The sequence below is a fragment of the Phyllostomus discolor genome, chromosome 6, assembly GCF_004126475.2.
Source record: "Phyllostomus discolor isolate MPI-MPIP mPhyDis1 chromosome 6, mPhyDis1.pri.v3, whole genome shotgun sequence".
In the NCBI taxonomy this organism is placed as follows: domain Eukaryota; kingdom Metazoa; phylum Chordata; class Mammalia; order Chiroptera; family Phyllostomidae; genus Phyllostomus; species Phyllostomus discolor.
This window is the reverse complement of record NC_040908.2, coordinates 169,330-237,610: the sequence shown is the minus strand read 5'-3', so window position 1 is coordinate 237,610 and position 68,281 is coordinate 169,330. Positions and strand designations below refer to the sequence as shown.

The 68,281-nt window shown below is 57.6% G+C and overlaps 3 protein-coding genes across 6 annotated transcripts; 2 read left to right on the top strand and 1 right to left on the bottom strand.

Moving 5' to 3' along the window:
• The first annotated feature begins 16,348 nt into the window (after window positions 1–16,348).
• ALKAL2 (ALK and LTK ligand 2) lies at window positions 16,349–24,222 on the top strand. 2 transcript variants are annotated; one of them, XM_036027621.1, is made up of 7 exons: window positions 16,349–16,536; window positions 16,736–16,961; window positions 17,594–17,915; window positions 19,151–19,204; window positions 19,297–19,377; window positions 21,596–21,661; window positions 23,992–24,222. In XM_036027621.1, exons 3-6 carry the CDS (start codon window positions 17,657–17,659, stop codon window positions 21,658–21,660), a joined length of 459 nt encoding a protein of 152 aa, XP_035883514.1. In that variant the 5' UTR covers window positions 16,349–16,536; window positions 16,736–16,961; window positions 17,594–17,656; the 3' UTR covers window position 21,661; window positions 23,992–24,222. The 2 variants fall into 2 exon arrangements, with proteins under 2 accessions (XP_035883514.1, XP_028373250.1); XM_028517449.2 differs by lacking the exon at window positions 16,349–16,536 and having other exon boundaries at window positions 16,690–16,961.
• Window positions 24,223–26,392: 2,170 nt separating this feature from the next.
• Window positions 26,393–37,388, bottom strand: ACP1 (acid phosphatase 1). Of its 2 annotated transcripts, none has more exons than XM_028516431.2 (6): window positions 37,247–37,388; window positions 33,672–33,745; window positions 33,312–33,425; window positions 28,729–28,790; window positions 26,724–26,829; window positions 26,393–26,635 (listed from the first exon to the last, which is right to left on the bottom strand). In XM_028516431.2, the coding sequence occupies exons 1-6, from the start codon at window positions 37,287–37,289 to the stop codon at window positions 26,558–26,560; spliced, it is 477 nt and encodes a 158-aa protein (XP_028372232.1). In that variant the 5' UTR covers window positions 37,290–37,388; the 3' UTR covers window positions 26,393–26,557. The 2 variants fall into 2 exon arrangements, with proteins under 2 accessions (XP_028372232.1, XP_028372233.1); XM_028516432.2 differs by lacking the exon at window positions 33,312–33,425 and adding an exon at window positions 33,472–33,585 and having other exon boundaries at window positions 26,395–26,635.
• Window positions 37,389–37,980: 592 nt separating this feature from the next.
• Window positions 37,981–64,980, top strand: SH3YL1 (SH3 and SYLF domain containing 1). Of its 2 annotated transcripts, none has more exons than XM_036027620.1 (10): window positions 37,981–38,125; window positions 48,419–48,529; window positions 50,703–50,816; window positions 52,557–52,621; window positions 54,319–54,431; window positions 55,289–55,417; window positions 57,651–57,819; window positions 58,429–58,504; window positions 61,361–61,417; window positions 64,090–64,980. In XM_036027620.1, coding segments are annotated over exons 1-10 (1,026 nt in total). In that variant the 5' UTR covers window positions 37,981–38,124; the 3' UTR covers window positions 64,281–64,980. The 2 variants fall into 2 exon arrangements, with proteins under 2 accessions (XP_035883513.1, XP_028372664.1); XM_028516863.2 differs by having other exon boundaries at window positions 57,651–57,825.
• Window positions 64,981–68,281: the final 3,301 nt, after the last annotated feature.

Here is a 68,281-nt window from a genome sequence, read left to right as displayed (position 1 = left end):
GGCCGTGACCTGCACCAGGCGCCTCCTTCTGCTCCATCCTCCGGCCGCCCGCGCCTCCGGCCTACCGCACGGCCACGCTAATTTGACAGGCTGCTCCCTGGTCACTCTAACATTTACTGGAGCTGAATTTTTAACGTCGGCAAACAGCATCACACTGAGACGCTGATTTACCGATACCCCCTCCGAGCACCTTTTCACACTCTCGTTGGACACTCGCACGTCTTCTTTGGTGAAACGTCTGTGCCAGTCGTCCTGTGGGTGCTTTCATGTGGCCACACCCCACTCCCACGCCCTCCACGCATGTTGGAGAGGTGACGTGTTTCCTCGGGACCTCCCGAGTCAGGGCAACAAAAGTCAGCCCTTGAGGTCGCTCTGGTTGAGTGGCTGGGCTAGGGTGGGAGGCCGAGCCCAGCACCCCCGGACCACAGGCACCGGACCACGAGCACCGGACCGGGCCGTGCACTGTCGGCACCGGCAGGCTCGCTGGGACTCGCACTGACTCAGATAGGGGACAAGAAGATTTTGCACGTAGACAGTAAACATTTTAACACTTCGTGTATACGTAAAAAGGGGAGTTAAAACGCCAACTTGACAGCGTTTGGGAACCCCAGGATTGTTTTCTAGCACCAAACTCGGGGCCCCTAAGAAACGACAGCCCAGGACACTGAGGTGTCAGGGCCGCAGGGCTGCATCTGCCCTCGGCCTCACGCCCCAGGGCACAGCGTCGTCGTATTTGTGGGAACTCTATATAAAGCTCGGAGAGCGCAACAAAAACAAACAGACATGGTTTGCGCTCTGAGTCATAAGAGTGCAGAGCTTAGCTGGACGGCCTGTTTGCAGAACCGTCTGGAACAAAACCAGTTGGGGGTCGCGGTGCTGATGGGCAGCACACGCCATCGCCCTGCCCTGCTGGAGCCGCAGATCCGTGCTCTGGTAGCCGCCACGGTCAGGGAGCCTTCGGGGTTCAGCGGGACGGGTCCCGAGGGTGTGGAACATGGGGTTTCTGGCCTCTAGGCCCCGAGTCTCTCAACCACGAACCCGGGGGCGTCTGGAAACACTGAGCTGTGTTGTCGCAAGAGGCGGAGAGGACGGCGGGGCCCGGAGGAGCCTGGCAGCTGGGCGGGCCCTGGGGGACGCCGTCTCCCCATGCATCGTCCCCTCGTCCCCTCATGAGCGAGGTGGGCACACCTCAGACCCCCGGGACGCCAGCCAGAGGCAGCCTCACCCTCATGGACTCTGTTCTCCGGGCTCCCACGACCCATGAGGCCCGGGGAGTCTGCAGACCGGCACCCCGGGGCCGCGGTCAGCCCGCGGGGAGTCTCCCGCAGAAGGAACCAGCCCCACGTGAAGGGAGAGCCTTTCCCTGCGGCCACACGTGCCGGAGCCGTGCAGCCTCAGCGCTTCAGCGCCGCCCTGAGCCCTCGGTCACGGCGCTGACTGTCTGACTGTCCTCCAAACACCCTCGAGTCCCCCGCCCCCCCTCACATTCAGGGAAAGCAGCCGACAGAGTGGACAGAGGCAGCGGACCGTGGGAAACACAGAGACCTTCGTCCTTCACACGAACCTCCACGAGTTTCTCAAATGAGTCGGCGTCTTCACGTGAGAGCCACGTTCCCGGTTCAAGACGGGCAGCGGCGCCCGGTGTCGGTGCACGCGGGCTCGGGTGACAGCGGGGGGGGAGGGGGGGCTCAGAGGGGATGAGCAGGGGGCCCGCTCAGACGGCACCGAAGCCCATGCCAAACACACGGGCTCCTGGGGCTCGTCGCTCCCCCAAACAGACCCATGAAGACCTCCCTGCCCTGCAGGCTCTTCATGCCCCAAAGGGCCAGCTGCTTTACTCCTTCCTCCTCGCTTCGCTGGGTGGGGTCTCACCCTCCTCACCCTCGGACCTCGGACCGCGGGGGCTGGGTGCCTGTGCTCTGCGGACCGGGTCTCGGGACCGCCCACCCAGTGAGGACGGGGTCTCGGGACCAGCCACTCTCTCGAGGGCTGTGTCCCCACACATGGACTGGCCGTGTGTCGCGCCTCCCCGGGGGCTGCTCCCTGTGCGTGGACGACAGTCCCTGACAGGGGCGGGTTTTAGACCAACCTCGTCATGTCAGATCCCAGACGGGCCCACGCTAGTATCTCTGGGTCACGGGCAGACGCACCCGGAATGAGGCAGTGCACCTGACCTTGGCTCCCGCGCCCACACGGTCAGCAGGTGGAGGCATCTCCAGTTCACACGGGGGATCAAGACCCGCAGCGAACGTGTGGCTACTAGCAAAGCCCCGACTTCCGACGCCCGGCCTCTGGTCGCCCACACGCCGGCCCCACACGCAGCGGTCACACACGCGGGGGAGACGCCCTGCACGTGAAGGGGGCACCCACCGTTCGGCTGTGAATGGACAAGGCTTTGCACGGGCTCCTTGAGTGGAGCTGTAATGACACGCCCTCCACCTCCTCTGTCTAAGCACCGTACCTGAATACAAGGAGGTATCCTGTGGACGTGTCCGCTCTGCGACCCGAGACCACACCTGGGGCCTGTGCTACCGGTGGATCCGGGGTGTGCGCGGGCCCTGGGCTCCGGAAGCCGTCCCCGGGGCGGGTTCCCGCACCTGGACGGGCGCTCACGTCCGCCTGCGGGTCGGAGCCGGGTCACCGCAGCGGAGCGGAGGAAACGTCTGAAATTCGCATCAGGAGGCGGGGGCAGGGGTGGGGCGGGGGACCTCCCGCTGCAGGGAGGAGGGGAGGAGGGAGGGGGTGGAGGCGGCGCCGCAGGCCTCCCCCCCCCCCCCCCCCCCCCCCCCCCGGCAGTGCGGGCGGGCGGCCTGGGCAGTGGGCAGTGCGGCGCCTTCCTGGTGGAGGACGCGGAGGACGCAGCCCTAACGAGGCGAGGCCAGAGGGGCAGCTGTCCGTGGTCGCTGCGTCTCACCTCGTCCTAACCTGGAACTCCCTTCGCCGGCCGCGTCCTGCTGGAGCCGCACGGGGACGGGGGAGGAGGAGCAGCTGGCAGACCCCGGCATCTCGGTCCCCACACCAGGCTCACCTCGGAGGAAGGCGCGTCCGGAAAGAGTCCCCAGGGCTCCGCGTCCCCGCGCTGCACCCAGACGCCACGCCGCCCGCAGGCACAGGGCCTGGGGGGTGAACCTGCCCGGAAGGGCCGCCGGGGAGCAGACGCTGGGCGCCCCAGGGTGTCGGCTCAGCCTGGGTGGGGGCAGGGACGCCGCCCCAGGACACCGAGGCCGCGCAGAGACACGGGGGTTAAAACGACCATTTCCTGCTCCCTCTCCTCGTCCGTATGACTGTGAAGGGGAGAGAGCGAGCCCCCAAGTCCATGCACAAAAGTCAGAATTCCTGTCATAAGGGGCCTGTAAGTTGCTTTTTCTTTTTGTAAAAAACAATGTGATCACATTTTTGAGATGCTTATGGCTGAAAAGGCACGAAGCTGTGTGACAAGAAGCACTGCTCACCCCGCCATCCGCTGGCCCAGCTACGTCCACGCCGTCCACTGGCCCAGCCCACGTCCGCAGCGAGTGGACGCTTGTCCTTCTCCCCTTCCCCAGCTCCCTGCTCTGCCAAGCCCCAAGGGCCCGCCCTCTCTCAGGCTCCGCCCCAGCCTGACCCACCTGAGTCGGGATTTCCCGCCCAGATTCCCCGACAGGTCTTAAACCTTCTCTTCCTCTGAGACCTCCTCCAGCAGCTCAGGGTGCTGGACAGGACTGGCCGGCTCCGATGAGCGCTCAGCCCTCCCCGCTGCCCTGGGTCACAGCTTCTTCGGGTCGTCCGAGTGCCAGGCCCAGGCCACCCCGGGGTGGGGGTGGGTGTTCCAAACATTAATCGCCTTTCTTAAGGAGCTCACGCTGCACTGGTTGCAGGTGTCCCAGGGTGGAGGGGCTGTGCGGGGCCTGGGTCACTGGAGGTCAAACCGAGGGGCCCCAGGGGCGTGGGTGGAGGGATGGGGGGTGGGGCTGGCCTCTCTGCGACCTCCCTGCAAACCCAGCACCACTGTTTACATCCGGGCGCTTTTTCCGTCACTCACTCACGGAGCCACCGCGGGGAAGACGGAGGACTCTGGCCCGGCGTGCAGAGGGGGTCTGGCCAGGTGCCAGGAGCGTGGCCGGCGGCCGGCCTCTCTCGGGCCTGAGGGGGGGGTCGGCCTTGACTGGGGGGGCGGGGGGTGGGGCAGAACGTGAGCACGTGGGTGGGGCGAGGGCGCGCGGCACATCCTTCGTGATGGAACACACCAACGTCTTCATGAGTCGTGGAGTTGGTGGCTCAGGGCTCTTTCCTCGCTGCGGCCCCGACGAAAGACGACCCCGTGTGGTCCCGCCGCGTCCTGGCCGCGCGCGCCGGCCGGCCCACCGCGCGGCAGCTGTCTCCCGTCAGGAGCCGAGGGCCGCCCGCCCGCCGCAGGTCGGTCTGAGCGGCGCGGACTTATAAGGGCGCCGGCCCGGCCGCCCGTCCTGCCGTCAGCGTCAGCCACACCTCGACAGCGGTTTACACTTGGCCCCGGGAGGCAGTCAGCCGGCCGGCGCTCGGCTCTGCGGGGCGGTCTCTTCTAAAAAGGGGAGAGCATCAGTCAAAGACCCAGTGTTTTGTGTCTGAGCCTTGAAACAGGCTCGCGCTCTCTCTCTCTTTTGTTTTTTTGGCTGATAGCAGATTTACCAGCATCTGGTTGTTCTATTCCGAAAAAAGTATAAAAAATAGGGTTTTTCTCTCATTTTATTACGTTTGCAGTCAGGGCTTAGCAAAGTCTTATGCATGCATCACGAAACTTGAAGGGCTACCTTTCATAAAAAATAAATTTTGAAGCTGGTAAGTGGCCACAGGAAACCTGAATCGTGGAGGGTGAGAAGCAAAATGACGGAGAACCTTCTGCCACTGACAGCGGCTCAGGTGGCAACGTCTGGGTCCGTGGCCGTCCCCAAGCCACATGGTCCACATGGTCCACACGGCCTGCGAGGTCCACACGGTCTGCTCGGTCCACACACGGTCCGCCCAAGAGGGGCAGGGAGCCTGGCGCCACCACGTGAGGGGAGCGTCACTCACCAGCGGCCACCGCGCCCGGGCAGGGTTTCCTGAGGAAAACGAAGGTTCTGTTTGGCAGAGTGGTGGCCAGCACAGCCGTGGGGGACCGCCCTGCCCCCCTCCTGCCCCCCTCCTGCCTCCCCCTGGCATGGTGCAGCTCGGGGGGGGGGGGGGGCCCAGGACAGGGCGGGACCACCCACAGGACCCCACCTCCTCCCGCAAACGTGGCCACCGGCAGGGCCAGGCTCTGACTTCTCTCCCGTCACAGCAAAGGTGCATCCCACTCAAGCCTCCGGCTCTTCTTCTCCCTCGTGGGGGCCGCAGCCCTGAGCCCGGAGGAGATTCACAGGGAGGTGGGAAATTCCATGCACGCGTGTGAAGGGCGGCTCACCCAGCCCCCCACTGAGCTGAGCTGAGCACGAAGGGACCCTCGGACCCTCGGAGATCTTCCCGTTGCTCCTCCTTGGTTCCCATTCGCAGGCCAGAGGCCGGAGAGGGCGAGCCCCTCGGCCAGTCCTCAGCTGGTGGGTGGCAGCCGGGACCCAGCAGCCAGAGCGTGGTGACCCCTGGCTGGCTGTGTTGCCCGGTCCCCTGCCCGCCGGCCTGTCCTTCAAGGCTCTCACCTGCCGCGGCTCAGCTGGACAGGTGTTTTTTTTCTCTGCTCGGGAACCACGTTTCTCTCCACTTCAGAGCCACCCAAACACTGTGAACCCTGACCTAACCTGGCCCACCTGACCCTGACTCCAGCAGCACGGGCCCTGGCTCGGATGCTGGGCGTTCGCTCCGCACGGGCACAGACACACGCCCGGCCCCTGACAAACCAGGGGCGGGTGCCTGCTCTCCCAGTGTCGGCCCCCCGGGGCAAAGGGAAACTCCTCTGGCCTGTGAGCTGCTGTTTGACTCACGAGGCCCCTGTCAGTCATGGGTCTGGGCAGCCACCTTGACTCTGCTCGAGGAGCTTGTTATCGGAGGCCGGCACTTTCACTGTCGCCGACGTATGTGGTGTTGACTTGAACTGAAAGTCTAAACAGTCCCCTGCTTGCTCGTTCAACTGAGTCTTCGCCCAGCACCGTCTACGGAGCGTCCACTGCGTCTCGGACACTCGGCCGAGCACAGAGCCGTCTGTGAAGACAAAAGGCCCGTCCTCGCCCCTTGCACGCCTGAATCTGGGGGCGCTGGCGGGCTTTCCGCCTGCACGCCTCCCCGCGTGCTCCCACACCGCCACCCCGGCCCCGGGCTCCACCGTGACGCATGCGTGTGCTGCAGGCGCTGGGAGGCTCCCCGCCACGAGCGGGTGTGTGCATGGACCGCACGCAGCGGCCCCGTCGCGCCCCCCGCAGACTCACGCATCCTCCGCAAGCGGGGCCCCACCTTCCCGGGCAGCCGGCGCCCCGGCAGCTGCCGGGTGCAGAGACTTTTGTTAAGGCTCACGATTGAAGGCATCGGATGGCCTCAGTTCTGCGTGCAAAAAATCATCATTTTCCTTGCTTCTCCCTCCCTCAATTCCAAGAGCCTTTTCCTAAAGCCCAAGGGGAAGGTCAAGTCCGTGTCCAACCAAGACCCTTCGGAAGAAGAGCGAGAGCTTGAAACCAAGCAACATCCTGGGCTCGACTCGCAGCAGCAGCAGCAGCAGCCGCCGCTGCGGAGAGAAGCTTCCTGGTGGCCGGAGGGGCTGGGAGGGGCAGAGGGGCCGGGGCTGGGGGCCAGGCCGCAGCCGTGGGTGGGCTGCAGATGGAGCCCCGCGGGTGCTTCCAATCTGGGGAGGAGAAGTGCGCCGTGGAGGCTGTAAATGCATGTGGCCTTGACCTCCCTGAACGGCGTCCTGCTCTCTGGACACCTGCCTGTAAACAGCGGTTGTTTCTCGAGACTCTGAGGGAGAAGCAGGCTGGGCCCTGGCGCCAGACCAGCCACAGGGCCTGCAGGCTGGGCCACCGGACCCTGGCGACCGAGGAGGCGAGGGGGGTCCCTCCCCTGATCCGGGGCCCCCACAGGCACTGTGTCGTCTGTCTGTCTGTGTTGGCTGGACTCACCTGGGTGGGGGTGGGGGGATGCTAGCATCTTGAAGGCTGACTGCCGGCAACAGCCCGCCTCGGACGGACAGACACTGAAAGTCCCAAGTCAGACAGCCCCTCGCCGACACCGGCCTCGGCCTGGTGGGCACCCACACCTTTCTCTCTTTCCGTCTGAGCTAGGTTCCAGAAGCTCAGAAGCAGGTCTGTGTTGTCCTCTGTCGGGGAGGTGGCCGGGCCAGGCCATGAAGCCGGGCGCAGCTGCGACCCCCCGGAGCGAGACCCCCGAGGAGTCTGGTCAACCCCCCAGAGCGAGACCCCCGAGGAGTCTGGCCCAGGGCAGAGCCGACGTGCATCTGAGCGTGACGGGGTCGCAGGGAGCGGAGACACAGACAGGGGGACACTGGCCAGAGAGGTGCCTCCTGCACGTGCCCAGACCGGGGATCGAACCCTCAACTTTTCGGTGAGGGGACAACACTCCCGCCGACGGAGCCGTGCGTTAGTGCAACACCGTCACCCACAAATGCACCTCAACTCTGAACTTGGGGTTCTCGTCAGACTTGGGATGAAGCTTCGGTCCTGCCGCCCAGCCCCTGCGGTGAGAGTCTCGGGCCCGTCTCCCCAGCTGCTGGGGGCACGGAGGTGCTGGCCGAGCGGCTGGGAGGGGACCCCTGCAAGGAGGGGCCCCCTGCAAGCACGAGCCCCCTCGCTCCTGGGCCCGCCCGGCACTGCTCCCCACAGCACCGTGTCCGGCTCAGGAGAGCTCTGTGTGCCGACCTGTCACCGCGTCTCTGCCCGGAATGCAGGGCAGGGTGTCGCCCTCTGTGCTCACTGCCCCATTCCCAGACCCCCCGGCGGTGCCGGACACCCAGCGGGTGCACCGTGCAGGCTTGCCGGGTGAGTGAACGGCTGTTTCCAGCTGCAGCCACACGCGTGTCCACTTGCAGGGGTCGGGCTACCACGGGCGCCTGTGCCAGGCCAGGGAAAGCTCTGCTCCCGGCGGCTCCTCCTCCTCCTCTGCGTCCTTCAGTCTTCGACTCTGTGTCGTTCGGCTTGTGCCTGTCGTACCTGCTCTTGACCACCGCCGTCGCTGGGATGTCTGTGCTTGCTCTCCGAACCCAGTCACAGCCCCGAGTCTCGGAGCCGAGGGGGCTGCTGGGATGCGAGGCCCCCGGCCCCTGGCTGCCTCCCAGCAGTGGCCTGAGTCTCGTCTGGTTGGGCTGTGGGTGAAGCCAGTGGCCTGAAACCCCACAGGCTGGACTCCCCGCTGCCACACGCTGCTCTTGGGTCTTCTTTACAGACCGAGAGCAGGCGCTGGTTAATTTAAGCAGAAAAGTGACGCGTCGCAAGTGTAAGGTGGCAGAAGCACCTCCAGGCACACCCCAGCCTGCTCTCACTGCACCTCCACCAGAGGGGTGGGCAGCCCCTTGACACGGGGGGCGGGGGGCAGGGCACCAGGCCTGGCGTCGCCCAGGGGGCTGCCGAGGTCTCTCGCTGGCAGCCTGCACGTGACACGGGACCCAGGAGGGAGGCTGTGCGGAGACACCCCCCACACACACCAGGCCTGAAGTGCGTCCGCACGGCCATGGCCTTCCGACACGGGCTGTGCCCGCCAGCACATCCCACCCCGCGTCCCGCAGAAGTGCGTCCACCAGAAGACGGCCAGCGGCCACCAAGGCCAGTGTGGATCATGCAACCCAAGAAGACACCAGCCCCAGGAACCGCAGTGAGTGTTTGCTGAGAATGACAGCGAGAGGTGTCTGCCTACCAGCCTCCTGGGCCTCCCTCCAGGGACAGAAGGAAATGAGGCTGAACTTTTGGGGTGGCTAGAACTTCAACAGAAACGTAGAGAAGTGTTTTAAATGTCCTCCCAGAGGCCTGTGTTCTCTCATGGTGGTAGTAACTGGAGGTTCCGACAGCTTGAGGGTTGTGTTGGGAACGTACAGGGTGCCCTGGCCAGGTGGCTCCGTCCGTTGGAGTGTTGTCCCATACACCAAAAGGTCACGGGTTTGATCCCTGGTCCAGGTACATGCAGGGGGCAACCGGCCAATGTCTCTCTCTCTGTCTCCCTCGCTTCCTCTCTGAACTCAGTGAACACATTCACACTCAGAGCTGCGGCCCGGAGAAGCACATGTCGGTGTGGTGACAGGAACCTGGGCGCTCAGCAAGGCCAGTGGCTCCGGAACGTTGGAGCCACAGCTTAAACCCGGCGTCCCGACACCTGCCACGTGGCTGTGGTTGGGTGGGAGAGGGGTGGGGTTTTAAGCACAGCTCCGGCCTCCACAGTGAAACCGCTGGGAGCCCAGCTGACGGGTCCTCACACCACCTGCTGGTCTCTAACCCCGCCCCTCCCGCCTTGCTCTGCGGGGGAGGGCAGCACTTCCGCTGAGGGTGACCACCACCAGGGATGAAACTGGGAGGTGAAGCAAAGCCTCATTCCTGGACCATCAAAGGTCGTCCCGTCTCCCAGGGGATCGGCTCACACGGTCAGACCCCCAGATCCCCGTCGTCAATCGAGACCGAGCGTGGTGAATGCACTTGTAGTGCCATTCCTTCGAAACCTCCAGGGAATCATCCACGGAGGTGACTTAGGCTCTCGCAGGGGGAAGTCCTGTCCGTCAAACACACATTCTTCCACTGAACGGCCAGTCGCCTTCGCCGTGGGTCCCCATCAGACGCCGAGTCCTGCCCCCGCCAGCCAGGGGAAGACTGACCTCTGGGTAGGCCAGACACTTGCAGTAGAAACTCTTACACGAGGTACACGAGCTGTTTAAAAGATTCTGGAGTTGGCGCACCTGCTCACGCGCGTGAGGACGGTGCCTGTCCCTCCGCTTGTGTGAACGTGTGAAAACACACAGTCAGGATGCCTCAGGCGAGAGGAGGGCCCCGTTCGCCCCACGGGAACACCAGGTGTGTGCTCCTTTGAGTAACAGTGTGTCTCCGTGGTACTGGTATCACGTGTAACAGAAGCCGAAAAACAAATACTGTGTCTCACTGCACTTTTAGATACATATTAGTGAGGTCTAGTCATTGACAATAAGTCATTGTTCACATTGTTAACAAACAAAGATTCAGGAGGAAAACAACCCCACCAAGCGGAGCGGTGGTGGCTGCGAGAGCCAGGCTGAAAACTTGCTCCGCGGAAGGCAGGTGGAATGCAGACTGCGGCTGCGCACAGCAGGAGTGACGCACATGAGGCGTGGCCAAAGCCAAGGGGGCGGGGCCAACGCCGAGGGGCGGGGAGGGATGGGGCGGGGGGCGGGGCCGTGAAGCCGGTGGCGCCCCTGTTGGTGTGCTCATTGAATAAATTTACGCTGACGCCTCTCGGCTCAGAGCCCACCAGGTAGCGCGTCACCCGTCCCCGAACGAGGGGCCGCCATACGGACCAGAGCGTCTTTGTGAACAGCACCGGGAAACACACTAACGAAAAATACGGAGCGCGTGCAAGGCAGGCTCCTTCTGGGAGCGCCGGGCGGCCCCACGGTTCCCCAGAAAGCCTCCGCTTGGAGGCTCCTTTGCTTCACTACAGAAAATAGTGAACAGCAATTTTCCTTACGAAGTGCTTATTTGCTTTAAAAATAAATTAGCCCCAGATTCTTTAAATAACAAACATCCTTAGCACACTTAAGACTCAACTCGACTTGAATTTCGCCCGTATTCTCGGGCGTACGCATGAGTGATTGCGTGCTCCCGGGGTCAGCTCTGCAAACATACTTTGCAAAACACTGAGCCAGTCACTCCGATGGAATTTCCACAGATGCCAAACATTTGAAAGTGTCTGGATGATTGATTCCATTTTTCGTTTTCCATCTGAGCGTTCCTGCCTTTGCTAAGAGCGGACATGGCCGCCCCGTGCACCGGTTTCTCCAACGGGGTTTGAGAAGAAAATCGCAACCACCGAACCCACACGCGTGGGATTGCAGGTTCCCCAACCCGCGGGCTGTGAGGGTTCAAACAAAAGTCAAGTTCTAACGAGCTCTCGCTGCTGCTGCATGTAAATCACACCGGGAGAAGCCGGACCCAGCAGTCGCTGCCACTGCCGGATGGGTAACACTTGTTCCCACTGTTTCCCGTGGCTGTGTGGTCTCAACGCGCTGACGATGGAGTGAGTCGGCCTTCCTCCGTGCTGCGGGCGCCCCCGGATGCACCGTCAGGGACCCTCGGTGGGGCCTGAGCGGAGCACAGTCCCGGAAAGCGACAGCCACCAATCACGTTAAGTAGCAGCTGCCTACTGATTTCACAAAAAGGAAAAGAGAGAGAATGCTTCTTGCTAACACTGAGGCTGAATGCCTCTAAGGTCATACCAGGCAGCTGCAGGTGTGCTGTTGGGTCCAGACCTTCCTCAGGCCCGTGGCCGCCTCACTATCGTCATGGTTACGGAGGACATTCAGTTAGGGTTCCGTCTGGAGACAGCCCCACCTCAGCAACTATGAACAACGCAAATTCTACTTACTTTCTGTCTGTGCGTCCTGCTCCTATTTTACGGGCAAGTGCCATGTACTGCCAATTATTTAAACGTGCGAGGCAGTTCAAGTACATGTTGATCTTAGTGAATTTAAAAAAGCCCTGACTGGTGTGGCTTGGTGGGTTGGGAGTCGCCCTGCAAACCAAAGGTTCACAGGTTCAATGCTGGGTCATGGCCCCGGAGAAGCAAATGACCGGTGTTTCTCTCCCAGTCTTTCTCCCTCCCTTCCCCTCTCTCTAAAAATAAATAAAATATATATTTTTAAAAGACAAAAATAAAGTGTTCGTTTTGAATATGGAATCTCTTCTCGAACTCAGATGTCCCCACTCTGTGGGGAGAGAATGCCCACCCCCCCAACTGCTACTCTTTTTTTTGGTAAAGTTACCAGTTTTTCTTTTTTATGATTTTATTTATTTATTTTTAGAGAGAGGGAAGGGAGGGAGAAAAAGAGGGAGAGAAACATCAATGTGTGGTTGCCTCTCTTGCACCCCCTACTAGGGACCTGGCCCACAACCCAGGCATGTGCTCTGACTGGGAATTGAACCAGTGACCCTTTGGTTCACAGGCCCATGTTCAATCCACTGAGCTATACCAGCCAGGGCATACACTGCTACTTTTTAATGGGTGCCTTTGTAAATATGTAATAATGATTCCATATGAAATAGAAACAATATAATACATTAACAAGACTCATACTGAAATCTCCAGCTTCTCTGTGATGGCCGATAATGAAGGGAAGTCAGACAACCAGAGAAAGGACATCAAGTGTCAGCCAGCAGGAGGGGACGTCAGGCCAACTCAGCCATCCTCAGAGCCTGGACACGGCCGTGACAGCACGGCGGTCACTGTGGAACTTGTCCGTGGTCAACAGGTCAGCAGGCGATGGAGAGGTGCGGGGGCTCCCCTGAGCACGTCCGTGTGAGCCCAGCGGCCCCACAGCACGCCCATCACACAGATTTCGAGTCCGTGTGCGGCAGATCAACGTGGACAGTGGATAATCCAGGAGAGTTCAGCCCATTTTCTGAGCGTGGATTTCCTACGCAGCTGTGACCAGAGCCCAGAACTCCCTGCCCAACACCGTGTACGATGCGGCGTTCCGCTCCTCGGCGGCTGGGCACAGGGGGGACACGACACAGAGGGGGCTCGCAGGACAGCGAACACGGGGAAAGCCGTAGTAATAGTGAGAAGTGTTTTATCAGTTTCTTAAATTCTTCAGGCAGCAGTAAAGGGCGAGCACACGTTGTCTGCACTAATGTTCTCGGGCTCCTGAGACAACAAACGCTCCTGTCGTTTCCCTTGTGGGTGTGAGGGGACTGGGCTCCCGGGCGTCCTGCCCAGGGCCAGGCCACCACTGGGCGGGAACCGGCCGAGCCCTTCCGCCTGCCTCTCAGCCCACGGCCTCGGCTCTGCCCCACGGAGGCTGCCCCACGGAGGCTGACCAGGGAGGCTGACCAGGGAGGCTGACCAGGGAGGCTGGCTCCTCAACGGGCCATGCGGCCCATCCTTTCTGCCCAGACTCACGGAGGTGCGAGGGCCCCCCAGGGGCTCACAGATGCGTGGCCCTCTGTCCAGGATGCTCTGCTCCAACCCCCGACCTTCGAGTGCGTTCCAAGGTCGCTGCGCCCGTGTCTCCGAGGGAGCTCCGAGCGACGTCATCTTTTATCGGCAACAGCGCCTGGGCCATGCCGCTGCTGTGTGGCCGCACGCTCCGGGCGGCGCTGGCCCAGCTCGGACTGCGGTTCTGCGGCGTTTCCATGGAAGGGGCGCCCGGCAAACACTTGTTCGGGGGACGCTCGGCGGCCTCCGTCCGCAGACACGCTCACAAGTGGCTCGCTTCTTCCTTCTCTCAAAAACCCGCAGGTTGTGGTCCCGGAGGGCAGGGAGGGTGGCCACACCTCTTCCCCAGCTGGACATCATCACTAAACCAGTCCGAGGAGAACAGTGGAGCCCAGGCTCCCTTCGAGCTCCGCCCGGGTGGTTTGGCCGAAGCAAATCTCCGACTTCGGGGCGTCCCAGGCCTTCACACGTGGCTTCGCAGACATGAGTGTCTCGGGAGTGAGTGCGGTGACGAGCCAACACTCTCCGGGCATTTCCGTGGTCCAGGACAGGCTCTGGGGGGAGAGCGTCCGTCAGCACCTCCCAGGGGCTCCATGTACTCAAGGCTGGTCCTGTCAGAAAGCGCATCTCCCCAAGTGCTTGCACAGTTTCTGCTACATCCCCAGCACACTAATCACGCACTCACAGCAAAAATAACATGACTGGTGAAAGTTAGGCATTAAACACTGTTTCTTTATAGTACATAATGTTTCCCTCTAGGGAAGGTAACTTCTTCTCTCTAGTAAGAGGTTAGTTACATTGTTAAATACCAGGATGGTGGAGCAAATACAACACCTAATGAATGTGTATCTATTTTAGAAGTCTTTGAAGGTAGCTAATATTCATCTCAAGTAAAATACGTAACTGTGGGGAGCAGAAGAGTGTCTGTAGTTAAAACCTTAGCGATTTGCACTGTTTATAAATTCAAAGAAGAGCCCGCCCGTCTCACACTCTAGCTCCACGGAAGAAGCAGGTGAAGCGCGACCTTCCCCCCTCTGGTTCGTTTCATTTCCTTGGCCCCGTATGTTTCCTCGGAAGGGAAGAAACCTTCGTCAAATCTAGCAAGAGACGTTATTCATTATTTTTTTGCCAGTAATGTTAAAATATAATTTGTTGCTTAATTTTCTGTCTTTTCTTTTGTGGGCCCTTCATAGTAGAAAGTTGTTCAAGTACTAAAGGAGGAAATAACATTATTTAATATAAATATATCACTTCTTGCTGCCTGAAAATGGATAGTGCGATTCATAGTGCTTACTGCGAGTAATTCACTCCAGGCTGCGCAGCAGGGCTGCGTTTAGCGGTCTGGTGACAATCACGGAATTACACAGCCGTAGACTCCACAGGCACCCAGTCCGAGCACAGGGAGAAGTGGAGAGACTCTGGGAGTTGGCGACTGCACCCCATTTTCATGTAGACCAGGTACGTGTACTTTGTTTTGCCCTCACCAGCACAGACAGCTCGTCCAGCCAATCCGGTGGTGGTGACACCGGGTGCGGGCCACACGCGTGTTCCCGCTGCCCCGAGTGAGAGCTCCGAGGAGCTCACCCTGACAGCACGGCACGTGGAGGGGCTCAGCAGGGATTACGCGTCAGTGTGCTCTTGTGTCGGGCTGCACACGCCTGTGAAATGATTCATACAAGACGAGGGACCCCTACAGCCTCCGCAGCACAGAGATTTGCAAGGAGGAATGGATGAACAGCTGAGTCGTCTGTCCTACGAGCCAGACCCCAGGACTGGAAGCACCAGCCGAGCACCGGTTCCGGGGCTGGTGCTGACGCAGGAGAGATTCGGGTCATCTGGGCAGGCGGGGAGCAGCCACTCCACGAAGCGTTTGTCTGCCTCATTAAAACCGAGAAATAGCCCTGGCTGGCGTAGCTCAGTGGATTGAGCGCGGGCTGCAAACCAAAGTGTCTCAGGTTCGATTCCCAGTCAGGGTACATGCCTAGGTTGCAGGCCATGACCCCCAGCAACTGTACATTGATGTTTCTCTCTCTCTCTTTCTTCCTCCATTCCCTCTCTAGAAATGAATAAATAAAATATTTTTAAAAACTGAAAAAGAAAGGATAATATTAATTACTAGTAAGCCTTCCTTGGTTGGTAGAATTTGGGGAGGGGAGATAGTTCTTACTGGTATTTTTTAGAAAAAAAAAGTAGCTCCTGATTTTGTGGAATATTTATTGGAAAAGAAAGATTGTATGCAAATGTAAAATACGAGTTTGAGCTCATTCCTTGTGTTTCCCCCCCAAACAGGCTTACGCGACTGTATTTTACAACAGACGCTTCGCATGTGGGAGCCACGCGCCCCTCCAGCGGGGGCTCCCCGGGAACCAGAATGGGCGGGGGGGGGGGGGGGACTTGTCACTAGGCGGCGCTCTTAAAAGAGGCGCTAACAATTTTTTTTACACACGTAAAGGCAAAGGGAAAAGGGAAATATCTCATTTTATCTGCCTTAGATCTGTGTGATATGAATTTTTATTTTTTTCTCGAGTATTGCTTAACAGAAACGTCCCCACCCTGGTAACGCCGCTTGCGTAAGCGCTCGCTGAGGACGCGAACCGTTTGCTTCCAAAGAGTATTAGCGCCTAACCCAGCGCGCGCGTGTGCGAGCGCGGGGAGGGGGCGTTGGTGGTCATATTGTGGGGTCGTCCATCTCTACGTGATTCACCCAAAGAAACGGACCTGGTGTGGGGAAGGGAGAGGGGCGCGGAGACGCAGAGACGGGGGCAGAGATGCAGGCGGAGAGGGGTCCTCGGGCCGCGCCCCCCGCTCCCAGCGCCTCCCAGCGCCTCCCAGCGCCCTGCGCTCCGGCCCGCCGCGCGGCCGCTCCGCTAATAGCCAGGCTTTTAATCCCAGCCCCGCGCCCCTTCCCGGCGCGGCGCTCACTGCACCTTTCCCCGTCAGATCGCGGGCTTGGAGGACGTCCAGCGCTTGCCCAGAAAGCGCCAACGGAATGGGAAAGTGCGCAACTGACTGATAATACATTTTACAAGAAAAAAAAATTACAGGAGACAAATTGTTGAACTCTCACCACGCGCCTGCCTATGTCTAAAGAACCAAAACTTTCTGGAAGACGTGGGCCAGGAGGGAGCCGCCCCCGGTGGTCTCCTGCAGGCGGGTCCCTGGAAGGGGCGCGGCGACCAGCCCAGCGGAGGGTCTCGCACCGAGGGGGCCTGGCCCGTCTCCGCTGGGCTCCGGGGGCTGCGGGCCGGAGGGGCGCCGGGCCCTGCGCCACCCCGAGTTCCCTGCCCTGCCCGGCAGTCCCCTGCCCCCGGCTGCCCCTCCCCGACCGCCGGGCCACGCCCCCGGGTCCCTCCAAACCGATACACTCTAATTGATTTATTAAATGTCGAGGCAGCTCCTTTTTTAATAGCCCGAGCTCTCCATTTAGACAAAAACAGATCCGAGTTCCTGGTAAAGGCGTTTCTTCTCCTCCTGTCACAAGTGACAGGAACGGAGGTAAATAGACGGGGGAGGGGAAGGGAGGCGGAGGGAGAGGGAGGCGGAGGGGGTGGGAAGAGCAAGGGGGAGAAGTGGGTGGGAGGGGGAGGAGAGGAAAGGAGGGGGCGGAGGGGGGTGACGGACGCGGCGGGGGGGGGGGTGGGTCTGACGAAGATCCGCACGGGGGTACGAACACTTCAGCGGCTTCTAATTAAAGCCGGCGTGGAGCCCTCGGGACCCGCCTGACGTCGGCGGCGCGGGCATAAGAGGCGCCGGGGTCCGAGGCGGCCGCTGTGCAGCGCGCGCAACAGCAGAGCGGCGCGTGCGAGTCCTGCGCGTCCTGTGAGCCCCGCAGTGCGCGCTCCGCCGGCCCGGGCGCCGCGAGGCATGGAGTAGCGGGACCCCGGGACGGACACCGGAGTACGCCCGAAGCTCCAGAGCAGGTGAGCGGCCGCCTCCCGCGCGCCGGGGGCCCGCGGGCACGTAGGGGCCCGGCCCCTGTCGCAGGCGCTGAGGGTCCCCGGGACCTGGCACTGTGGGAGGCCGCAGCAAAGGTCTTGGCGCGGGGGCTCCTCGGTGGGACTCGGGGGCCTGTGTGGGCGCACGAGCACCACACAAAGGCTGGAAACTTGAGCGCAGCAGCTGGGCCAGGCGCGCTGGGGGGCCTCCTCGGAGGGACGAACCTCCCACACAAGGCTTGTGAAGGTTAAAGAAAGTTGTGCGGACGGACGCCCCGCGCTCCCCGTGAGGGATGTGCCGTTGGGTGAAAGTTTCGGGGCCAGGGCGGGACGCGGCGGGGGAGGGCCGAGCCGTTCCGCTACGGAGCTCAGAGCAGGAGCCAGTCTCCGCAACCGCATGTGAAAGCTCGGTTGGGGCCCCCGCTCGGGGCACCCCGCTCCGTTGGGGCACCCCGCCGCCGCCCCCTCCTCTGTCGGCTCCGCCCGGGACTCGGCGGGGCGCCCCCGCTCGGGGTCCGCGGGGACCGGAGGGGGTCAGCGGGGGTCCATGGCTGTGGTCTCTCCACGGCCCCTGCCCCACCAGCCAGCCGACTTTCTTCCCGCTCCCCCCCCCCCAGCTCATCCCTCCAGCCAGCGAGTTCCGGGCGCACGGACCTCCCAGCCTGCCTGCCGAGCGCACGATGCGCGGGCCCGGGCGCCCCCTCCTCCTGGGGCTGCTGCTCGTGCTGGGCGCAGCGGGGCCCGGCCGGGGAGTCACCGAGCCCCGGGAGGCCGCGGACAGACAGACGCTGCTGCGGCTCATCGTGGAGATCATCCAGGAGCTCAAGAAGTACCACTCGGGGGAGTCCAAGCGACTGCAGCCCCCAGGCCCGCAGGACGCCGCTCCGGGCCGCAGGGAGGCCTCGGACTACGGGCTGGACCCCGAGGAGCAGCGGGCGGGTGAGTGCGTGCGGCTCCAGGACCCAGAGCTCGTGTTCGCTTGCAAATAGAAGGGTCTTTGAGAAGACGCATTTTTAAAGGCAAATCCATTTCGATTGGTTAAAAAAGAAGAAAACAGTCAGTCCATGAAGGCTACCTCGCGGATAACCATCCCCAGCCTACTTCCGAGACGCGGGGTGCCCCCTGGGTCGGTAGCGCCCGCTCAGATCTGCCCTCTGTTGTTCGGGAAACGGACGTGTTCTCGGCGGCGGCGCAGCGGCTTGCACGGCCGGAGCCGCTTTGGCCTCCCCCTCGCGGAGCCCCCGCCCCCCAGCGCCCCAGGGGGGCGTTTCCCAGGAGAGCCTGCCAGCTGCGAAGGCTGGCCTGGCACAGTCAGGTCAAGTGTGATAAGCTCGGCTTTCAGGAGACGGGCCAGAGTTAGGGGTGAGTGACCACTGACCCGCGGTCGGTGTCTGACCCTCGGGTGGGGGGGGCATTCCTGCGGGAGCAGACAGAGGAGCCCACCTGCACAAAGGCAGGTCCCGGCCGGAGCAGGTGAGCAGGACATGCCCCCCCGGGGACCTCGAGGGCAGAAGCAGGCGGAGGTCAGAGAGCAGTGTCCCTGCCCGAGTGCCCGCCCACCCAGGCTGTGTCTGCTCACAAGGGGGGTCCCCAGGAATTCTGCTCCTCTCCCCCAGACCAGGTTCTGCTGGTTGGTAACACCAACTGCACCTACACAGCTTTCACAGCAGGTGGTCTGAAGACATTCATCTGTTTTCTAAATATGTACCCAGAAAAAGGAAACTTCTGTGGCCATTTGCGTGTTGCATGCGTGAGGTTTTCTTTCTGGAACTTGGAGAGGTTGTGGAATTTGATTCCCAAGCTCTTCGAGATGAAAGTGTCCAACTGTGATGTATTCGCTGGAAGCTCAGTGTCAAAAACCCACCACACACACGGTTTCCTTCACCCTCCGCTCCAGGGTGCCCCTCGCTTCCCAGCGGTGGGGGCCGGGGCCAGGGCCGGGGGCTCTGGGAGCCGCTGACACGGTTCAGAGACGCTGCGCCTCTGGGGACGCTGTCCGCAGGGCTCCAGGTGCGAGGAGCGAGGGCCGGTCTCGCCCAGTCTGTCCTGCAGCGGCCACGCGGGCGTCCTGTCCCCGTGGGTCCCTGCGGCATCTGCTCGGGATCACGGGGGGGGAGGGGTGGGGGGAGATGCCCCTTTCGGGCAGCACAGTAACCACTCTCTCCCTCAAACAGAAATTGTCCCCCGGGACCTGAGGATGAAGGACAAGTTTCTAAAGCACCTGACAGGTGGGCTTCCCCTCACCCCCTCACCCACCCTGCCCCACCCCGTTCCCCGCATCCTGAGACCCCTCGCGACCTGTGTCCCCTCCGCCTTCCAGGTCCGCTCTACTTCAGCCCCAAGTGCAGCAAACACTTCCACAGGCTCTACCACAACACCAGAGACTGCACCGTCCCGGCATGTGAGTGACGGGCACACCGTGGCCGCACGGGGGGCGGGGGGGTTCCCACGCCCTCCCATTCACCCACCGCCGGCCTGCCTTCCTCACGTGTCCCCTCGTGGCCTCAGCGCCAGGGCCAGGTGGCCGGCCAGGGAAGAAGGTCACGACACTTGGCAGCAGCCGGGGCGAACCTAAAATGAGTGATTGGCCGGGATTAACCATGCTCGGGGTGGGCGGGCACCTCCTGATTCCCTTGGTGACGATCAGACGGATGTTGAGAGTGAGGGGTGCAGGGACCGCATGCCCTGGGGTGAGGAGCCAGTGGGCCCCCGAGACTCCCCCCACCCGTGGGTGACTCGCACCCTCGTTGCCGTGGGGCTACACTGCTGTTTCAAAGTTCTGCCCTCCTGTTCGGCGTCACCACCGACTCGGAAACGCAGACCGGCCCTTCTCCGTGTGGGGCCGGCTCTGACTCTGACTTCTCGGTGGTTTCTCCACGACAACGTGCGTTTTCTCCAAAGTGGCTCCTTGTGCTTTTCACAAAACACTCGATGGGGACAAGTCACTTGTTCAGTGAAGCGACATCTGCTAGAGCCCCAAACCAATTTTTTTTTTTTTGAGGAAGTGCAACTTCCATTGCTGGCTCAGGGAGGGAAGTTTGCAAATAAGCGGTATCTCACCAGCTGCTCCCAGGGCTGACCGGGGGGCACAGGCCAGACCTGCCAATCCTGTCTTTGAAAAAAAAAAAAAGCCACTTTCCGTGAAGTGGCAGTTTCCCCAGCGCAGACAGCAGTGACCCCGAGTAACAGCAGGTGTGCGCACTGGCAGAGGGCGGGGCACCCGGCTCGCGGGGCAGGGACCCCAGGGTGGGCAGCGCAGGGTCCCAGGGCACTGCTCTCAGGTTTTACGAGCCCCGAGCTCGCTGCCCCCCTCGTGTCCCTGCCAGATGGACCTGGCACATGCTGCTCCTGCACTTCCTTCCCCGAGAGTCACCTGCTGCTTGAGAATCATTAACCCGCTTCCCGAGGCCCGAGGCCCTGCTCGTTCCGTTGTCTGTGTGCACACGTGTTCCCGCTAAACGTGGTCTTACAAGGAGGGGCCGCAGACCTGAAGTGACCGCTGGGGTCATGACCGCTGACCCTCCCACTCACAGAGGACCTTCGCCCCAGGCCCACACCTGCAGACCCCTCTGCAGCCGCCGCCTGTCCCCTGGGCACTCGGCCACCTGCTGCCCAGGCTCCCAGTCACCCACGCACAGCGAGAGGCATCCCCAGATGGGGCCCAGCTGCAGCGCTCGGGATGGCGGGGCAGGTGGAGGGAACCCGGAGACCAGTGTCTCCCGGCCCACAGGCCTTCGGAGCTGCTCCGGGTCCCTGGGAGGCTGGGCTAGTGGGGGGCCCGAGGGCCTGTGTGCGGCAAGTATGGGCCTTCCCAGAGCAGCTCCCAGACCAGCACACACAACCCGCAGAAGTGGGGTCCCAGGGGCGACCGGGTCAGGGAAGCTGAGGTCTCAGTGGAAATGCCTGCACGGGCGGCCCAGTCGGCGGCCGCTCCGGGGAAGCTGCTGCAGGACCCACGTCCCCAGGGACCCGCAGGCCAAGCCCGGGCGCACCTGTGGGCGCAGGGTCGGCTGCCCGTCTAACTTGCTGCTGGTTTGTGCGCTCTTCCGGGTGTTCGTGTAGGGTCAGGGGCTCCCCGCCACTCGGTAGGACTCTGTGCCTTGAACAGCCAGCGGCAGTGACGTGCAAACAGCCCGGGGCACCCCCCTCCCCGGGCCAGGGTCCCTGAGGCCCTGGTTTCCAAGCACAGCTGACGAGGGTTGAACGGGACGCACAGCTGACGAGGGTTGAACGGGACGCGCGGGGTGCAGCCCGTCTGGGCCCTCCGCTTTCGCTAGGATGTTTGCGGGGGGCTCCGCGTCAGGAAGAAGTGCAGGGACTCGCTGCACACGGCCCGCGAGCGAGCAGACCCAAGTCTCTACCTGGAGCCCCCGCCCCTGCCCCTCCCCCCACAGCCTCCGGGTTCCCTGTCCGACCTCTGCCACAGGACGCCCCGAGCCCATACATCACTAAGTCAGCAGCTTGGGGCCCACGATCGCAGAGACAGACAGACAGTGTCCAGGGGACTCGGAACACTCAGAGAAACGAAATGGCTTCAGCGGCTGGTGCACGCGTTGAAGTCCAGTGCTGACCGAGGGGCTGCCGCAGAGGCTGACGGGCCCTGGTTTGCTCCCCCCCAGACTACAAGAGGTGTGCCCGGCTGCTGACCCGGCTGGCTGTGAGTCCCGTGTGCATGGACGGATGAGGTAAGCCCGCCCGCGCCAGCGGTCCCCTCGGGGACGGGGACAAACTCTGGGGCTCTGGGAACCCTCGCTCCTCGGCGAGGCCGCCTCCCTCTGAGCGAGGCCGACGGGACACTCGGCACCCCGGGGTGCTGGCCGGTCATCTTTGTCCACGTGGCGACAGGGCCGGCACGCAGTGTGTGTTTGTTTGAACCACATCCGAGCGTGGAACACGGGCACAAAGGAGGGTGACGTGACAACAGGCCTGTGCACGGTGCCACCCGTCCGCCAGCCCCCGCGAGCGAGCGCGGGCCCGGCACGCCCGCGCAGGAGTTGCGGCGTCTCTGCCAGACACTGGAGCTGGACTCGGCCGCTCTGCCGGTGAGCGGACGCAGGGTAGCGAAGAGTGGCTGCCCTTTCAGTAGCCCCATGTAGTTGTTATTCGTAGCCTCTAAGGGGGAAATGGTAAATGCGCACCAGGAATTCACAAACTGAACTTTTTGCTGGGCCTCTCGAGGGCTGACACACGACAGCAGCAGCTGTCAGCCAGCGGGCAGACCGTAGGTTCTGATTTCCCTGACGCACACGCCACGACCTCCTCATGTCACACTTCGGCCCGAGGCAGGTCCATCCCAGTGGGAAGAAGACGGGCTTTGGCCCTCGATGGCCGTCCAGGACACGGTGGGGGGGGGGGGGACATGCCGTGCCCGTCCAGCAGCTCCTCTCTGGGAGGGGACAGGCCCAGCACCGAGAAGGAAGCCGGGTCAGGCCGCAGAGCGAGCGCCCGGCTGGCGGAGGACTGGAACGGAAGCTCAGCGCGCAGCCCAGCTCTGGGGTTGGCAGCCCCGGTCCGGTCCGCCGGCCTGTGAGAAGCCCCGGCCGATGGCAGAGACGAGGACTGCACTGGGGCCCCTCGGAGGCTCCCCTGAGGTCGAGTGGGGGTGACGGGTCAGAAGCCGGGTCTTCGATGCCACAGCGGGAACGAGCGGCCGCGCTGTCCCGCTCCTGCGCCCGCGGCACGGGAGACCCCTTTCGGGTGCCGCGTGGACCCTGTGCAGCTCCCCAGTGGTGTGCCTGGGCAGACGAGCGCTATTTTGTGAGCCTTTGTGAAGCGTCGCTGTCTGCAGATCCTTGGGAACCTGCTTCCACTCTCCTTACACGAGAGGGGGCGCTCCCTCTGCAGCCCCTGCCCTGGGGGCTCCGTCTGCTCCGCCAGGCCGAGAGCAGCCAGGGGAGCGGCGGCCCTCCCCAGCCGCGGGGCCCACGTGTGCGTGGGGCGGTGCCGAGTGAGGCCCTGCTGCTGCTGCTGCTGCTGCTGCTGCTGCTGCTGCTGCGCCAGGACGAGCCCACGCAGCTCCAACACCCGGCAGAAGCCCGCCTGTGCAGGGGGCCCCCCCACCGGCCCTTCGCTCCCGGCCCACCAGGTAGTCAGACCAGACGGAGCACCGTCCAGAGGAAGGGTCGAGGTGGTGCCCACGAGCGTCCCCACATCCCCTGTGCCACTGCCCTAACGGTTCATTCTGGCCAAGAAATGGGTCAAGTTTAAAAGTTACATCTGCTAACTGTAATTTCACGTTTTTAAGAGATTCATTTCTTCCAGTCCCAGAAGGTTTAAACTGCAGTAGCAAATGCTAACTGGCTGGTCCCTGCAGGCTGGGTAAGGGTGCCCACGAGTGAGGGGGCAGGGGCTCCCCTCCAGGCTGAGCTGGCCCCACACCCTCCCTGCTGCCCGCACAGCACACGGGGGACAGGGGTGCAGAGCTGTGGGCTGAGGCTCCTCCCCGTCCTCCTAAAGGCTGCGCCTGAGCACGCCCAGCAGTCAGGGGTCTGGGCACAGGGACTCCCCCGGGACGTGCGGTCAGCACCCGGTCTCCTCCCGGAGGTTCGGCAGCTGAGCTCTCCTGGCAGAGGGCCCGCCCGCAGCCGGCACACCACAGGGCCCGCCTGGGGCTCCGGGGGCATCCCCAGAAGCAGCCCTAGCCCGGTCAGGAGCCGGACCGAGGGGAACTGGAGTGTTCCTTCCGGACCACCAGCCTTGCAGGCCCTGCTCACGGTGGGGCACGAGGCCTGGCGGCTCTGGCCCCAGTGGCCACGCACTGAGCCCAGGCGGACTGAGCGACCCAGGGGTCAGCAGCACGTGTCGGGCCTCAGGGGGCGGATTTCGGTGGTCTCCACTCCTTCGGCACGGCAGGCGTGGAGTCAGCGTGCAGCTGCGGCGCTGTCCACCTTCAGGGACGCAGACCGGGCGCGGGTCCCGTGTGTCTCTAGAGAGACCAGGCCGCGCAGCCCCACGCAGAGTCTCTGGAACGGGCAGCGGGGTGGACGTGATGGACCGTGTGCTTCCTTCCTTCCAGCCGCGAGCGAGCCGCGGAGGAAACCCTGCCAAGTGCCTTGGAGACCGACAGGGACCCGGAACCAGCCGCCTGCACGAGCGTGTCCCAGGAAGAGAGATTTATTTTTGCAGACTTCCACAGTTCCTGGCGTGTCGTGGGTTGTGGGCAGCGTCTGCGGACACGCACTCAGTCCGTCCGAGCGCCTGGCAGCGGACTTGCGCTCTGCCCTGCGGAACGAGGAGGCGCCGGCCCGCCATGCGGCACGTGTGACGTGCCGTGTGACGTGGGCACGGCAGAGGCCCCTCGGTCTCCTGACTGGGTGGAATCACAGGCTATTTCTTTAGAAATGTAAGCAGATTTGAAACTATATTTTCATATCACATATGGTATGATTTAATATTTTTATTACTTTTACAATTAAATTCCCAGAGTATTAGTTGGAACTGCATGAAAAGTTTTTAAAAAGATAAACTTCAGCTGGGTTTTGGAGACAGGGAAGTCTTGTAAATTGTGGACATACCGAGGCTACTTGCACCTGTCGTCTGTGTGATAAGTGTAAAATAGTAGCAATAGACTGTGCGACATGTACATACTGTACATAAGGCGAGTAATAAAGTGTTTGCTACAACAACCTCCGAGTGGCCGCACTCTCCGAGAGCCCCGCGCTGGAAACCGACGGTTCGCAGGTCCGTGAGGACAGCCCGGCAGCTGGACAGGAAGGACATCAAGGGCATCGGCAGGCGTGGAGGAAAGCGATGGGCCCTCATCAAGTCAAACCGTGACCCTTGTTCCGCTGCACAGTGGTGAGGCGGCTCCCGAGACCCTGGCTCGGAGTCAGCATTCCCGCTAGGCCTGCGCCTGCGTGTCCCCCGTGTGGCCGTGTGGCCGGGAGGGCGCTGAGCCTGAGCACGGCCCAGCAACTCCACGTTGTTGAAAGTGGGCACACTGTGCGCAGACCCGACTGGGTCCAGTTTAAAAAGACGCGGGAACTCGGCTGAGTTCTTCCGTTCTCGACCCCTGGTCTGGGCACAGCCACAGGGACAAAGCAGAGTCCTGGGATTTGAGGACCCGTATTTAATATGCATGTGCAAGCGTGAGCATGTGTGTATATGGGTTCACTTATGAACATAAAGATAAAGGAACAGCGGAGAGTAATCTAGCGTCTACTTTGGGCTTACTAAGCAATCACTGAAAAATTAGGGCGGAGTAAAATTTTTGAAGTACTCTGTCTTAATCCTGGGTTCCAACTGGTTAATCACTGAACTTTTCCCCCAGTCGTCACTTTGAAGGGACGGCACCAAACCCGCAATCTCTTCAACCCTCCCACTTCCCTGTGTGTTCTGGAAGACACTTTCCGTGAGCCTGCCAAGCAATCCCTCGGTCCTGCCTGCCCGGGCCCCGTCCCACTGCCCCCATGCCCCCGGTGCCGACACACGCTCCAGGCACACGCAGGTTCAGGACCAGACCCCCCACCCCACCCCACCTGGGGGCCTCGTGACACTGGAGAGGAGGGCCCCGGCCCCAAGGAGAAGCGGGCACCCCGACAGGAAGTCCTCACTGCAAGACCCCCACTGCTGGACACTGCGCCCCGACTCTGCGCGGAGGCCACGCCAGGACGGAGACGGGGGTATGGAACGGGGCGAAGGCGAGGCAAACCCTGGCCCCCGGGGCCGGGACTTGGGGCCAGGACTCGGGGCTGGGACACGGGCAGGGCAGCTGCTGCGGGGCCCAGACTCCTCTCTCACACAGACCCGGGGCCTCCGTCCCCGCACGTCCCAACACCGAAGACCAGCGTGCACTCCTAGCGCCGCCCCCCGGCTCCGGAAGGGCTCACCGAGGCCCCGTTCTGGCTCTTCTGCACGGGTCCGCAGAGCAGCAGGCAGACAGCAGACTGACATCTCAGCTGTATTTGTATAATTTCCCCAGTTTATTTTGAAAAATCTTTTTCTGACATATAACCACATGAATTTTAGTTATCTGAAAGTACACAGAAATTACCTGCATTTGCCTATAAATTAAGCCATGATGAAATAATACTTATCAATATCTAAGCATTCCAACATTAAAACTCCCTCCAACTATCTAATTACTTGGGTTGTTTGCGCATCTGAAAGCAGGCGCGTCCTCACACTGACCACGAGACGAAGCAGCTCACGGGGGTCCACAGATCTCTCTCTCTCTCCTGGATGCGTGTGTGCGCACAACTCGCCCCGGCTGTGCGCCCCGTGGGCGGAGGCAGGGGGCAGGGCGCTCGTCCTCCCGGCACCCACACACTCGGGAAGAGGCGGAGCGGGTGACTGTGTCACACACTCACCGGGGCCTCAGCGGGGTCCCGCTCTCGGTGGCTGGTCTGCGGCTCTGCCTGTGAGTGGGCCACGGCAGGAGTTCTGGGGGACGAAGAACACCTCACGTGCCCCCAAACTGTCCGAGTCAAAAACATTTATTTATTCTTTTGCAAACACACCACTGATTTCCATCTACAATTGCTTGTTTTGGGTAAAGAGCAGCAGGCGGACGGGAGTGCTGGCGCCGGCCTCAAGCTGCGGGCGCGGGCGGCCCTGCTGGGGTGCGGCCAGCCGGCCGGCGGCTAGTGGGCCGTCTCCAGGAAGGCCTGGCAGCACCTCAGGCACTGCTGGTACACGGTCTCGAAGTCGGACTCGCTCCCCTGCAAGGAGGAAAGGGGCGTGACAGGACCGGGGGTCCTCCCGCGGGCCCGCAGGGGAAGGTGGGCATGGACGAGAGGCGGTACTCACGTAGTAGGGGTCTTCGATGATGAGCTGTTTCTGAGGGTCGTAGCTCCCTAGCAGCTCGATTTTAGCTTTGCTGTTTTTGACCTGGTTACTCTTTCTGGTCAGATCTCTGTAAAATCAAAACTCGAACTCAGGTCTGTGACCCCTGTCTGGAGGTGACCCGGGGCCCCTGCACAGCTTCCTGAGACACCCCCATGGGGATGCGGCATGCCCGCCCGCCTGCCCGCCCCCGGCCACTGTCCCTCAGGCCCAGCAGCAGCCTGTCCCCCCCCCCCCCCCCGCCCCATGTCTCCACACCAGCTGTGCGCCCGGGGGGCAGCGCAGGGTCAGGAGGTCTCTGCGGAGTGCACGCTGAAACCACCAGTCACACGCCTCATTTAGGAGCTTAAACGAAGATGACGGAACAGAGCACGAGAGGCCACGTGGGCGAGGCCCATGTCCCCTCTGGCCTCAGCCTGAGCCCAGGCTGGGGGCTCAGCCGGCCCCAACACCGTCACCACCAGCTGTCCCGCGGCTGCACGGGAACACGCTCGCTGGCTGGTGTCTGACGGATGGACACGGCCCCAAAGCGGCTGGGCTCACACAGGGAGGCCAGCCAGCAGCTGAGCGGCCCGAGCGGGAAGGGACAGTGCGGGGAGACCGCCCCTGCTCCGCAGGGGCAGCACTGGACGAACGCCGACCGTGTCGGGGCCGTCACTGGTCAGGGAGCAGCGCAGGGCTCTCCGACCGGACGGTGCCAGTGGGCGAGGCAGGACGGACGCAGCTCCCCGCGGGAAAGCGAGAGCGAACGACGCAGCCTTTGCAGAGTCCCCGGCGAACAGAGACGCGGGGGAGCTGCTGCGCCCTTCCGTCCGCGCCGGTGGGGCGACTGGCAGCAGAAGCGGCTTCCCTGCGTCAACCCCGCGGAACACGCGTGCGTTAGTTCTGACACGGCCAGGGACTCCCCGCGGCCGCGGGACGAGCGGCACGGCGCCGGGCCCTCACCCGGAGTCCCTCCCTACGTCCTGCCCGGTCACCTCCCCGGAGTCTGCTTCCGAATCTGTAAAACATGCTGCGTTCACTCAGTTTTGGCTCGATCACGTGATCTCACATGCTTTCCTCATGGGGTGTAACCTCATCTTCACACGTGTAGCCCACACCAGCGACCTCACGAGGGCAGGTGGCAACACCACCACCCATCACAGCCCACCGGCACCGCGGCAGCCGCCCAGCCCTCGCCCTGCTGCCCGAGGACAACGTGTCACTTGCGGCCAACGACGAAGGAGGCGATAAGGCCCGGTGGGGAGTGTGGGCAGTGTGAGGCCCCTGCTGGACTCTGCTTCCCAGAGCCTAAGCTAGAGTCCAGCACACCCGCCAGCACACCCGAGACCCTGGGCAAGCACCTCCACCCCCAGGGCCTCGGGTTCCCTGGCCAAGGCGGGTCACAACGCAAACCGGTGGACGGTGCACTGGGCCCCCAGAGCTGCCACGTGCTACGGAGCAGCCAGCCATGCTCATGGGACACCCTGGGCCATGAGCTGGTTTTTTGTTTGTTTGTTTGTTTGTTTTACTTGATTAAGGCGATCAACAACTTAAATAGACTAAAAAGTGTTCTATTGGTCTTAGTTTCTGGGGGGGCGGGCAGTGGTTGAGGAGGAACAAGATGAGGGACCGTAAAACCCCACACGGTCCACGCAGCGTTTCGGCCACAACACAGCACCGTCCTGCGGCCACGGCCCCGCCCGAGGGAGACCCGCACCACCGCTCTCACAGACCCGGCCCGGCTGCTCCTCAGACCAAGGCTGCCGACCGAACTGCCCCGCACCCAGGTGCGCCTCCTTGTAAGCGCGCACGCCGGATGGCTCTAAGCTGCCTCCCACACTTCCCACTGCTCTGCACAGCCGGGGTCGGGGCACAGTGGCCGTCACTCGCTGTGGAAACTGGAAGGTAACAGCAAGTCACCTGCACAGCCAGCTCCCGGCCTGCCCACGAGAGCCGAGCCGCACCGCCCTCCGAGGGGCGCCCTCACCTCAGGTTGCTCTCGTCCATGCACAGCATGTAGTCGAACGTGGCGAAGTCCTCCTTGGTCACCTGCAATCGAGCGAGAGGTCGGACAGCGTTTGCGTTTGTGCCAATCCAGCCCAGAGGATAAACAGCACCCCAAATAGTAAAAGCAGCATTTTTTTAAAAGGCTACATTAGAATCTGTTACTCAGAAATTAAATTAGGGCCCTTTAAAATGAAAAGCGAGTTAACCTCTTTCCTACAACTGTGTTGCAGAGAAATGTTACGTTATAAAGTCCTCAGAGTGCACACGGAACAGCGTGACGTGTGGACTCGCAGTTACACTTCATCCTCGGTTTCTCAGTAACAATGTGAAATTCAGTCAGCGTGTTAAAACGTCACACACAAATGAGAATGAAGACACAATGGCTCACACAATCGATGGGACACAGAGAAAGCGATGCTAAGAGGAAAATTCACACCACCACAGGCCTCCCTCAGGAAGTAACAAAAATCTCAAACAATCAATCTAAGGAGCAGGGTTAACTCCTTAGATTGACTCCTAACGGACTAGAAAGAACAAGGCCCGGTGTGAGCAGAAGGAAGGAAATAATAAAGACCAGGGCAGAAATAAGTGAAATGAGACCCCCAAAATAATAGAAAAGATCAATAAAACTAAGAGCTGGTTCTTTGAAAAGATATACAAAACTGATAAACCTTTAGACAAACCCATCAAGAATAAGAGAGCAAAGACCCAGATAAATAAAATGAAAGAGGAGAAATAACAGACTCCAACAACTATATGGAAACGAACTGGACAATCTGGACAAAATGGATAAATTCCTAGAAACACACGATCTTCCAAAACTCAATCAGGAAAAAGCAAAAATCTGAACAGATTACCAGCAACAAAATCGAAGCATTAATCAAAAATACCCAGCACACAAATGCCCTGCTTTACGGGTGAATCTTCCCAAACATTCCGAGAACTAACGACCCTGCCTCCGAAACCACCGTGAACATTCAAGAGGAGGGAAGGCTGTGAACTCACTTAACCAGGCTGGCATCACCCTAATTCCAAAACCAGAGAGAAACATCACCAAAAGAAGAGAATCACAGGCCAACATCCCTGAGGAACACAGATGCAAAAATCCTCAACAAAACATTAGCAAACCAAATCCAGCAGCACACTGAACAGACCCCACACCACCATCAAGCAGGATGCATCCCAGGGACACAGGGTCGGCACAGTATCTGCACATCAACACAGGTGACTCACCACACTAACAAAATGAAGGACAAAAAATCACATGATCACATTGATCACATGATCAATGGATGCAGAAAAACCACTGGACAAAATCCAGCACTCTCTGTGACAAGAACTCGCAGTAAAGGGGGCACAGGGGAACACAGGTGACAGACCTACAGCCAGCGCCACACTCAACAGGCACAAACTACCAGCGCGCCCCTAAAGATGGGGAACGAGACAGGGGTGCCCGCTTTCTCCCTCGTATTCAACGCAGCACCGGAGCCCCAGCCAAGCAACCAGACGAGGAGAAGAAACGAAAGGCATCCAGCCTGCAAGGGAAGAAGAAAAGCTCCGTCTGCAGATGACACGACACTGTGCACCGAGAACCCCAAAGACTCCACCAAAACACGACCAGAGCTGACGGATGAGCCCCGTGAAGCAGCAGGACACAAAATCAGTAGTCGGGGATTGGTGGTGCTTGTACACATCAGTAACAAACTACCAGAACGACAGATTAGGAAAACGACCCCATTTACGACGGCACACAGGAGTGTGCGCTGGCGTGTGTACATACGTACATACACTGATTCCTACGCGTGTGAATGGACGTGCCCGTGGGCTGAGGACCTGCGCTGGGGTGCAGACACAGCCGCAGGGACACCCACGCCGCGTCCGTGGGCCGGCAGAACTGACACTGTGAAAACCAGCCTGGACATTCAACCCCTCTCCAACCAGCGGGGCACCTTCCGCAGAGCTAGAACAAATAACCCTGAAACTGACACGGAGCACCCAGGGCCCCGAAGAGCCACAGCGACCTCAGGAAAGAACAGAGCGGGAGGACGCACGCTGCCTGGTGCCGACCGCACCACGAGGCCGCAGCAACGCAAACGGCGGGGCGCTGGCGTGAGAACAGGCACCCAGATCAACGGAGCAGAGCGGAGAGCCCAGGGAAAACCCTCGCCCCAGGGTCAGCTGGCGCGGACAGAGCGGGCGGGCACGCACGAGGGGAAAGGCAGTTAGTGAACGGTGTCGGGAGACCAGGAGACAGACAACGCAAACCAGTGAGGACAGGCCGCCTTCTCGTTCCACACGGGAACAAACTCGAAACGGATTCAAGACTCGGATCCCGTCAGGTGTGCATCCAACCCGGACACCACGTGTGAGGACGAGCGTGTGCCCGGCAGGGCCGCACACAGGGTTCCGGAAGACAGACGCGTGCGCAGACGTTCGCAGGGGCGGAGTCCCGCGCCGGAGGCGGGAGCAGGGACCCGGCGCAGCCCCAACAGGAGGGACCTGCAGCCAAGAAGGAGGGGCAGGAGGGGAAGGAGGGGCAGGAGGGGCAGGAGGGGCAGGAGGGGCAGGAGGGGCAGGAGGGGCGGAGGGACAGGACAGCTTCCCCGCGGCCTCGGGAGGAGAGGCCGCCGCCAGCGCTGGCCACGCCGTGGAATGTCCCGAGGTCACGCCGACTGACTGTGCGCCCGTCAGAGAGGTTCACCGCAGAGAGGAAAGAACGCGGGGGAGTAAGCATCTCCCCAGAACGCCCGGACGTGCGACCTCAGTCGCCCGAGAGCACCGACCACGGGGCCACAGAGAAAGCGGCACCCGCGTGCGCTTTGTCTGCTGCGCCCAGGGCGCTGGAGCCCCGGGGACGGGCGCTTAGAGAAACAGAGCACCGCGGCCGCCGCGCCGCACACGCTGTGCGCGGACCAGAGAAACCCGCACCCGTGAGCGAGGTTCCGAGATCAAAGACCTGGGGTGACACGGGTCTCTGAAACGTGTCTCGCTAGGCCTCAGAGTTCAAAATACTGAGAAATCCTTCTTAAAAGCAACAGGAGCTTGGATGTTTTCACGGCATTATTTAAAATACCTTCTTTGTATCCCTTTGTAGTACGTAACCGTGTATGAGAACCCATTAGAGCTTGGTGAGAAACAGAAAATACAAAAGTACGAGTTCTCGTAACTCTGAAGAACTCAAAATACGGATACATGTACATTCTTCAAAGATACACAGGAGGAACTGGCAGGCTGTGTAAAAGCTTGATGAGATGAGAAAGCACAAGTGATGAAACGTTCCGTCTTGTGTTCAAGGCAAATGCCCTGAGGAAAGACCCGGGTCCTTGAGGGACGTCACTTAAATAATGACACATTGTGGACACATGACACTCGACGCCACAGCCAGAAACGGGAAGCTCACAGGTCTCAGGGCGAAGTTATCGAAGCCCAAAATAACGTCTCACTGATTTCTGAGGCATCATTCACGTATCAGAAGTGTTCCCCAGACAGCTTTGCTGTGTGAACTTTCTGGCTCACACGCTGATGTTTTCATTAAAACAAAGCGATGACCAAACCCCAACTCTACCACTTGAAGCCGGGTGAGTTTTAGTAAGTCGTGTATTTTCTCTCCAAAACTCAGTTTCTTGGTCTGCAAAGTGGGTTTACCAACTACCATATTTTTCGGACCATAAGATGCACCTAGGTTTTAGAGGAGGAAAATAGGAAAAAAATTTTGAAGCAAAAAATGTGGTAAAATATTTAATAACTTAAGTAACATAATATGTCACCAATGTAAATGTAAACAGAACTCAACGGCAGCATTAACAACCATTATTCCTCCCAGAAGGGGTGTGGGGGTGCGCCTTACAATCTGAAAAATACGGTGCTACCTTCCCTAATGAGTGAGCGACGGAGAAGGTACAAATTAGAACTACGATGCCGGCAGAGCTCCCTGGAGAGCTTCAGAGGGTGCAGTGCAGCGAAGAGGAGAGTCCTGGTCCGAGCCCTGACACTGAACTGCAGCTCTCACGGTGCCGTCCACACGGACCGACCTGTGACACATCAGGCCCTGCCGCCCAGCGCAGTGCCCACCAACCCCGGGTGCCGGCTGAAACCAGGCACAGTTTGGAGCCCAGCCCCTGCGTCACCCTGGCATTGTGTCAGGTGAGCAGCAGCCACATGCTCCCCTGGAGGGGCCCGAAGCCCCAGCGCCGCATGTGGGCCGAGTGCCGGTGACAACGCGGCCCGAGGATGGAGCGGCCTGGCAGGCGCCGCAGGGCCTTACCCCAGCAGCGCGCAGCGATGCTTGCACAGCGGCCACAGCAGCTCTGGCGTCCAAAACCCAGATGGACCCGAGGAGGCGCCTGCAGCCCAGGGCGCCCTGCCCCCACCCCTGGCTCTCCCCGTGACAAACCACACGGTCGAGGCCAAGGCCCCGGCAGTCTGGGGAAGCAGCAGTGGAGCGGGCTGGGCACGCCGTGGCCAGTACGCCAACCGCGAGCACACAGGCACGAAGAGCGACGCCTGTGCAGCGAGGCCCCGGGGAACCGCTGCGTCCCAGAAACGCAGCGAGGCGTGCTCTACCTGTCTGGCTCTGTGGGCCGTCTCAGTGCCGTGATTTCTCAGGCAGCTCACAGCTCTGGGGTCTGGCGCCCGGCCCACGTTCCAGTCAGAAACAGCACCACTGTCAATCACCCACTGCAACACAAAACACACGTGTGCACCTTCAAGCTCAACACGGTACCTGCCGGGCAGTGTGACTCATGGGGACACCGTGCTTCTTCATGCAGTCCTGCCCTCGGTAATCAGGAGGGTTTCCTATTTCATACGTGGAGGTCGCTGCACTGTCTATCCTCCACTGCGGGGGAAAAGAAACACGTTCTCACAATTTCCTGACCCAGAGGTGTTCACATGGGCCCCTTCACCACAGCGAACGGCACTTACCTTATCGGAGACATTTTGATCAGTGACCAGTTTTCTGAAAACGGCTTCCGCGATGGGTGACCGACAGATGTTACCTTGAAGGAAGAGGGGAGGGCAGGGGTGAGTGTCAGGTTTGAGGCAGGGCAGGTGCTGAGTGCCAGCACAGGGGGTCCCCGGCCACTTCACACATGGGGGGGCAGTGTGCGGGGCACACAGCACGTCCCCGAGGACAGCACGGGGACAGCATCTGTGCGGAAGCCACCGCCCTGCCCGTCATGGAGGGACCTGTGAGGGACAGCTGGCCACACCCACGGCCAATGATCTGACAGCCACTGTCCCAGCACTCAGAGCACAAATGATAAAGAATTACCACCAAGACACCATTTCCAGGTTCCTGTTGATGACCCCAACTCGGGCCCCGAAACCAATGAGGTAGGTTGTAACCAACCATTTCTTTTTGATCCTCACCTGAGGACATTTCTTTCATTGCTTTTAGAGAGAGATGAAGGGAGAGAGAAGCACCAGCCGGGTGCCTCCCACACGCGGCCCGACCACGGACTGAACACGCAACCCTTCCACTGCAGGACAGCACTGCAACCAACCAGGCCACACTGGCCAGAGCCATAACTGGCCACTTCTAAAGTGAAGTACAACAGAGCCCGGAGCAGTGTATTTTCAAGTATTTGCACGTAATAAGGATTACTACTGTTTCATCAAATGCACACCAAAGTCCTCAGGCATAAGAGTAGCCAACACAAACCTCCTGCACAACCTGCGTGAAGTCTCTGCTCAGGTGCTGCGGGCTCAGGAGTCACCCGAGTCACAGGTGCAGCCTGCAGGCTGCCACGCAGGGGCCGCCAGGGCCACCCTCGCCCCAGACCAGCTGGCTACCAGTTCAGGAGTCCCACAGTTCAATTACCCTCTAGGGCAGAGGTGTCAAACTCATTTTCACCAGGGGCCACATCAGCCTCGTGGTTGCCTTTGAAGTGCCGAATGTAACTCTAGGACTGTAAAAATGTAACCACTCCTTAACTAGGGGCAAGGAGCTCCGCACTGCCACCGGGTAGAAACAAGGAGCCGGGCTGGATAAAACAAGGTGGAGGGCCGGACCCGGCCCGCGGACCTTGCGTTTGCCACCTGTGCTCTAGGACTCACAGCATCAGGAGAACGCTGTGCTCGCGACTGCAGTTTTATTGTAACAGAAAGGGCGCAGCACCAGCCGGAGCAGGAGAGCAGACAGCAGAGCCTGGAGGAACCCCGACAGAGCGTGTTTCTGTGCTGGGGATGTGCCCCGCTCCCGGGACCCCAGAGCAACGACACTGAGCCCCGGGTGCTCCCAAGGGCCCTGAGGCTGGGGGGCCCGGGTCTCCCAAGTGGGCATGACTGACTAGTTGAGGAGCCTGGGCTGGACTCTGCCCCTAGCGCCCCCGAGGCTGGGTGGCACCTGGGCCCACGCAGGGCGGGGCCCTCCCTGAAGAACAAGACTCTCCCCCAGCAGCCAGGACCAGAGCCAGACCTTTCGCCAGCTGGGGCCCAATTTCTTACTGCACAGGAGAGAAGATAAAAGACACACAATCTTCTATCAGATTATCCCTACTACGTGCCAAGCAATGTACTTACGGGAGACACAGCCTTAGCTACAATAAAGACAAGAAAACAGACAGGAATGAACCTTGAGTGCCCTCGAGAAGCTAGTTTGTGCTGTGAAGCTTTTCCTTCTCACGTCCTAATTTTTTGTTAGTTTTTAAAACAGATATCGTGACCCACACTATTTTAATTATCGAATTTTAATGACACCACTTCCTATGGTGGTGTCATTATTTTGCTTACCACCACATTCCCTGGGAACCCTTTTGACAGCAACCACTTTCCCAAATTCAGACAACAGTTACTACTTTGGAACAACAGATGCCTAATACCTCAGCACCTAAAGATATAATAAAGAAGCTCCCTTTACAAATCTGTATGATCAACCATGAAATAACAGCTTAGTTTTCCCACAACAGGACAAAAGTATGGATGATGTGCTGCCTTAAAGTTAAGACAAATTCATCCACATTTTCTGCAGATGGTTATATTTGGAGCAAGAAGATACGTGTATAAGTGCAGACAGAAACAAGAAGAAAGACTGCCATAAAGATCAGAAGGCCTCCCGCCTAAAAGATCAACAGATAAGGGATGCTCTAACCTTCCCTCTTGAGTGCCAGCAAGCACATCCCCAGGTTCAAGCACCGTCACGGAAACACAGTGCTCCAGGTGCCAGCACAGAGAAGCTGTGAAACTTAGAACGTCATGGTCAGATTTCTTTAGAAAAAAATTTCAATCTGTGAAATCTGAACAAACTGCAACTTTGTTTTTCCAAATTAGACAGAATAATATGGGCTTACTCCACACTTCCATTTCAAGGACAGAGACTCAGAAAAAAACTAAATTCTCCAAGGGCAGAGGCTGTGTCTGCCCACCCACTGTGCCGGCTGTGGCACGACCACCTCACAAAAACATACACACTCGTAATGCCGAGAAAGTAGGCAGTACAGGTCAGTACAATGTGTCACTGGACACACTATGCCTCACTCTGAAAAAGGTCCACACAAACGCTATGAAGGATCGCGGAGCTCCCACAGTCCTGCAGGCACCAGGTGCTGGCATTCCCGCCCCCCAGAACCCTCACCCCCGACCTGCTGTGGCCCCTCGCTCCTCCTCTGCGTCATCTGCAGCCCCGCCCCGCCCTCCCCCTTCCCATCTGTCTAATCTCGACACAGCAGCTTCCAGAATCCTCCCCAGGCGTCTCCCGCCTCGACAAACCTGTCCTTCTCGGGCCCTGAGACAGAGGTCCAAGAACACTGCCCGCAGGCCACCATCGCTGTGCACAGCCCATGGAGATAAGAATAATTTTCACATTTTTTAGTCAAAAAAACCCTCAAAAGTAGAGGAACACTTTGCGACATGAGAAAATTCTATGGAATTCAAATCCCGCTGTCCATAAAGTTCTGCTGGAACAGCCAAGCTTCACCCTTTATGTGTTAGGGCCTGCAAAACACAAAAAATGCTTATCCTCTGGCCTTTTGCGGGAAGCCTGCAGACTTCCGGCCCAGGGCACCGGGCGCGGCACATCCGTGAGCAGTGGGACAAGTCACTCCAGCTGCCTCCCAGCAACCCGGCACTGGCGAGGGCGGCTGACGCAGAGATCTGCAGAACTAGGTCTCCTGGCTTGGCTTTGACAACCAAAAAATAACCCAAACCTCGCGGCCCATCTGCCTCCGGCTCAGGTTCGGGTAAGCGCGGGGGCACCGCAGCGCGCCGGCGGCGCTGTCGGCGGGCTGAGCGCGCAGGAGGCCTCTCGGCAGCTTCAGGTCCCCCCACGCCCGGGCCGGAGGGACTCCCGCAGCTGCACTGGAAGGGGCCCTGGCCCGGCGCTCTGCGCGGGGGAGAGGGCCCGGGGAAGGGGTCCGCGCGCGGCGCAGAGGGGCAGCCCGGGAACCCCGCTCACCCTCTGGGTCCGCGTCCGCGCCCGCGCCCAGAGGCACGTCCCGGGGAGCACAGGCCCACCCCGACCCCCGGGGAAGTCAGAGCGGGGCCAGATCGGCGCGTCTCACCCAGACAAACGAAGAGCACCGACTTCGGCACCTGCTCTGCCATCTTCCCGCGGAAACACGCAGGCGCCCGCTGACCGCGTCCGAGCGTTCGTGGCGCAGCGCCTGCGCACTCTGGACGCCCCGCCCCGCGCGCCTGCGCGGTCCGACTTTGGAGCCGGCCCGGAGCCAGCCTTTGGGTCTCGCGCTTGCGCAGTCACGCGCAGGCCACACTCCGGAGGCGGGGCCGAGTCGCGCGGACAGAGGGGGCGGGGTCCGGGGGAGGGGAGGAGTGAGGGCGGGGCGGCAGGCACGTGGGGGACCGGAGGCGGCGGGGGACGCGGGGACGCGGCGGGAGAGGCGGGGTCGCGAGTCCCCTGGAGGGCGGGGGAGGGCGGGGCGGACTTAGGTCGGGGCTCCTCGGAGCGGCCGCCTGGGGGTGGGGGGGGCGCCGGCCCGAGTCCCGGGCCGGAGGTGGGACTGCGGGCGCCCGGAGCGGTACCGGGGGCGCGGGGCCCTGAGCGGGTCCAGTGGGCGCCCCCCTCCCCACCAACACCTGGGCCTCGCGGCCGGAACCTGAGGCCGGGGCCGGGGTCGAGCGGGGTCCGCACACCATCACGGCCCCCGGGGCCCGAGACCCCGAGCGGAACGGACGCGCACAACCGTCCGCTCTGCGACCGGGACAGTCGGCCCGGGCGGCCTCAGGTCCAGGACCGCGGGAGGCGCCGGAGGCCGCCGGGCTCGGGTCGGGCTCGGGCTCCGCCCGCGCTGCCTCACCTGTCCAGGTGCGCGCCGGGGGCGGTCCCGCGCGGGAGGCGGGGCCGGGAGGAGCGCGCCCTTCCTCTTCCTGGCCGGGCGTCCGCGGCTCGAGGGGCGCCGGCGCGGGCCGGGCTGGGGGCACGAGTGAGTACGGGCGTGGGCCAGGCCGCCGAGCCTCCCCCTCCCCCCTCCCCCTCCCCCCCCGAGCCTTGCTGCAGCGGGTCCGCGGGGGAGAGGCGACGCGCACCCACGGGCGCTGGACCCACCGCGAACTGTCACAACAAGTCGGGGGCGACGCCGCCTCGGGCCCGCACCGCAGCGCCGGGACGCGGGTCTCACATCCCAGGTGTCCCGACCCGCAGAGTAGTTCCTCGAGAAGTTTCCGTTTTAGTGGCTGCGGTTATTTCTGATACGTGACAGGCCTCGCGTTAGCGTCTTTCTCGTCCCAGTTCGCGTGGGGGTGTGGTTTCGGCGTGTGCCGGAGTCGTGGGGGCGGGAAGGTGGGGTGGCGTGCGCGGTGGGGGTCCCCGAGGGGAAGCGAGGCCCCGCCCTGAGCCGCACAGCCTGGAGCCGGCGCGGACGGACCCCCCGCGGGCGGGGCGGTGGCTCCCCCTTGCTGGGACAGGTGGAAACTGCTCCGCCCGCCGGCGCCTGCCGGCGCGAAGGAGGTCCGCCCGGCTGGACGGGGACTTGCGGTCCCCGCCGCATTGCAACCCGTGTTCCAGGGTCACCGCTGCTGCCGCCGCCAGGGTTGGAAGGACGGGCACAGGCGACGCAGACGCGGGACTCTGCTCCCGTCCGTCCGAGGGGCCCAGGAGTGGTCCTCGCGAGCCGTTTATCGGGAGGAAAGTCGGGAACGGCCCCGCAGGACCCCCTAGAGGTGTCCGGCCCCTGTGTGCGGGCCTGCTCTGGGGACGCCTGCGCGGTGGCTGGGTTGGAGGTGGCAGGCGTCAGAACAAGCGAGAGCTTCACCCTGCGCATGGTGTCTCAGGAGGGTGCGTTGTTTGGTTTACTAGTGCCCTACTGAAACAAATGTCTGTCGAGTGTGTGAACACTGCCCCTGATCTTTTGTGACATTGAAAATAGTTATTTGAGAGATCTCTGCTCGTCAAGGTCGATTCGATGCTTTTCTCCCATTTAGGAAATCATAGTTCTCAGGTTTCTCACTCTTTAGAAATAAGAGGGGGTGGGGTGTTCCCAAAGGACAGGAAGTTGGTGCAGGTCAAAGGGAACGAGGAGGCTGTGCCAGGCCGGTTGGTGGTGGTCACAGAAGCCCCCCCCCCATACACACACCTTGTCTTACTTGCAGCAGGATAGCACGTGAGCACACTGAGCTTTCTGTTTTCCTGGGAAGAGTCCATTTCGGCCAGCTGATCTGACAGCACAGACACGAACCCCGCCCCCAGCCAGGGGCCTGTGAGCTTCGGTTTGGGGGAGGGGAGAGGTCCCCTTCCGCTGGAAGCCCTGTTTCTCATCACTCCCCACTCCCTGCCCCTGTCTGCACCTGGGAGCGGGAAGAGCAGCCCTGGCCACACGAATGTTTGCATTCAAACGATCGGTTTTGTTTAAAGTTCGAGTTAGGAATTTGGATTAGGAAAGTTAATGATCTGACCGGGGAGACCGGTTTTGATTTCTAGAACTGACAACTTTGTCTCTTCAATCAAAGGAAGTAGTTAATCCAAGGCTGAAAGATAAGAATCGGTTTCACAATGGTCGTAGTTACCAAGCAGTGGGGTTCACAGTGGGGTTCGCAGCTGATGTTCCAGTAAAAGTTATGAGCTAAAGACAACCTTTAAAAGTCATTTTAAAGATTACATAGGTGAGGTTTCTTTTGTTTTGGCCAAGATTTAACTCCTTCTAAATATTTCTTAGTACCATTTTAGCTCTTTTGACTTTAGTTGGGATTTTGTCAATTTTAGTGAGGTAACCTCTATTTCATATAAATTATAAGGTTTAGTAATTTGATTAACATCTAATTAACGGCAATTCAGAAACCAAATTCCTAAACTTCTGGCCTTTACCCAGAGGTGCCCCTCATGGCCAAGTGCACTGAGAAAACTAACGGTGCCTGTTGGTGGGAGAAGGTCTGGGAACCCTGCACCCCCCGCCCCTTGCCTTTGCTCCAGACCCTGGTGGAAGGCAGACGGGGGACCGGTCAGTTCTCTGGCCCCCGCCCAGTTCACTGGGGTGGGGTTCTGAAGGCCCTGTTTACCCCCAGGGCCTCGGCCTGAGCTGCTGTCCATGATCAACGTGGGAATCGTTTCCACATTGGAAACCCATTTCCAGCTTTGGAGGTTTCCAAAGTAAAAGTTTTTTTCCCTAGTATTTTATAAACTTCTCTTAATTAAAAAAAAATAACCTTAGTATGAAATTTCCCAAATATTTTAATTACTTTTTAAAGAAGACTTCACCTCTAAGTTTCTTAACTTGAGGTTTGGCAGCTGTCTTCCTGCCAGGAGGAAACTTGAGTGTTTATAGAGAATTTGCTTTGGTATTCAGGAGACTTAGGGCTTTTATGATTGTTCTGACGCCTAAATTTAGCACGATTTAGAGTTTAAGGGACTTCTTCAGTCGTGACCTCTGTCTTTGTAACCTCAGCCATGTCCGATCAAGCATGCTCTGTGTTTTGTGGGTGGTAGGGGGCGGAGGGCATGCCCTGATTGGCTGCTGAGAGCAGGGGTGGCAGCATAGACCTGCGTTGTTAGTTGTGGGTTCTGACAGAAAGTCACTGTGTGTACCTAGGACCAGGCAGTATGATTTTATCTGAAATTTAATAGAATCTGCACTATTCAAACAAGTTAGCCAGGTTCTCCCGGGGTTCAGCTGAACACAGTGGTGTGCTTGCCATGACTCACCTTGCCAACGCCCACCTGCAGCGACACGGGACGGCTGGTGCCGGGACGGGACTCTGCTCTGGCTGCTGGTCGAGCTCCGAGGAGGCCCACAGGCTCTCTGGCTGCACCTGAATTCCCAGGGGTGCACAGCGGAGGCAGGGCCTTCCCTGCAGCAGGGCGTTCTCAGCAGCAGCTCTCAGCTGGGAAGCCACCTGTTTGGTGTGTAGCTCTGCTTGGGCGTGGAGATCACAGAGGACGTCTTTGGGGGGATGGTGAGAGTCACGGACTGTGTACTGGGCTTCAGTTGCACATGACAGAAACTGGCCCAAATTGCTGTTACAGGAGAGGCTGCCACTGGCCCATGGGACGGGGCGGTTCGGAGCTGCTGTGGCTTCAGCTGGGCCAGCAGAGCCCGGTTTTCTCTCTCCGGCTCTTGCCCCTCTGCACGGCGTTTTCCTCAGCCCACCCACCTCCCCCGCCTGGGGTGACAAAGTCTTGCAGCAAGCGCCTGGAAAACGGTCGTCCTGGCAGTGCCCCCACCAGCCCTTGGTCAGGTGTTTGCTGACCGTGGACCAGCTGTGGCTCCCAGGTCGTGGGGCCCAGGAGGAACGCTGGGGTCACCTGCTCCACTCGGAGGGCAGCGTCCGTGGAGAGAGACAGGCTGGTGCCGACTCTGAAAGAAAAGGTGGGAGCTCAGCAGAAGGAGCAGGTCTCACTGGTCGCTAACTCAGTCCGACGGGAAGTGCTGAGGGTCTGGGAGCACACACGAACAGGCACGTGGGGCACAGAGATGAGGAGAGTCCCCCGGCCTGCCTGTCGGGACTGCAGTCCAGGGCGGGGAGGGGGGTAATGCAAGGGAAGTGGGAAGGAAAGACAGATGCACAGGGAGGAGCCTCAAACCACAAAGCCCGAGTGTCAGGAACACAAAAATGGGGCCGTGACCCTCGCTCCCTTCCTGGAAGCAGCCACGTTCGGGGTGCGGCTGAGGAAGACTCCGGTCTGCTGGCTGCCCACTCAGATCTGCTTGCGGTCTGCAGGCACCGCCGGCCCCAGGGGCGCTGCCAGTCCCCGCTGCGTCCACAAGGCCTGTCCTGCAGCTCCGTGCAGGACAGCAGAGTCGCCTGCAGGCGCCACTGGGAGCCTTATGGCTGGAGGGACTCGTGGGTGAGCCGCCCTCGTCCCAGCCCCCCGCCACTGGGCTGCCTGAGGGTGCTGGGAGCACTGCTCATGGTGTCTGTGGTTGCGTGTTTGGGTCACGAGTGTGTGTTTCGCGACATAGTCTTTCCTATAAGCCAGACTCAGCCTCGCCGGGGTCATCCAATGTGGACCTCAGGAACCAAAAGCGCTGAGCCGCTTGTACGGCCACCGTCCTACAGATGACACCGGCACCAAGAAGTAACAGGGAGACAGCACAGGTGACTGCGCTGCTCACTCGGGTTTTGTTAATGCAGGTTTAACCCGGGTCCACACTAACCCAATGGCAGCACTGATCACTCAGAAACAATCAGTAACAGCATCACGGGAGAGAACTGGGGGGCATGAACCTGAGGCCCGGAGTCGCGGTCTGCGGGTCCGGAGACTGCGTGGTGGGCAAGGGCGCCTTCAGTGTCTCATGAGGCAGCGTCTCCGGGGCCAGGTCAGCAGCGGCACAAGTGACGTCCTTGGTCCGGCGGGCCCGGGCCTCCAGCAGCACGGCCGTCCAGGGATCAGCACAGCGTGGGGCAGCCCCCTGGTGTGTGGAGGTCTTGGTCTCTGTGGTGGCCCTGAAGTCCACCTCCATTCTACCCGAACTCTGGGCGCCTGCCTGGGCTGGGAAAGTCCGTGGCTCGGGGCCAGGAGCCCCCAGCGCTGGATCAGCAGGCGCGCCCTCCCTGCAGGCAGGTCTGTGGGCCGGTATCTTGGGTGTGCCGCCCAGGCAGGCCTTTGGCAGGGCGCCTGGTGTGACTTAGGCAGCGGCCTCCTTGAACCGAAGTGCCCAGTGCTGTGGATGGCCGGGGTTGGCCGCCTTGGTTGGCACTGAGTGACACCGTCTGGCGCTACAGGCTTTGTCTTGTCTCAGCTGGCCCCGCGCCGCGGGGTTGGCCACACCCTGCAGGGATGTTTGTTTCGTCTTGTGCCCCTTTCCGGGGAGACCTGGAGGGGACTCGCTCCGGGCAGGACACCAGTACCTGCAGCTTGCTTCCCTCCACCCTCCTTTCGCTCAGGGTCTGGGAAGTGCTGCAGACGGAGGGGCAGGGACACTCCCCTGCCCGGGTGCTCGCTGGTGGATCCCTCGGGTTCCCGGGCAAACGGACCTCCCCTAGTTCTCACGGGGGCTCCGCCTCTAATTCCCAAAGCCACACAGACACTGTACCCGTGTACCAAATACTCAATGGGCAGTGACCACAGACCACCATGGCTTGTGCTGGCGACATCACAGTCAGCCACAGGGGGGTCCGTGTGCCCATGTGCCAGTGAAGCGCGTGAGAAACAGACGCCCAGTCGGCCCAGGGTGCAGCGGGCCCTCCCACGGGGCGGGTCCTGCCTGCGGGGGAGGCTGGGGGTGGGTGGGGCAGCACCCGTGTTTCCTGGGAGACGCTCACCTGACACTTGGGCTGAGCAGGTCACTGATGTTCCGGGTCTGGAATTTAGGGGAAGGATCAAGAGTAGATGAAACCTGGAGAATTGTCAGGCATAAATGGCGCTCAAAGCCGCAGGCCTGAGGCTGCAGAGAAGGGAGAGCACCCTGGGGAGGACCCGCGACCCTGAAGGGGGGCTGGCCACACACTTCCCTCTGCGGAGGCAGCTCAGGTCCCCCTGCCCCCCCACCCCCAGCAACCTCGGGTGGGGCGGCGTCTTAGACATAACGTGGCTGCTGCGTCCCCTCTCGCCATGTCACCAGACACGGGACAGGTCTGCCCCTGCTCCTCGGGGCACTGGGTGTCGTGTGCGGGCACAAGTGCAGACACGGCCTGGCTGCCCCGGCGAGTGCTCCTGGGCCAGCAGGGGGCCGGGCACCATTCGGGACCCCGTCGTGCCGCCCGGATGCCCTGCAGTGGAGGGGGCCCTGCCAAGGTGTCAGTTATGGGAGGGGCCCTGTCACGTGGTTTCATGTGGAAGCAGCATTTAAAATGTATCCTGAGGAATATTTCAAGAGGGCAGAAGTTGGCAATATTTTTCCTTGAAGGGGTAGATAAGACATGTATTGGGCTTAAACCTCTTCATTTTTTTATGAAAAGTGAAATTATTAAATATATTTTTAAAGATTTTATTTATTTTTAGACTGAAGGAAAGGGAAGGAGAAAGAAACACCAATGTGTGGTTGCCTCTCATGTGCCCCCTACTGGGGACCTGGCCCACAACCCAGGCATGTACCCTGACTGGGAATTGAACCAGCGACCCTTTGGTTTGTAGGCTTGTGTTCAATCCACTGAGCTACACCAGCCAGGGTGAGATTTTTTTTTTTTTTTTGTAACACAAGTCTGCTGATGAGAAGACTGATCTTTATGGGAGAACATTTTGCAGCTCCTGGTTCAAAGTGTTCCTTGTCATCAAAATAGGTCACAACTGTCCAGCCACTACTGCTGATCTAGGATGTGATTTTACCTACTTCATCTCTAAAAACGTGCCTTCCTACAAAGTATTATCTGTTTGATTTTTGCACCACTAGACACACAGAAAGGATGCTTCCCTCCGAAGCCCAAGATGCGGCAGTGGCTGGACTGGGCTGACGGTCGCCCAACCTGCCGCCCCGCACCCAGGGCACCCTCCTCGCACTCCGGGTGAGCAGCAGGGCCCCTCCCTCACAGAGGTGCCCGTCCAAGGGGGCGGCATCTGCCCGTGTCTCGTCATAGGTACTTTAATGCACAGGGGTGGGCAGAGGTAGGTTCACAGTTGTTTCCACGGAAAATAATACAAGGATGGACTCTGTGTTCACACGCTCACAGCTGTACACTGCTTCTGCCCGCCCCGTGTGTGTGTGCACGTGGAGACTCTTGTGGCTTCTGTCATGAAGGTGGTGTTTCTCATGAAATGCTGTAGATCAGTCAATACATTGCCTTGCAAATATACTCAAAAAGTGTTGGGGTCTTACTTCACACCCTAGACCAACATGAGATAGAGATGGGTTGCATATTTCATGTAAAGGAAAAGCTCTGGAAGATGATATGGAATAGCAGCTGTATAACTTTTTAATTAAGGCCTTGAGTCACCATAGCAGATAGAAAGACGATTAAAACAGAAAGCCAGGAGAGGTGTTGCCGAATCGTAATGATATAATTAATACACAAAAAGGGTACACACAGGCAGAGCATGCAGAACAGAAGTGAACAAAAGGGGAGAAGCCCCTAGTACTCAGTGAACTTGGACTCGGACTCGGGGGCTGTTGTCCTTCCGGCGTCCGAGCTGCTGCCCAGCCTCGGGCACAGGAACCCCCCTGCCTGTGTATGCAGTGGTCCTGCTCTTGGGGAGTGCTTTCAGAGAGCTATTCAGTAATGTAATAAAAACCTTTAAAAAGTTCTTATGTCCAACTCTTAAGTTCCTGTCTCAAGATAATTACTATCCAGCAGTGGAGTCTGTAGAAGCTGGAAAGGGCAGCGGCCGCTTGCTGAGCAAGAGGAATCGATGGAGCTACCGAAATGCCAGCAGCAGAACTGGCTATTTGTGGCCGGAAAGCTTCTCCTCCTTCAGCATGTGTCTGTTTATACTTTCTCCTTTTCTTACAGTGTGCTTATGCCATACTTTCTGATCACCTAAAAGTATAGGAACATTGTCATACTTGGGCCTTTTATGCTGCTGATTTGATGAGTAATTCTCCAACAATTCCTGGGTCTTTTATGCTTTTATTTTTGGCATTTTAAAATGTTGATAAATTTAGTGTTTATCCTTGTGTAACATGAGTCCGTGGATGAATCTTTATTGTTTTTTCTTTTCCCCCAAAGACCACTACTTACTGTACAATAGAGCTTTATCACAGTGATTTGAGGTGCTGTCTTTATCATTATCACATCATTGCGTGCAGCGTGTTTGGTCGGTTTCTAGATTCCCCATGTGGTGCTTCTGCTTACGTTTGCACCTGCGATCAGCCGGGCTCCCTGACAGACCTTCTGGCACAGCTCGTCCCCTCGCTGTTCTGCCTTAACATAGTTTCTCCTCCTTTTTCTTGGTTGCTTATTTTTCTGTGTGAACTTGAGAGTTAATTACTTTCTTTAGTTAAAACTCTCGTAAGGCTTGGAAGATGAATTTTATTTCATTAAGGCAAAAAGAAAGATCATAAGAAAATTCAAAAGAGAAGTGGCAAACAGAAAATGAATATTTGAAACTCACATTGTAGAAAAAGCGTTAATTCCTTTAATGTGTAGATTAGTAAGAAATGGAGAAGTGCCCCAGGACACGGGGAGGAAGGCTGCAGAAGCTGTGACCGAGTTGGCAAGACCATCGGCGTAACCAGCTAGAGAAGACTGTAAAAGCCCACTGAGGGCTCGGGCGAGGGGACGCGCTCTGGAGGGGCCGGTCCCCGTACACAACGGGGATCCGGGCACAGCACGAGGGGCACAGGCGGGCAGGTCCCAGGACACGGGTCCTCGGTGGGTGGAAGGGACGGTGTGAGTTCGGGGCGGGTGTTGGCGAAGCAGACGTGGAGAGCAGAGGGCGCTGAGGAGACGGAAGGGAGATCTGACTGGGACAACCTGCTGGGTTCCCGACTTTTACCAGCAAGGGGCGGGGACGGGAAAATGCAGTCCATGGCTAGGAGACAGGTCGGTGAGAAGCAAGCCCAGGAAGAACAGAGATAATGCAGTTACCAGACAAGGACACAGGAGCACTTTGTACAGTATGCTCAAGGATTCAAAGAACATCATAAACGTAATCAGCACGAAAGTGGGGGAACGAGCATCCACCGAGGGAACTTCCAGAGCCAGAGTCGCCATCTGTGCACAGTGAGGCGTCGGCTAGATGGGCTGAGCAGCAGGGTTTACACCAAGTCCCCTGATGTCCTTGGACCCGCACGGCTACCATGGAGGGACACACTGGCTGTTCTGGGGCGGGGGGGGGGGGGGGGCTTTGTTCTCTGGGACTACACTGTCTGGGCTTGGGAAGGACCAGGAGCTTTGTCAGAATAACCAGTCAACTCCCCAAGCTTTCTGGGGCTTCTGATGGGTCCACCCCTGACCAGCAGACCCCTGGACAGGCCTGTATGGTTGCCCGCCCTTCTGGCTCACCTCCGCCTTCACTGGTTTGTCCCTCCCCGTGCCTGTCCCTTCCCTGGGCATGCGGGGGTGCACCTGCAGCTCCCTGGAGAAGCTGTAACTTCCGGGGAAGCACGCAGGCTCGTGCTCCTAATAACCTCACACAGACATCATTACGTTCAATCCTACCTAATTCCCTCCGCTTCCTTCCCTTATTGATAACAAGCTGCCTGCGCGCACCCTGTCCTGTGGCGGGGAAGGACCCGCCCCCTCGTGCTCCTGAGCTGGAAGGGTCCTGTGAGCCTGCCTGGTCAGGAGCTTACGGTCCTCAGTGAAGGGACCACATTCTGCCACCCTGAAGCTGCCCTTTTGGGATATTGATTTTAAGCTATTTATTAAGAAACAAGAGACCCGGAGAGAACTTTGACCACCCCCTCCCTTGTCCAAGCGGTTAGAGAAACGCTTCCACAAGGGAGATGCAGCCTTAGCCCAACCTGACCTTGGTGTGGTCGGTGAGTGGGCCTCCGGCAGGGGCCTGCCAGCGGGGCAGCCCCGTGTCGTCCCGTGGTCCCTGGGTCGCCCGGCCAGGGTTTTCCTGCCACGTGTTCTCGCTCAGCCGCCTGTGAACCGCTGTTCTCCCTTCTGACATGTGACCCCCCCTCCCCCACCCACTCTCCTTCCTCCAAAACCCCACTGAGTCCCCAGCATTGCCGCAGTGTCTGGGGGTTTTCGCGGAGAGTTCGTGCCCATGCGAGCCCCCCCCCCCCCCCCCCCCCACGCGCACGTATTGCCCTCGGACTTCCTCCTGTCACTCTGTCTCTGCCCGCCTGCTCACCGGCCCGGCCGGGAGAAGTCAGGACATGGAAGGGAAAGTGTCGGTGTTTTCCAGCTGCCTCACAAGCAGTGTCTGAGTGCAAAGTGCCACACAAGCGAGTGCTTGCCTCTCGACTTGGAGAAACCCCTCCATTCCTGAGTGTCCCAGGGTTCCACTGACAAGGAAAATCTGCAAAGACAGTTCAAGCATTTTTGACAAAAGCAGCCAACTATATTAAATTTTATGTTATTTATTATAGTCAGTTGTAAGATACATCTTTTTAAAATTCTTAATATTTTAATGTTTTTATTACCATTGAGGTGAGTTAAGAATTGCAGGGAGAGCCTACATAATTGAGAGATTGGACTAGATTTTAAGATCCTTTAGGATCCCATGACTGTACAGTTTCCGAGACGTGTAAGGGTTCCCTGATCTCCAAGCGGATTTAATTTACTAGGAATAAAGAGGTGAAACAATGAACAATTGAGTATTTCTAGTTCATTTTCTGTGTCAGGTAGGACATGACTTGTTAATACCTAATGTGTACTTAAAACTGAAATTACAGTTAATTTCTAACTTCTGCTTAGAAGATCTTTGCCATTAAAGTCTTTTTTTAATGTTTCAGTGAATAACCCTATACCTTCCAATCTGAAATCAGAAGCAAAAAAGGCTGCTAAAATCCTAAGAGAATTCACAGAAATAACCTCCAGAAACGGACCCGATAAGATCATTCCTGGTAGGTAGCCAAGGTGTGCACCGTTCGTTTCCCAACCGTTTTGTGTCTAACTCGGGTTTTGCCTCCCTTGACTTCAGGCTGTCGGACCCCTGAGGGCAGCTGGTCCTCGGACCACCTCCTTCCTTTGGCGGGTCTTCCTCCCCCCGCTCCCTCCCTCTCCCCTGCCTCACCACCCAGCTGCCACCCCCAGCACCTTGTGCCCTCCACCTGGGCCTTTACCTTTACCTGTACTCACCTGTCTTTGTCCTCCATTTCTGAGGACTTTGCAAGCTCCCCTTGCAAACAAACGCACTAGCTAATCTCAGAGACAAATTTTAATTTTTGTGTTTCCTCTTTCTATCTATTTACCGTTCAGAGTGATTTAGGAGGTCATCAATCAATAATTCTCAAAACATCTGCACATCAGTATTCCTGGGCCATAAAAATAACTCCCCTAAACCTGCTGAATTAGACCCTCCCCCAAACCAGTGTGGCCAGGGTGCAGGTTTTTAACGCCTTCCTCATGCGATTCCTACACAGTCAGGCCTGTGCCTCAGACCTGGTCGCAGGTGAGCCTCTGGCAGGAGACACACGTGCAGACCAGGCCGGGCGGGCGGTGTGGCCGACAAGTCCCTCTCAGGGACCCTCAGGGACCGCAGGGCCCGCCTCTGTTCCTGAGTTGAAGAAGCCAGCTCAGCGTCCCGAGCCACATCTTCTGAAGTTATTTAACAGAATTTTAAATGTCCAAACCTTTTAAAATGTGTTGTTCTCATGATATTAATGATATTAATTGTGGTTTTGGTCCAGCCACCTTAAGAAAACAGGGCTTCGCAACCCCTGCTACTCCCCGCACGATGGGGGCTCCCTGGAAATGCAGGTCCCCGGGGTGCTCCGGACTGACTGAGTCCGCATTTTCACAGGCTCTGCAGGGACGTGTGTGCACACGCAGGCAGGGGTGAGAGCCCTCCTTTAGGACTTGAAGGCTCAGCCAGAAAGACTGAATTTTTGGTAACACTGCTCCAGAGCATGACACATGTTCATCGTAAACACATGCTTTTGCTGTGTCTCTGTTTCTAAATAGCAGCGAGACTGGCGTGTGGGACGCTGAGGGAGACTGCCGGCCCAGGCGGTAACGTAGAGCATCGCTCGCAACCTTGTTACAATGTATTTATAACATTTTCAAGTGCGAAACTAAGCTGCGCTTCCGTAGACGGCCACCTAAGAAGCCGGCTTTAACGACGAACCGCCCCACAGATGGTCTGCACAGAAGGGTCTTCGAGCTCTCTGGTGAAGTGTCTCGGAGAGTGTGCATTAGTGCGCTGATTCAAATCTGGAAGCGATGTGCCTGACTATGTCAGAAACTCAGTGTTTTTCTAGGGACACCTACAAAGCCTTTTTCGTGCATTTGAACACAGCCTCTGGCTTGACATCCCCGACAGAACATTTGGCTGAAGTGATGTTAAATCATGTTAAAAATAAAATTGAGGCTCTAAAATGGTTTCCACCGTTTAGGTTTTCAGTGTTATTTGAAACACGTAGTATTGTGTAAATAAATCCACAGAACAGTGAGGCTCTTTGTGCATGTACTGCCCTGAAACGTGAATAAACCAGTATTTTATACACTGAATCCCATTTCCAGGGCACTCGAATAATATAACAGACCGTCTTATAAAGTTAAAAATGCCTTAAAGGGGCAAAACCACTTAATTTTCTGTTTCTGAGTCTGGATTTTCATATTCGTAAAAGGTGAACTGCGTAGCCTCAAGGTCAAAGTTGCACCAGGTCATTTCAAACTTTCTCCTTAACCCAAAGAAAACACAGTTTCTTTGAAAATACTAACTTGTTATTTAAATTACGAATTGTGTTCCAAATTAGTGGAAGTCCCCCAATTATTTGTCCTGCTACTGGACCTCAGCCAAACCTCACCCAGACGGTGCATCCGTTTGCTCTGCGGTTGCGGGGTCTCTGAGCACCTAAGGGTGCTGTATCTGCAAAGTGACACGAGAGCCCGGTGGGAGTCGCCCCGCCCACCGGTCCCGGGACTAGTTTTATCCGAGGCTCCAAGGCGCCGCTGGGCTTCGTGTGAGAACCAGGAGTCGGCCCAGCACACGTGTGTGTGCGCGCGTGTGTGTGTGCATGTGTGTACAGAATCTGCTTACACCTGCTGACCTGTCCCTGTCTTTGACCCCGGCAGCCCACGTGATCGCTAAAGCCAAGGGCCTCGCCGTCCTGTCGGTGATCAAAGCGGGGTTCCTGGTGACCGCCCGAGGAGGCAGCGGCGTCGTGCTGGCGCGTCTTCCCGACGGAAGTGAGTGGCGCTCCTCCTCCAGGTGGGAGGCGGGGACTCCTCCCTCCCCCCTAGGCCGGTCTCCATTCGCACACGCTCCACACGGACAGCGACGGGCTTCCCACGCCCCAGACGACCGCCCCAGGGGTCCTGGGCGGTGCCTGGGGGTCCGCCCAGCGAGGGCAGTGGCCGCAGCTGTCTGCTCCGCCGAGGCGCCAGGCGGGACTCGGGTGGGCCTGGCTCTGTCCGGCACACGCCTGCAGATCTCTCACGGGGCAGATACTAAACATGACAAATTCGCATTCTGCTGTTAAATACGAGTTCTTGCTCCTCAGCATCGTGGTGCCACGGTTTTCTTCTGTTCCATGCAGTTTCTTGCAGTTTCAGGAGGAAGTGGGGGCCGTCGGGACACGTGCCCAGGCTCCTGCGGGAGTCGCTTTAACAGACGTCCCCCGAGCAGAATCATGTGGAGGTCGATCTGATTTTGTCCCACGTTCTGCCACGAAATCTAATACTTCGTTTTTCAGAGATGAAATCAAAGTATATTTGCCTTGAATCCAAAGAACCAGCATTTATAGTAATATTTATGTTTATTTTTCTAAAGATTTTATTTATTTATTTTAGGGAGCAGGAGGAAGGGAGAAAGAGAGGGAGAGAAACATCCATGTGTGGTTGCCTCTCTTGCACCCCCTACTGGGGAGCTGGCCGGAAACCCAGGCATGTGCCCTGACTGGGAATCGAACCTATGACCCTTTGGTTCCCAGGCCTGTGCTCAATCCACTGAGCCCCACCAGCCAGGGCTATAGTAATATTTAAAATGTATATAGGCGTGCTCTGACCAGCTGAAATGCTTTTGTACCAGTTTGACACCTGCTGTTCAGTCACATGAGTGAACACGTCTTTGTGTAAAGACTACTTTTCGTTAGACACCCTGTGGGACATTCACTGACGAGAGCTGTGTCCAGGTGCCTGTGGGGCCCGGCCTTGGACCGGCAACGCTGGGCCCACGGCTCCCCGGGAGGTGTCCCCAGAGGAGGCAGAGTCGCTCCAAAGCTGGGGCTCCGCTCTCAGGGCTCCGCCCCCGGCTGTGACACAAAACTGACAGAAGCTGTCTTCACCTCAAGCACTGCCCGAGTGTTTATGGGGGACCTCCCAGCTGCACAACCAGAGTGGGGGCACGTCCAGAGGGCGACCCCGCCGGGTGAGCCCATGCCCGTGGGAAGGCCTCGGCCCAGCGGGTCCCTCGGCGCTGGACAGGGCCAGCCCACACAGGTGCAGGAGCCCTCAGCCCTGGGGTTGCTCCCGGAGCCCCGGGGGGCCTTCCTACGGGGGTGGAGACCCACATTTCCCCCCTACCTTGCCCAGTAGCCCCGGCTCTGGGTCATTTCAGAGCTGCCCAGAGGAGGCGCAGAACATCCCGGTCCCTGCTGGGTGGGGACAGGGACAGTTCCTCACACGGGAAATGGGAAGTCACTTTGGTGTCACAGACGCTGACTTCTGTGATCAGAACTCCTCTAACCCGGGCAGGCCGGCTCTGGACCCACCCGAACAACACTCACCGTCTGTCTGCCTTTCAAATTTTTTAAATTAAAAATTATGTATAAAGAGCAATACAAAGAACATTTTAAAACGCAGAGGAAAATGCCAGTTTTTCATTGTTTTGAAGAGAAGCGTGCTCCCTCCCTCTTTAGCACCTCCCCTCCGACTCCGCAGCGCTGGTGCCTGGTGCCGGGGAGGAGTAACGTGTGTCTGTCTCCCCAGAGTGGTCGGCGCCCTCGGCCATCGGCATCGCCGGGCTCGGCGGGGGATTCGAGGTGGGAATCGAGGTGAGTGGCAGGTGTTGCGTCTCCTCTCCTCCCAGAGCACCGACCCTGAGCGCGTGAACGGGAGAGACTTCCTCCCGCTCCCCTCGCCGCCCGGGGAAGCGGCTCCCTGGGCCCTCCCGGCTGTCTGCCCGAAACCGTCCGTCCGTCCATCCAGGCCTGCCGTCCTCCTCTCTCCCCCCTCTCTGGGAGCAGAACGAGCTTCATCCACTGTGTTTCCACCTTCGGCACATCCGCGGGGCAGACGGGCTCGAGTCTGGCCTGTACTTGGCGGTTCACGGCTCATCTCGCTCCTCCGTGGGCTCAGCCAGTGCGCGGGCTGAGGCTGCATCGGCGTCTGACGCTCGGGTTACTTCAGGTTCACCAGATGGACGGCTCAGCTCCTAACACCATGAGGCTCCTTCTGGCATGGGCCAGGAACTGCACTCGGGCGCTGCTTTGCAGAGAGCTCTGAGGCTGGGGGACCACCCCCCACGAGGGGTTGGTTGGTCTCTCCTCTGCTGCCTCATCACCCGCGTGACGTCCCGACACCCTCAGACCGTTTCTCCCCGATTCCGGTCCTTTCTTCCCGGGCGGCCGTCTGCAGATTCCGGCAGCCGCGCCGGGAGAGGTGTCTCACTGGCTCCTCTTTCCTCTTTACTGGCATCTTTCCTCGCTGCAGCAGGAGTCTGTTGTAACAAGAGGAACGTGGTTCAGTGTTGTGGGTCGGGACTGCCATTTTGTTGTGTTGTCCACCAAGTCCAACCTGCAGCAGTGCCGCCCGCAGAGCGGATTGTGCTTCCTCACCTCCCCGCCCCCCGGCCACGCGGGGAGGTCTGGGGGCTCCCTGTCCACGCCCCCCAGACTCCACGAGAGGCTGGAGTGGGCTTCGGGGTCCATGCCAAAGGACACTCACCTCTGAGTGGTGAGACACCAAGTAACAGTGGCGTCAGTAAAGCTAACGCAGCGAGCGTCCCCGCCACGAGTCTTTGGAAACTGGATTTGGGGCCACAGTGGCCATCAACAGCCTCGGAAGACCAGTGCACGTAAAATGTACACCCATCCTCCAGTAAATGCTTCAGAAAGGTTCAAAGTGAACATTCTGTACAGCGGGGTGCTTGGCTGTCCCCCCAAAGCAAGGGGGCCCGTAGTCTGAGCTGCAGGAGCCGACGGCAGGCCTGCCCTGTCCAGCCCTGTCCAGCTGGCCCTGCCCGTGACTCCGCTCTCACAGACAGTGCATCTGAGCCAGTGGGGAAGGGTCAGCGGGCACCAGCACGCCCAGGCCGGGCAGGCCCCGCTCCTGCCTGCCTTCTTTGGCTTGGTTTTCGGGTACATTTAGTGGCAGGGCATCCTTTCCGTGTCTCCCCACCCCCACCCCCGTTTGTCCTGCTCTGGTTCTGTGACGGTTCACGTAGCCCCACTCACCCTCTGTCACCAGCTGCGGTGCGTGGCTGTGCAGGGGACTGCTGCAGGGCAGGGGGTGAGGAAGCCCCCAGCAGGTCCCAGCGGAGCTCAGAGGGTCTGTGGTTCATCCTTCTCAGGGGACATACTGGTGACTTACGTCCTCACATCGAAGTAAAAGTGTGACTCTTACATTCCTTCTCTGTCGACACTGCAGGGCTTGCTGCAGTGTCCACAGTAGCTTCGGGTTTTAATCTGCATGTATTTGAAACAGTGTTTAAACAGAATTGTTTTCAAATAGATGGGTTTCTGCATTTTAGGTCTCCGATCTGGTTATAATCTTGAACTACAGCCGCGCAGTAGAAGCTTTTGCAAAAGGCGGTAACCTGACCCTTGGGGGGAACTTCACTGTGGCAGTCGGGCCCCTGGGGAGGTGAGTTCTGCGGAGTACATTTGACCGGTGCGGGGCGGGGGAGCGTTTAAAAAACTATGTATTGTTTAAAAATCTATACATTGTTGTGCATTAAGAGGAAACTTGAGTCCAAGTGAAACAATGTTATCATTTCTACACTCATGGGAGGTTTGAGGTTGCTTGCCAATAAGAAATTTACAAACCATAGCCAGTGTGTTAAAATGAGAAGCTTTGCACACACCACAACAAACTTAACATTCTGAAATGCAAGCCACGGTGTCTACTGGAAGTGAATACAGAATTTACATCAAGCTTTGAAGGAGCCAAAGCAAGTTGAATTTAATTATCTGGTAGCGGGACGCATTGATCAGGAGAAAAAAGGCTTTTTCTCCAGACTAAATTATGAAAAATTAAAATGGAAGTGCTTTACCAGAGTGTTGTTTAAAACACAATGGGTTTCTCTCCTCTATGAATGAAGTACTACTCACGTTCATTTAGAAATATTTCAAACCCAGGCTGTTCACAGAAGTTACACAGTAAAATCTAAGTTCCGTGAAAGTACTTGGAGTACAGCGAATCCACAGTCTCGTACCCTGGAGATGTGGTTCCCTGTTTAGGGAAAGGATGACAGGGGCCCACAAGCTCCCGCCCCACCTTTTCTTGGATGTGGCCCCGCCCTTGGACGTGGCCCCGCCCCCAGAGCCCCAGACTGTGTGCTCCCCAGACCTGCTCTTCCCCGCCCCACCTCCCACCCAGGAGGTCAGGCCAGCAGGAAGTGAAAGGCTGGGCCTCCCGAAGTCAGTCTGTGGGTCAGAAGTCCAGCGCTCCTCAGAGAGGGGTCTCCAGGTGCAGCGCCTCTCACAAAGCCTGTTTTGCAGGAATCTAGAAGGAAACGTGGCCTTAAGAAGCTCTGCCGCCGTCTTCACGTATTGCAAGTCCAGAGGGCTCTTTGCCGGCATAAGTTTAGAAGGCAGCTACTTGATCGAAAGGAAAGAAACCAACCGAAAGTGAGTGCAAGCCAACTAATTTTCACTGATGTAAGAAACTGTTATGAGGAAATAATACCTCACAAGTTTACGTGGGAGTTCTCATGCGTTTGCAGAGAAGTACCTTTGTATATTCTTTTCCCAAATCTGCATGTGGCTCCGGGTGTACATTTCATTTAAAAATTCAATGAGCAGTAATTCTATGTACCTAGAGAAAGTTTAGAAAACACAAAAAATTAAGTGGGGTGGAAAACTTTTTACCCCTTAAAGATGATTCACATTCTGCATTGTTGCCTTCCAACGTTTTCTAAGCATAATTTTCTTTTGTTTTGCCATGTGTGATTGTATCATAATGTAACCGGAAAAGACACTGGCGTTCGGGCTGCCTGTCACTACCAAACCCAATAAGCAATGACAGTGATTGGATCTTTTATGGGCACTTTATTCAGATGGCCAGGAATTCAAGAAGATGGCGGGTTCATACCCTAACAAACCATCTTCCCTTCTCTTTCCTGGCCAGATCTTTTTATAAGGGGGTGGGGGAGGCGGGCTTGAGGTTCAGAAGCTGCAGCATTCCTGTGCTGGGCAGTTAGCTGATCCCAGGGGGAGGGGTGGCCATCTGCTCTCCCTGGAACAAAGGTTCGGATGTCCCCAGGTGGTAATCTTTAGCAGTGCCCCAGGAGGTTGGGGGCTGTTTTTCCCAGGAGCCAGGATGGGCCTTGTCTGTAGTTTCTGAAACAAAGGCTTTAACATGCACATTATTTGCTAGACTCACAACTTTTCACCTTAAGCTGAAATTTTCCAAGTCTTGAGTCCCCTATCAATATGATTCCATCCTAAACCCTATTTTCCCACTTGACACTACAAGCCCCATAAATGCAAGGTAGTGGCTGCGTGGTATTCTGCTGGTCAGAGGTGTCGTGTCAGACTTACTTCTCAAGCATCTCCAGGTGCGTGCCAGTCACAGCTCGTGGGTCCATCAGAACGTTCCTCACCGTGAGAGGTTTCCTGCGATCACCCTCCTTCTTCCCCAAAGTAGAGGCCACCTTTGACTTTAAAAAACACAGACTTGGATGTACCGTAACAGGCCAAGAGGAGCTTCCGCTCTAAACGGGCACCTGGCTGGTTTCCCCAAAGGGGCCCTTGCAGTTTCCTCTAAAACGTGTGCGTGGCCCCGAAAAAGGTGGAGAGCCAGAGCGCACGGGACTTCTTCCGGAACCTGGCAGGAGTTCCTCCGGCCACGAGCCTGCCGGATGCCACAGGCCGGCTCGCAGCAGACAGACCCCCGCCCTCCCCGCCCCCCGCCCCCCGTAACAGAGGAGTGGCAGTCCGCGCAGGACTCAGCAGCAGGTCCATGACCTGGAACGCGAACTAGAAAGTGGGAGGAATGGGGAAAGACAAGGTGTGTGACACTAACTCTTCATCACAGAAAGTCAAGGGGGATGTCTCTACTTCTGCTCTTACAAATTTGAGAAATACACATCAAGAATGCATTTAGGAAGTTCCAGTTTCAGCCCTTGGAAGACTTTCCAAAGCTCGCCTGAATTCTGGAGAAACTAAAACAAACATGCCTAATCAACTGCAGGGCGTCCACACACGCAGGGCAAACCTCACAGGGTTTCGAAGCAAACGTGCCTTTAAAGGAGTTACAAAGGCCTATGTGTTGGCACAAAGCCTCGGGTCAGGGTTCCTGAGAAAGTTCCAAACTAAAACCTGTGAAAATGCGTGTAGGTGGGTTTGCAAAAGTGTGGATGTGCATGTGCAGTGGGACCTCAGTTCTCGAACCTGATTTGTTCCGGAAACTGGCCGGGAAGCAGTTTGTGCAAAAACTGAATCTCCTTGTCTGTCACCTGAGGGACACTTGCGCATCAGCACGAAAGGGTTGTCGGGGAGAGCCGAGACCCGGGGTTTGGTCAGGCAGCAGACACACTTTTTCCATGAACAGCTTGGCTGAGAACCGAAGTGTTCGAGAACCTCCAGAGCCGAGGTTTGACTGTGTGTGTGTGTGTGTGTGTGTGTGTGTGTGTGTGTGCGTGTGTGCGAGCTTGTGTGTGTGTGTGGCGTGCGTCAGTCTGTTTCTGGTGGTTGCTCCAGCGATGAGCTCAGAGCGGGCGCATTCCGGGGTTGAACCTGGGTTGTGGCTTGTAGTTCGTGTTTGGAAAGTAGCGTAGGAATAGATACACAGGCAGGATTTAACTCCAGAAACAATCTATGTCTGCAGAAGAAATGCGCTTAGTTTGACCTTTCTCCTTAGGTTTTATTGCCAGGACATCCGAGCCTATGACATCTTGTTCGGGGACACGCCGCGGCCGGCCCAGGCGGAGGACCTGTACGAAGTCCTGGACTCCTTCACCGAGAAGTACGAGAGCGAGGGGCAGCGAGTCAACGCCAGGAAGGCGGCCCGGGAGCAGAGGCGGGCTTCGGCACCGGTACCGTCGGCTTCTGCTCCTCGCAGCCCCGGGGCTCTTGCCCGTGTGGCCCCGTCTGTCCTGGGGAACAGCCCCCTCACGGCCGCCAGGCCCGCCCCCTCCCCCCCCCCCCCGTGAAGTCGTTGACGTAAAGGTCTTATGAAACCGTCGTCCCACAGGCTCGACGTGCCCTCTGTGCGGATTTCAAGGAGAAACGCGGTCTGCTCTCCGAGACTGCCGCGCTCCGCCGGGGGTAGAGCCTGCCCCGCCCGTCGCCGACCCGGACCTCAGCTGCTGGTCTGGGGCCTGGCAGTGCGGGGGCCCCTAGTCCCCCCACACGTGTTCAGTCGCTCGTCCCCTCGCACAGAGTTTGAATTGTCACCGCCTGTCCCGCCACCACCTCCCTGTACCTGCAGACGCTGTCAGGGGTACCTGGACGAGGGGGGCTTCCCATGACGAGGGCGCACCCCTCCCCCCCGTGTGTGTGCTGTCACCCAGCCCGACCGAGCAGGGCATGTGCGCTGGGGCGGAGGCTGCCACACGTGGTCACCAGGAAAAGATGCCCGTTTGCTCCTAAGCACGAACAGGGCTTTAAAGTAACGTGCACCTCTTTGTTCCTCCCAGGCTCAAGAATTGCCTCCAAAACCGTCGTCCAGACCTCCGCAACCGGCACAAGGCCAGCCGACCTCCGGCTCTCATGGTACGTATTTTTGTTGCAATCCTAGTGCAGTTATAATTAAACCATTGTTAAGTGTGATTGCTAAGAAAAGGAGTTACATCGTTAAGCTTTGCAGCTGTCTAAAAGAGCTAATGGGTATTAGAGAGAAAAAACGCTCAGCCTCTCCTAACTGCATAAGGCAGATTCTCGTTGCTACTTGCTAGAACTTCTAGTGCGTTCGATGCTTCTCCGGTTTGCAAAGAGGGTTGTCTTTAAAGTTTTTCTCCTCTGCCATTTCCCCTGAAGACTGTTACCCCACTGATGTGACAGGGGGACAGAGTGAGGCTGCTTTCCTCAGGTACTCCTGGGTGTGTAGTTCTGGATACGGGTTCTGTCACACATCTCGGGAGCCCAGGACTCCGTGAGGTGGTTTTCAAGTACCTTCCCACTGCTCCCGTTGGGGCCCTCACCCCTCTTTCCGCCTCTCATTTTTACCACGGTCACTCTCGGGAGGCTGCTTTTTGTGCGCCCAGGTCGCCAGGGAGTGGTGGTTTATCAGAGCGGGTGGGGCGCCCCTGGGTGAGCAGCAGTGCCCGGAGGCGCTGAGCCAGCCAGGAGGAGAGGCATGCATGTGTGGGACAGTGGCCGAGGTCCCTGGAAAGAAGCCTGCTGTCCCGGGAGAGCCCGGGGTGAACCCGCCTCAGCAGGAGGCTTGTCCTGCCTCCCCTTCTGCTCCGCTCCAGCCCGGCTCCAGGTCCCCATCCCCATCCCCCTGGTTTCTGGCCGTGCCCTTAGCCCGCCCGAGTCCACCCTCCCAGGAGGGCACAGGGCGACGCCACCGGGGGTGGGGGTGGGTGACCTGAGAGATGCAACCTCCAGACCCCTGGCTGCCAGCGTCGTCCTTTCCTGCAGCTGGTGCAGCTGAGAACAGACAGGCCGTCCTCCCTGCCTTCCGTCCTTTTCCAGCGGTTGCCTTTCGCTTCACTCGAGTAAGAAAAACAAACCCAGATCATCGGAGGCACACTGTGCTGCTGCGTTGTCCCCCGAAAAGTGAGAACAGGGATCCAGTCTGAAGCGCGGATGCCGATGTAGTTAGTACACGGTTCTGATGAGCAGCGAATAGCTTTGTTAATCAGGTGGTTTCCACTATACAGTGTTATCATTAAATAGTATTGTATATTACATATTAATCGCTGCTTATTATTTTAAAAATCACAGAGCTGTCACCAAAACAAGTTATAATAGTAATATTATATTATTTTATAAATAATACTTGATTATTGTTGTTTTGATGGTATATAACTATGATTTTTTTATCTCTATCTCCAAAGAGATATAAAATAATTGTTATATTGCTATAAAATAACTTCTACCTCTATTTAGTTTTTTTCAAACTATTTATTTATTTTTAGAGAGGGGAAGGGAGGGAGCAAGAGAGGGAGAGAAACATCCATGTGTGGTTGCCTCTCACATGCCCTCTACTGGGGAGCTGGCCTGCAACCCAGGCATGTGCCCTGCCTGGGAATTGAACCTATGACCCTTTGGTTCCCAAGCTGGTACTCAACCCACTGAGCCACGCCAGACAGGGCTCTATTTAGTTTTTATAAGAATCAGCTTTCTTAGCACTTATACCTTTTAAAAAAGAATTTGATGTTGAACCTCTCTGGTGTTGAACTTATTTCTCATTGTAGAAATAAGAACTAGTCATTCCATGAACATCAGCTGATTTTGAAAGTCTCATTCATGTAATGGTGTGCATTTCAAATACAGTTGTACTTTTGTTTAGTAAGTTAACAAATTTGTGATATATTTAAGATTTTGGTCAATTGTGTATAAATGACTACAGTAACAACTTCATCTATAAGAAATTATTTAGTAGAGCCTTGTGTTTACTTAAAATGAAATTTGAAAAATAAGTGTCTATGCACATTTTTGTTGTAGAAACTGTTATATGGAGAATATAATATTTGGAGCACTTGAGATCTTGCTCCCGGCATCTGTCGTCAGTTTGGCTCAAATAAAGCCTCAGAAAATATAACATTAACATATTAATACGAAATCTTTGGAACAGATGGAGTGAAACATGGTTTAAAGGTTACCAATGAATATTGCATACTTTCTCACTATTAAAAAAATCCTTGTTGATTTTTTTTAATGACTGATGGTGGGTTTCAGATCACTAAGATATTTAGAGTCTTTTATCCAAAAAATGAGATATGATTATTTCATTTAAATAATCAATAATGGCCCTGGCTGGTGTGGCTCAGTGGGTTGAGCACTGGCCTGGGAACTAAAGGGTCACTGGTTCAATTCCCAGTCAGGGCACATGCCTGGGTTGCAGGCCAGGTCCCCAGTAGAGGGCGCAAGAGAGGCAACCACACATGGATGTTTCTCTCCCTCTCTCTCTCCCTCCCTTCCCCTTTTTAAAAATAAATAAATAAAATCTTTTTTAAAAAATTGATAATGACACTTGCTAAAAAGTACACACTTTACAAAATCTAATTTGTGTAAACATTTTTAGGTGTTGATTAAACAATATATGAGTGGATATGTGCTGGTTAAAAATTATTTTAGGAGTTAAGCAAGCACGGGAGTTCAAAGGTCGCTGGCTTGGGGGCTACAGGCTCTCCCTCCTCGGGAACTCCTGATCACTTCCGTGAGCAGGTGTCTGTGTTCGCTGCGGGGCACGCGGTGTCACACGTGCAGCAGCTGCCTCGCACTGGTGTGTTTTCTGGGTTATTCAGGCACTCCTGCCTGATAAAACCAGATAAAATGATGATATTTCTATCAGTTACAGGGTTGGAGGTACTTGCTTAGTGAGGACAAGATTTGGCATTCTTAGGCACTTTACAAACTGACGCAAGCTCTAAGTGTTCCCTCTTGTTTTCTTTGATTCAGGAACCAGAAACGAGCACAGGCTCTACCCTGCACTTCCCGGCTACCGTGAGAGGGGCGGTGAGTAACATCATCTGTATCCTTCACGTCATCACAAACTCTACTCTGCAGGTTGTGAGACACCTCTTTGATTTTCAGGTTATCCATGCTATTTTGAGAAATACTTTATTTTTTTTTTAAATGCTACACTTTTCTTCTCATCCTTGCTTGAATTTGAGGCGGTGGGAGTGACGTGGGAGCCGCCACAGACAGTTGGCAGCTGCGAAGCCCAGCCCGGAGCTGGTGCCAGGGCGCTGCTGGGCGGGGCCTCAGGCCTGTGGGGGCGTGGCCGGGCTGGGACCAGCAGCCTGTCGTGTGAGAAGTGCAGCCGCATCCTTACTGATTTTCTCCGGGTTTCAGCCCCACGAATATCTTTAATATCTTTAAGGAAATTTTTATTTTTCAAGTTCAAATATTTTTACTGGTATGGGGAACAACTTCATAAAACTTACTCGGATTTCCTATGATAAAAATAGTCCTTCGATCAGTCTTACTTTAATATTAGTTAGGAAGTGTTCTTTGAAAGAACTCAGCAATTAGTTGGAGAGGTGAGTGGGACCCAGACCCAGAGCAAACATTAATCAGTTGTTACGTGGCCGATTCATTTTCCCACATGCCTGTTGTCACGGCTCCCAGAACCCCACCCTCTGGATTAACTGGTGGAGAATCATGTTTCATGTGAATAGAATATCAAGGAAACTAGATGCCCATCATTTTAATTAATAAAAATATTTCAAAAATGTCTCTTAAGCCGAGCCCCCTGAACGGAAGTCACGTCTTCCTGGTGGGGCACGGGTTCGGGCCCTTCTTGCTCACGGCCCGGGTGCTCTGTCTGGACCCCTGCTCCCTGCCTTTTGCCCGGGTGACTCTCCCTGAGCGCCCCGGGGTGCAGTGTGGAGTTGGTCCCCCTGCACCCACCCCCACCCCACCCTGCCTGATGGGGATGCTGCAGACTCAGGCTCGCTGAGAAAGCTCTGCAAGATCGAAAAGAACGTCCTTAGCTCTTTGTGACTGAGCTTATCCTTTAGGAGCAAAAGCGGTGAGCACATAGATGCAAGGTTTCGACTTTGAAGACTGTTGGGGTCAGACTTGGACTTGGTGTCCTGAGTGAAAGCGGCCCGTCGGCCTGGGGAGGTCAGCAGACGGGCGGAGTCGCTGGGGTGGAGGCAGGTGCCGGCAGGGACGCCGAGGGAAGGGCCCGGTGGAGGGACGTGGGGACCGGACTCCCATGCTCAGGGTGCTCTGAAGTCCGCACCCAGGTGCCGAGTAAATGCTAGAAATGTCTCTGAAAGGGCCCCGAGGGGAAGTGTTTGATCACGAGAAGCAGAGCGGGAGCAGGGCTCTGGAGGCAGAGAGTGGACGAGGGACCTGAGCGCACGTGTTCTGCCCGCGGTTGGCCGGCTGGTGGCTTTTGTGTTTGTATCTGAGGGCAGCGCGAGGTCAGGTGTGCGAACTGCAGGAACTGGGCTAATGCTGATGGGAATTTATTGTAGTCCTTTCTCCAAAGATAAGGGGTTTTGAAGGAAAAAGGGAAAACTTAGAGTGCATTTTAAAAGTAAACGTCACTTTGCATTGCTGTGATTTGTGGAAAGCAAGGTTGAAAGCAGGTACACTCTGCCAGGACTTCCCCACGTCCTGGCCTGGCTGACCGCCCATGGGGAGCAGGGCCGCAGCCCCAGCCCCGGCCCCAGGCCTCTCCTGTGCTTCTTCCGTTGTCCTGAGGGGGGCGCACAGAAAGGACTGCAGCACCATCCTGTGTGGCCACCCATTCAGTGTTCCCGTCAATGGAGTCTCATCAAAGTGCTGGCTCACACTTTGTTATTTCTCACTAACAGGCCAAGTTCAGTTATTTCTGTTATACCACTACAGGATCAAATAAGGAACCGATTTTAGAATTGACTTGTTTTCAGTGCATCTGTGCTTGGGTGCAACTAACAAGCCTCGAACTGCACGGTCCCCTCGCAGCTGCGTGGAACACAGAAATCGAATTCCGTGCAGCTGAGCGCACGGAAGCATCTTTATATTGTCATGACGCCACGCAGTTTACATTTAATGCCTTGTACTCATGCCAGCCCCTCAATGCTCAAAGTATTTTCCCTGATATAATACATTAAATTCTACACAAGTTGTTGGTAAGCATGTGTAGATATGCTTCTTGACGTCATCATTTCCACATCATCTCGGTGTTGAGAGACAGGACCGACCGAGCACAGAAGTGGGAGTGGCCGTGCAGCCTGGGGGTGGGGGTGGGGCGGTGCCGGTAAAACAGCACAACGCACACGTCTGAGCCAGACCCTGGGCCGGCGGGCGCAGCGTGAACACGGTGCCTGTCGGTCTTCTGTGGCAGCTGTGTGATACGGGGCCACCGTGACTCCGTGTTAAAATAAGAAAAATGCAAATACTAGTATCACATGGGTCATTCACGAGTCAAACAGTAATAACCACAAATATTTGCTAAATGCATGGCCAAGTGTATACTGGCACACAGTTGGCACGCAGTGTGGCTGCTGTGCACCCAGGAGGTGTTACCACCGAACGTTTGCTCTCTGCCGGGAAGGAAGGCATGAGCGATGACGAGGCAGAGGTCTGCTGGGCATCGGACGCCCTTGGCCGGGCCCGCACGGTTCACCCACACCCGCTCCCCGGTTTTCCTGAGGAAGTGTGAATAACTCAGACATCTCTCCCTGTTTCAGGCGAGTCGGATCGGCCCGTGGAAGTGACCGCGCTGTACTCCTTCCAAGGGCAGCAGCCGGGGGACCTGAGTTTCCGAGCTGGAGACAGAATCACGGTCACGTCGAAGTCGGATTCGCACTTCGACTGGTGGGAGGGGGAGCTCCGCGGTCAGATTGGCATCTTCCCAGCCAACTACGTGACCATGAATTGAAGTTCGTTATTCTCTTCTCTGAGAATTACAGAAAGTCATTATTTCCACGCTAGCAGGATTCACTCTCCAGTTACGCAGTGTTCAGTGCAAGTTTAGAAATTTGACAGGAATAAGCAATAAAAGGCATCCAGATTGGATAGGACAGGCCTGTATCTTTATGTAAAGGGATTTGTTTTCTCATCTATAAATAAATGATTAACTTACACATCTTTAAATGCTTTGTCTAATTGTATCACATATGCTATTTAATAGTTAAGATCCTCAGTTTATATGGCCACAGTCCTTTTGTGTTTATTTTCAAACATCTCCAAACTTTTGATTTGGCAATGTGTATGGTAACTGTTTATTTTAATTTAAGAATCTTGAGGGTAGAGGCATGAATACCAATACATTTGTTTCAATTTGCAAAAAAAGAGAAAAAGAAATCAGTTTACATAGAGTGGCAGTAGTAATACTTAGAATTGTAGGTGTTACCGAGAATATGAATCCTTAAAAATTATCTTAAACCTTTAAAGATTATGTATAGACACACATAGTAGAAATGTACTATTACAGAGATGTTCGGCCACTATGCACTTAAAAAAGACGGCATCCACTATTTTTTTTCTTTATAAGGGTATGTTTGTTCATTTCTAGCAGTAGAATCAACTTACATTGACATGGTTCATCTGTCCCTAAATAAACCGTTTTTAAATGTAAAGCTAATGTCTTGATTCTGTTTTTCTCGTGTTCTTTGTGTAAAGGAAGTGTGGGTCCCGTGGTTTGTCTGCAGGTTAAAACCCGCCTCCCTGATTGGGCTGCCCAGCTGTTTGTAAAGCTTCGTTAGCGTATAGTCGACAAATAAAAACGTAAAACACTTAAAGGGTACAACATAACTCGATACACACATACACTGTGGAAGGGTTGGCACCGAGTCAACACACCCGTCATCTCACATGCCTGCCGTTTTTTTCCTGGCGAGAACTGCTCTCTGAGCCATGCCGGTTACGCAACACAGTGTTATCAGCCGGGTCACCGTGCCCCACTGTCAATCACCAGGACACATCCCTGTGACGACTGAAAGGATTTACCCTTTGACCAGCATGTCCACCCCTGCTCAGCCCTGGCGAGCACTGGTCGCTGCTTCTATGGGGTCGTCTTCTTTTCTATTTCCATGTGAGCGAGGTCATACAGTGTCTGCCTTCCCCTGGCTGACTGCCTCACTGAGCACAATGCCCTCAGATTCATCCATGCTGTTGCGAATTCCAGGACTTCCTTGATTAAAGCTAAAAACAATTCATGTGCACATGAATTCTCTATCCATTCATCTGCTGATGAGCTCTCAGGATTTTCTATACAGTAAACAGCGATAACTTTACTTCTTCCTTTCCGATGTTTATGCTTCTTGTTCCTTATTCCTGCCCACTGCTCTGGCCAGGACCCCCAGGGCTGTGTGCACAGAAGTGGCCGGGGTGGCCCCTTGTCCGTTCCTGGTCTTAGAGGAAAAGCATGTTATTTAATCCCCACATATTTGCGAATTTTCCAGGTTTTTTTTCTTATAAATGATTTCTAGTTTCATACTACTGTGGTCAGAAATGATGCTTGATACAATTTCAGTCTTCTTAAATCTATCAAGACCAGTTTTGTGGCCTAACCTACGCCCTGTCCTGGAGAAAGTTTCATGTGCACCTGACAGGTAAGGACCCGACTTGTCACGGCCGCAAGTCTGGATGCCCAACTCCAACACGGCAGCCAAAAGGTCACCTTCACCGCGGCACCCTCACCTGCAATGCCTCGTCCTGCTGTACACTCTCCCATTTACATCACACTCACATGCGTTAGCTCCTTCTGGTGCCGTTCTTAAGACAAGGAGAAAGGAGAGACTGCAGAGCCAGATCAGCATCGCCCAGCAAATAAAAAAAAAAAAACAAAAAACAAAAAACAAAAAAAAAGTGCACAGCTCGTCATCCTTCTCAGACTCTTCTCGGTTTCTCTCTCCTTCCAGCTCCAAGGCGATCAGCGTCCTGAATTTGGTGTTTCTTCTACCTCACTCTGTGTGTGTTTATTATGTATGTATATTTTTCTAAGCAAGATGTGGTATTGTCTTGCACGCTCATAAAGCTTACAAAATAAACTGTTACACTTAGAAAAATGGTTTTCATTTTTCAGTGAATTCACTCATTTGCAACAGAATTATCATGAACAAACTGATGTACACATTCCAGGAATTAAAAGATGAGGTGGAGAATTTCAGCAGGGGGTTGACACTAAATGGAAAACTTGAGGCTGAAAAATAAACCCAGAAAACACTGCGGAGGTCGAACAGCAGCGAAACACGGCGAAGAGCAAGCCATGGCCCTGAAGGCGAACCAGACACGTGGGTCCAGCCTAACGACGGAGTTGGAAGCATTGGGAACACAGGGGAGACCCGCCCGCCTGCCCGCTGCCCTGACCACGCTGGCCGGGTCACAGGGTCTCCCGGTGCTTTGAAGGCGGCGGGACCCGGCCTTTCCCGACCCCCTCTGCCTGCAGCCTTCCCCGGCTGCTCCTCCGACCTTCCCGCGGGAGCTCCAGCATCGCCCCGGCTTCTCCCAGAAAAGGAAGACAGTGTTTTCCCAGTGAGAGTGTGTTCAACCCACACAGGAACGAGAGGACGATCCGCACGCTTACGACGTTCCGTGGGCAGCGCGAGGACGAGGGGCCGCGAGGTCTGTGGTGGCCGCGGAGAGCCATGTCTGTGGTGCTGGTGCCGGCGGCCGCCAGGCCGTGCCTGGATGTGCGCCTCGGCCGAGGCCCAGTCACAGGCCTGTCCGCGGAAACGATGACTGGAACAGCCCCCAGAGCCGTCTCTCCGTGCCAACAGTCTCTCTCCCGCGGCAAGTCCTTTCCGCGTGTGTCTGTCCCCGCATCCCTCCCCGCGCGTGGTTCTCACCTCGGCTCCGTCGAGGCCGAGAAAAACGCTCCTCAGGGCCCTTACTTCCCTTCTTGCTGTGTTTTGAGCATCTTAACGTGTTGCCACATGATTAGCATCTTATTTGGAATGTTGCGCAGCAGTTTAAAGGGTGAGCGTGCTTGGTTTTCCCATGTGAACCGATTACAATCCGTGTTGCGGTGAGCGAGCGCCTTTTGCTACCGCTTCACTCTCTCTTCAGATCGTTTTCTTCAGGCGCATTTCCGTTTGCGCCCGTGTTTAAAGACGCGCCATCGGAGATAAAGTATTTCTCACTAACCCACGTAGGTGCAGGGCTTGAGATAAAGGGTTTGAGCCGTCCTCGGACTTGAGGCGGCGAAAGCGGAGATACGCATCCCTTGTCCCGTCTCCTCCTCGCGCCTCCCTCCCTCTCCCCCAGCGGTCCGGAAAACACGCCCGGGAAACAGACACTTGTGTCTCTCTCTGGCCCCACGGGGCCTCCCGTCGGCCTCCCCGCGCCTCCGCCCGCCCGCCCGCCCCTTCCTCGCTGCTCCGACCTCAGGGCCCCTCCTGGGCCGGAGCCGAGCCCGCGGGGAGACTCCGAAAACGAGAGTGAGAAGGAATCCGAGGCGGACGGGGTCGATGCCACGGCCGCCCCTACGGCGGAGCTCGGAGACCGCACGGTCGCGGGCCGCTCACTGCGCCCCCATCCCCCGCCGGTGCGCGCCCCAGGGGGCCCCCACTGCGCTCGGTGCGCACCTCCCGCCCGGTGGGGTGGTGCCCTGGGCCGCTCACGTGCCCCGAACCTCCCGCAGTCCCCGCACGTCCTGCTCCGCTCGGATCCCACGTCTCCCCCCGCGGCTGTTCCCCTGTTATTTCAGCGAATGGGGAGCGATGGGAAAGCCCGGGCCTCTGCGCGCCCACCTCCGCCGCTCACCTGGCGGGGCCGCAGCCGTCCGTCCCAGCGGCACCCGACCCCCGTCTCCTGCGGGAGGGACCCCGGCATCCCTCCCGGCGACAGATCCCCACCTCACCCTTCCGAGGCCGCCTCTCGGTGGCCCTGTCCCCCCGTGTGTCCCGGGGACCCAGGGGCCCTGGGGGGGACCCGAAA

Excerpts from the sequence above, each read along its gene's own strand:
- ALKAL2 (XM_036027621.1), top strand. The coding sequence starts at position 17,657 with ATGCGCGGGCCCGGGCGCCCCCTCCTCCTGGGGCTGCTGCTCGTGCTG. Across the intron at positions 17,916-19,150 it reads CCCCGAGGAGCAGCGGGCGG|AAATTGTCCCCCGGGACCTG; the intron begins GTGAGTGCGTGC and ends TCCCTCAAACAG. Across the intron at positions 19,378-21,595 it reads AGACTGCACCGTCCCGGCAT|ACTACAAGAGGTGTGCCCGG; the intron begins GTGAGTGACGGG and ends GCTCCCCCCCAG.
- ACP1 (XM_028516431.2), bottom strand. The coding sequence starts at position 37,289 with ATGGCAGAGCAGGTGCCGAAGTCGGTGCTCTTCGTTTGTCTGG. Across the intron at positions 33,746-37,246 it reads GGTGCTCTTCGTTTGTCTGG|GTAACATCTGTCGGTCACCC; the intron begins GTGAGACGCGCC and ends TCTTCCTTCAAG. Across the intron at positions 28,791-33,311 it reads CGGCCCACAGAGCCAGACAG|GTGACCAAGGAGGACTTCGC; the intron begins GTAGAGCACGCC and ends GCTCGATTGCAG.
- SH3YL1 (XM_028516863.2), top strand. Across the intron at positions 48,530-50,702 it reads ACCCGATAAGATCATTCCTG|CCCACGTGATCGCTAAAGCC; the intron begins GTAGGTAGCCAA and ends TGACCCCGGCAG. Across the intron at positions 55,418-57,650 it reads AGGAAAGAAACCAACCGAAA|GTTTTATTGCCAGGACATCC; the intron begins GTGAGTGCAAGC and ends CTTTCTCCTTAG.